This window comes from Eulemur rufifrons, chromosome 7 (genome assembly GCF_041146395.1).
Source record: "Eulemur rufifrons isolate Redbay chromosome 7, OSU_ERuf_1, whole genome shotgun sequence".
Classification (NCBI taxonomy): domain Eukaryota; kingdom Metazoa; phylum Chordata; class Mammalia; order Primates; family Lemuridae; genus Eulemur; species Eulemur rufifrons.
Genome location: NC_090989.1, coordinates 178,753,168 through 178,825,256, shown reverse-complemented (window position 1 = coordinate 178,825,256; position 72,089 = coordinate 178,753,168). Strand labels below are relative to the sequence as shown.

Sequence of the window (72,089 nt, the reverse complement as noted above, 5' to 3'; positions counted from 1 at the left end):
AAACTTTTCCAGACAAGCAAACATTAGGGGAACCTATCACTACTAGACCTGCCCTGAAGAAAATGCTCAAAAGTACATTGTGCACACAACAACACAATAGATACCCATGAGTGTAAAAAAAAACAAACAACCCCCCTCCCAGAACTTATAGCCCACAGTTCTTATAAAACACTAGCACAAGAGGAAAAACAAAACAATAAAGTGTCATTCAATATGATGAACATAATAGTATCCCACATATCAATACTAACACTCACTGTGAACAATCTTAAAGCCCCAATGAAAAGACAAAGACTGGCTGAATGAATGAAAAAACACAATTCAAATATTTTCTGTCCCCAGAAAACACATCTAAATAACCTCAAGGTTAAGGGACGGACAAAAATATTCCACACAAATAGAAACATAAACCAAACCGGTATCTCCATTCTCTATCACATAAAATAGACTTTAAATCAACAATGGTAAAACAAAACAAAAACAAAAACAAAAGATGAAGATGGTCATTTAATAATAGTAAAGAGAGGATTGAAAAAGATGGCGGAGTAGTGGTGACCCCCTAGATTCGTGCTCCCGGAGAGGAAGGCATGGATCTCGGCCTGCCACAATGCTAGAGGTTCACTCCCCCACAAGAGCGGTGGTGTGAATCCATGGAGAATCAGCGTGGGACACAGAGAGCAAGAAAAGTCTGAGGTGAACAGGAAATAAGATCACGAAAATCTGGAGAGTGCCGGAGGGATAATAGAGAGGGGAGCGTGGGACAGCTGTACCCACCTCACCAGAGAGTGGGGTGGGTTCAGCCCCACAGGAAATCAGCTTGTTCCCCCACTGACCTCCACACCCACTCAATTGGAGACCTGCCTAAAGTCAGTGCAGAATCGCCACGGGAGACGTGGGGCTCTGTGGAGACGAGACATTAGCGGGAGGCATTTTGGACCCTGGAGTGCTGTGCATGGACTGCAAAAGGCTGCAGCCACAGGCGCCTAGCAGATGCCGAACTGTCTCCTTTACACCGGCGGCTGGGCTCCCTCCGTCCCCGGCTCTAGCAGACACCAAACTGTCTCCTATACGTGGGCGGCTGGGCTCCCTCGGTCCCCAGCTCCTCCGGCCCCTGCCGGACCCTGAGCATTCAACCCCAGCGCCAGTGATCTGCAGACGGGCAGCCGCCATTGTCGGGGTCCACAGCCTAAATGCTGCGGAGTGATTGGGTACAGGATGGCTCCCTGGGTGGCTCCCTCCCCTAGTCCGTGGAACCCCACTAAGAGCCCCCCCTTTGTGTGAACACTGAGTGCTTCCCCAGTCACGAGAGAGTGGAGCGTGGACCTTGCGGACATTGGGGTGGGGCGGACCATCGCCCGCAGGAACTGCAGCAGCTGGAGCGCTGGGTGAACGAGGGCACCACCCCCTCCCCCTAGCCACTGTCTTTTGCGCAGAGAGAGGCGGAAACCACCTTGGGAGAGGAAGAGGGGCAGCGCCCCCCCCAGCGGAGGTAGCAAACTCCTGAACAACATGCGAAGGGCTCCCTCTAGAGACAGAGGAGGCAGCTTACCTGGCGCACACGGCATGCCTCTATCCAGACTAAAGCTGAAAGAAAGGATCTTAACGATTCATCCAGATGGGAAGGGCTCAGTGAAAGAACTCTGGGAGTATAAAGAATCAAACTGAAACCTTGCCCTCAAAGAGGATTACTAGTTCTCCACCAATTGACACAAACCAGATTCAAAATAGCAACATGTCACAGGAAGAATTTCAAACATGGATCATAAATAAGCTGAACATTATGCAAGAAAAAATGGATAACCAACACAAAGAAACCACAAAAAAGATCCAGGACTTGGAAGAAAAATTCACTAAAGAAATTGAAATATTGAAGAAAAATCAAACTGAACTCCTGGAAATGAAGAATTTATTCAGGGAGTTACAAAACACAGTGGAAAGTCTCAAGAGCAGGATAGATCAAACAGAAGAGAGAATCTCAGAGACCGAAGATAACACTTTCCAATTAAATAAGTCAGTCACAGAGATAGAGCAAAGAAAGAAGAGAAAAGACCATAGTCTACAAGAAATGTGGGATTATGTGAAGAAGCCTAACGTGAGAGTTATCAATATTCCTGAGGGTGAAGAAGACAATAAGCAAGGGTTGAATAAACTATTTGAAGACATAATTGAGGAAAATTTCCCAGGCCTTGCCAAATCTCTAGATATACAGGTTCAAGAAGCTCAAAGGACCCCTGGGAGATTCATACCAAATAGGAAGACACCACGTCATGCAGTTATCAGACTGACCAAAATATCCACTAAAGAGGCCCTTCTTCGAGCTCTAAGGAGAAAGAAACAAGTAACATACAAAGGAAAGTCCATCCGAATCATGCCAGATTTCTCGACTGAAACATTACAAGCAAGAAGAGATTGGGGCCCCATTCTCACTCTTCTGAAACAGAATAATGCCCAGCCTAGAATCCTGTACCCAGCTAAGCTCAGTTTTATATATGAAGGTGAAATTAAGACATTCTCAGATAAATAAAAACCCAGAGAATTCACCAAGACAAGACCAGCTCTCTAAGAAGTACTCAAAATAGAGTTACACATGGTCCAGCACAAGAAAGACCCACGAATGTAAAACTACTCAAGAGATAAAGATAAAAACCCAGTTATCACAATGGCTCAAGAGAGAAACAGATCAATGAAATTCAACCCAACATGAGGAACAGCAATCTGTCTCACTTATCAGTTCTCTCATTAAATGTGAATGGATTGAATTCCCCACTCAAGAGACATAGACTGGCCCAATGGATAAAAAAATATAAGCCAAGTATCTGCTGTCTTCAGGAAACTCATCTAACCTGCAAGGATGCATTTAGACTGAAAATGAAAGGGTGGAAATCAATATTTCAAGCAAATGGAAGCCAAAAGAAAGCTGGCGTGGTGGTTTTAATCTCCGATAACTTAGTTTTTAAATCAACAAAGTAATGAAAGACAAAGATGGCTACTATATACTGGTGAAGGGTACAATTCAACAAGAAGACATAACTATACTTAATATATATGCACCCAACTTAGGTGCACCCAGATTCATAAAGCAAACCCTACTTGATCTGAACCAAATGATAGATAACAACACTTTAGTAGCTGGAGACTTTAACACGCCACTGACAGTACAGGACAGATCCTCCAAACAAAAAGTAAACAAAGAAATAATGGACTTAAATAGAATGCTAGAACAAATGGGCCTGACTGACATCTACAGGACATTCTACCCAAAAACCACTGAATATACTTTCTTCTCATCAGCTCATGGGACATTCTCCAAGATTGACCATATCCTAGGACATAAAGCATGTCTTAAAAAATTTAAAAATATAGAAATTATACCATGCATCTTCTCAGATAACAGTGGAATAAAAGTAACAATGAACCCTAACAGAAATTCTCATTTCTACTCAAAGTCATGGAAGCTAAATAACCTTCTCCGGAACAATCAGTTTATAAATGAAGAAATCAAATCAGAAATCAAAAGATTCTTTGAATTAATGACAAAGGAGATACAAAATCTGTGGGACACAGCTAAAGCTGTCCTGAGAGGAAAATTTATTTCCATAAATGCCTATATCAAAAAGACAGAAAACTTATAAATAGACAATCTAATGAATAGACTCAAAGAGCTGGAGAAGGAAGAACAGACCGACTCCAAACCCAGCAGAAAGAGAGAAATTATTAAGATTAAATCAGAACTAAATGAAAATGACAACAATCAAACCATAAGGGAGATTAATAAAACAAAAAGTTGGTTCCTTGAAAAAATAAACAAAATTGACACGCCTCTGGCTAGACTAACCAAGAGCAGAAAAGAAAAAATTCCTATAACCTCCATCAGGAACATGAAAGGAGAAATCACAACCGATGCTACAGAGATACAAGATATCATCTATGAATTCTACAAAAATCTTTATGCACACAAACTGGAGAATGCGGAGGAAATGGACAAATTTTTAGAAACACATAGTCTTCCCAGGCTCAACCAGGAAGAAATAGAGTACCTGAACAGACCAATATCAAGAACTGAAATCGAAACAGCAATAAAAAACCTTCCCAAAAAGAAAAGCTCTGGACCAGATGGGTTCACACCTGAATTTTACCATACCTACAAAGAAGAACTGGTGCCCATCCTACATAAATATCAAGAAGGATGGGATTCTCCCCAACACTTTTTACCAAACCAACATAATCCTGATACTAAAACCAGGAAAGGATGCAACAAAAAAAGAAAACTACAGACCAATATCCCTTATGAATATAGATGCAAAAATTTTCAATAAAATACTAGCAAATCGAATCCAAGTGCTTATCAAAAAAATAATCCATCACGACCAAGTGGGCTTCATCCCAGAGATGCAGGGATGGTTTAACATATGCAAATCTATAAATGTAATTCACCACATAAATAGAAGCAAAAATAAAGATCATATGATCCTCTCAATAGATGCAGAAAAACCATTTGACAAAATTCAACACCCTTTTATGATAAGAACACTTAACAAAATAGGCATAGAAGGGGCCTACCTAAAAATGATACAAGCCATATATGACAAATCCACAGCCAACATCATACTGAATGGGGAAAAACTGAAAGCATTCCCACTTCGAACTGGAACCAGACAAGGCTGCCTACTGTCCCCATTACTTTTCAACATAGCATTGGAAGTCCTTGTGAGAGCTATCAGGCAAGAGAGCAGAATCAAGGGAGTCCAAATAGGGACAGAAGAGATCAAACTCTCACTCTTTGCTGATGATATGATGTTATATCTTGAAAACCCCAAGGATTCAACCAAGAGACTCCTGGAATTGATCAATGAATTCAGTAAAGTCTCAGGATACAAAATCAATACACACAAATCAGAGGCATTCATATGTGCCAATAACAGTCAAATGGAGAACCAAATTAAGGCCTCAGTACCCTTCAAAATAGCAACAAAGAAAATAAAATATCTAGGAATATATTTAACTAAGGAGGTAAAGGACCTCTATAGGCAGAACTATGAAACACTGAGGAAGGAAATCGCAGAACATGTAAATAGGTGGAAAGCCATACCATGCTCATAGATCGGTAGAATCAACATTGTTAAAATGTGTATATTGCCCAAAGTTATCTACAGATTCAATGCAATCCCTATTAAATTACCAACATCATTTTTCACAGATATAGAAAAAATAATTTTACGCTTTGTATGGAACCAGAGAAGACCCCGTTTAGCAAAAGCAATAAAAACAAAATGGGAGGTATTAATTTGCCAGACTTCAAACTATACTACAAGGCTGTGGTTCTTAAAACTGCCTGGTACTGGCACAAGTGCAGGGACACAGACCAGTGGAACACAACAGAAAATCCAAATATAAAACCATCCTCATAGAGCCATCTAATCTTTGACAAAGCAGACAAAAACATACTCTGGGGAAAAGATTCCTTATTTAATAAATGGTGCTGGGAAAACTGGATAGCCACATGTAGAAGACTAAAACAGGACACACAGCTTTCACCTCTCACAAAAATCAAATCACGGTGGATAACAGACTTAAACCTTAGGTCGGAAACTATTAGAATTCTAGAAGAAAACATAGGAAAGACTCCTACAGACATTGGCCTAGGAGAAGAATTTGTGAAGAAGACTCCTAAGGCAATCACAGCTACAATAAAATCACAGCAACAACAAAAAAAAAATAAATGGGACCTGATCAGATTAAAAAGCTTCTGCACAGCCAAAGAAACAGTAATGAGAGTAAACAGACCACCTACAGAATGGGAAAAAACTTTTGCATACTACACATCAGAAAAATTGGTTCTTTTAAAAGATAAATAAAATTGATAGACCATTAGCCAGATTAATCAAAAATAGAAGAGAAAGGACTCAAATAAGCTCAATCAGAAATGTAAAAGGAGACATTAAAAATGATACCACAGAAATACAAAATATCTCCCATGAATATTGCCAAATTCTCCAGACAAACAAACTAGAAAACCTAGAGGATATGGATAAAATTCCTGAAAACACACATCCTCCCAAGTCTGAATCAGGAAGAAATAGAAATCTTGAACAGACTAAATATGAGAAGCAAGATTGAAGCAATAATAATAATAATAAAAAATCTCTCAACAAAAAGAGCCCCTGAGCAGACGGATTCACAGCCAAATTCTACCAGAGCTACAATGAACTGGTGCCTATCCTACAGTGAATATTCCATAATATCTAGAAGGAGAGAATACTCTCTAATTCATTATATGAAGCCACTATCACCCTGATACCAAAGATAGGAAAGGACACAACAAAAAAAAGAAAACTACAGACCAATATGCCTTATAAACATAGATGCAAGAATCTTCAACAATATACTAGCAAATTGATTTCAACAGCACAACGAAAAGATAATTCACCGTGATCAAGTAGGTTTCATCCAAGGGATTCAAGGATGGTTTAACACACAAATCAATAAATGTGATTCATCACATACATAGAAACATAAACAAAGCCATATGATCATCCCAGTAGATTCAGAAAAAGCATGTGATAAAATCCAGCACTCTTCCATGATTAAAACCCTCAACAAGCTAGGCATAAAAAGAATATATCTCAAAATTATAAAGGCTTTATATAACAAACCCATATATGACAAAACCACAAGCAATGTCATTTCTCCTAAGAACTGGAACAAGACAAGGATGCCCACTGTCACCACTTCTATTCAACACAGTACTAGAAGTTCTAGCCAGAGCAATCAGGCAAGAGAGAAATAAAAGGTATCCAAATTGGGAAAGAGGAGGTCAAATTATCCCTGTTGGCTGATGATATGATCTTATATCTAGAAAACCTTAAAGACTGCACCAAAAGACTCCTAGAGTTGATAAATAAATTCAGCAAAGTCTCAGGTTATAAAATCAATGCACACAAATCATTAGCATTTCTATATTCTAATAACAAGCAAGCTGAGAGTCAAATCGAAGACTTAATACCATTTACAATAACTACAAAGAAAATAAAGTATCTAGGAATATACTTAAAGAAGGAGGTGAAAGATCATTATAAAGAGAACTACAGAACACTGATGAAAGAAATGTAATGACATAAACAAATAGAAAAACATTCCATGCTCATGGACTGGTAGAGTCAACATTAATAAAGTGGCCATACTTATGATTTACAGATTCAATGCAATACCCATCCAAGTACCAACGTTATATTTCAAAGATCTAGAAAAAAAATCCCAACCTTTATTTGGAATCAAAAAAGAGCCCAAATAGTCAAAGCAATCCTAAGCAAAACAATCAAATCTGGAGGCATCACACTACCTGACTTTAAATTATACTAAAAGGAAACAGTAGCCACAACAGCATGGTACTGGTATAAAAGTATAGACATAGACCAATGGAACAAAATAGAGAAGCCAGAAATAAAACCATCTACCTACAACCAATTAATCTTTGACAAAGCAGACAATATACACTGGGGAAAGAAATCTCTATTTAATAAATGGTGCTGGGAAATTGGATTGCTACATGCAGAAGAATGAAACAGGACCTGTATCTCTCACCACTTACCAAAATTAATTAAGAGATGAAATCATAAAAATTCTAGAAGAAAATATGGGGATGTTTCTTCTAGACATTGGTCTGGGCAAAAAAATTATAACTAAGATCCCAAAGGCAAATGCAGCAACAACAAAAATAAATGGGACTTAATTAAATTAAAAAGCTTCTGCACAGCAAAGGAAATAATCAACAGAGTGAATAGACAACACACAGAATGGGAGAAAATGTTTGCAAACTATATACTCAACAAATGCCTAACATCCAGAATCTACAAAGATGTCAATCAAATCAGCAAAACAAACAAAAAAAACCCATTAAAAAGTAGGCAAACACATAAGCAGAAGTTTTTCAAAAGAAAGTAGACAAATGGACAGAAAACATATGAAAAAATGTTCAACATCACTAATAACCAGGAAATGCAAGTTAAAACTACAATGACATACCACTTTACCCCTATCAGAATTGCCATTGTCCCCAGAAACCGAAAGATGCCTAACTTTTTGAGCACTTGATGAAAGACACTGATAATACCTCCATCTCTGTTCATACAGTGTCATGTGAGAATCTTCAGTAGACTGTAGTGTAGTAAGAAAGATATGTGCCCTGATCACTTGAGTCTAAAGTGGGGCTCCTTTAGGGCCATTGAGGCAATCGGGAATAAAAGATCAGTTAGAAACACATTTTGGCTTCAAAGTGATATATCATTGGGTCCAAAACGGATAAAGATATTAGAATTGTCTTGAACTCGGTTGATGTGGTTATTTTCCGGATGTAATTCTAGTATGCAACCACGATTAACAGTGGGTAAGATTTTGGTAGGGGGAAAGGTCAGAGATGGAAAGGTGAGATTTCTGGGTTTTAAAAAGTAACATAAAAGTAACAGGGCAGATTTGCAAGTATATAAACTGAAAGTGGAATTAAGTAGGGTTTTGATTTTAGAAGACAGTGCATAATATCCTAATAGAATGTGAAGGCATCATGAAAGGAAACACCTAGAAGTTGATTCCTAGAAAAGACAGATGACCACGCAGACAAATGTCCCAAATTAGGATTTGTCTTCGTATATCTTCCACTGTTCAAAGTAAGGTTGTATCTTCCGTCACAGCCCTAAGATTCAGTTGCTGGTTCAAACTAACAAAAGGGATTGATTGAAGAAACCAGAATTCCCAATAATGGTATATAATGAGAAAAATCACAGAGATGTAATTGAATGATTCAACTTCAAGATGGCAACAAAATCTGATAACCTACTGCATCCATCTGATGGTTAATTATCCTGACAGGAGTCTACTAGTTTCTAATTTCTTGGATGGGAATTGTCATTGTTTGTCTCTGCGCTCTCATTTTAATGAACTTCTAAGCGTGAATACCCAGTGCCAAAGAGTCTTTTAATTCATACAGGATGGGTTAATGCATCCCATCCTGTGGCTTTTAGGGGGACTTGTAAATCTAATCTCTGTTATGTAAGATAAGATTACTTTTCTTTTCTCAAAGGAAAAATTATTTTCACTTCTAAGTTCCTAGCTGACAGGGATGACTAAGAAGAGGGATTCATTTCTCAATAACCCTCAAGGACTACAACACAGATGAAGATGTCTGGATTTTATTCAGTAAGTTTAGAGATCTTTTGAAAGATTATTCTGATATCTAGGATAATACATGGGCATAAAAATTGTATATGCTTCAGTTTCAGTTTCCTCCCTTTTTCCTTACCAGTTCTTAGACATCTAGAGAAAAGCTGCAGTGTATAAGATTTTTAAAATTTGTTTTGAAATAAGAATGAGGTTATAAACTTCACATGTTGTGTGAATGACTTTGTGATGTTGTTTTTGCAGTTATTGTAGGCACCCAGTTCACATGTGTAAATTCCTGGTCTCTTTAACAATGCCCACCAGATACATTGGAGCAAAGAGACCACTTCAATAGACAACTGTGTCTCCTTAGGGACAGGAAAAATGTAAATAAAAGGTATTCTGAGGACTTGGATGAGTTGAAAGCGTAGCATATGGCCTTGGGCCTCTCCATAAAAATTTCTTTGACCAGTATTTATTGCCTGAATATTAAAGTTAGTGCCTGAAAAAAAAAAAAAAAAGAAAGAAAATTACCCAAACTTCAAGATTGCACAAGGCAAGGTAAGAGCAAGTGCATAATTGCCTTCTTATTTTCTTTTTAAAGCACCAAATGCAGCAGAGATTCACATTCCTGTCTGTGGAACATGAAGCCGTTAATATACAATTTAAATGCAGTACTTCTCTCTGGCTGAAAAGTCATTTTGATTTTGTTCTCTCTTAATAGTTTTGATTTTTTAAAAATTATGATGGAAGACTGTAGGTAGTGCTGTGAATTTATTACATAGCATTAGTTAACAAGAGGATATTGTAAAGATAGGGGGTGGCATTACCTTGATATTGACTGAACATGTTGGGGAGAGAGAAAGGTGGATCAATGGGCAGAGATAGGTGTGACATATACAATACATACATTAATAAATATTTTATTTGTACAGGAACCTAAAGTTCACAGATTTCATTTCTATACTTATCTCATTTAAGTTTTATAATACACTCATGAGGTAAGAAGTTTTATTCAGATTTTAGAGATGGTTAAGTGGCATTACCATTGATAAAGACCCAGAGATAAAGCAGAGAAAGAAACACCATTTCCTCGTTTCTCTTTCTCTAATGCTCTTTCCATTTCACTGGAAAGGAGGTTTTTGTTAATAAGGTAATGATGCTTTGATTAGGATTTTCAATTTTTTTCAGCTTTATGTGAATTCCTCTTGTACTTGTAGTCAGATCTAATCAAGGTAGCAAAAAAAAAGATTTTGCATTCTCAGATTATTTTACAAAATTTCATAGATCTTTTCCATATGCCTTTAAAGTGCCAATCATCTTGAATTTATAGTTTTATGTGTGTAGTAGGTCGACTACACAAACCCATTCCTTACTTTCTTCTTTGATAATACTTGTCCAGGCATCAGGTAGCATGTTCTTCAATTGCTGTTGGGTCCCTCCTCAACACCACAGGGTGAATTTTGACAGCTGAAAAATCAGTCAGTATTTCCATAGCCCTTGTTTTGTTTTGTTTTGTTTCATTTTGTTTGGTTTTTTTTTGCAGCAGGATCTTGCTCTGTCACTGAGGCTAGAGTGCAATGGCCCAATCATAGCTCACTGCAGCCTCCAACTCCTGGGCTCAAGTGATCCTCCTGCCTCAGCCTCCCAGGTAGCGAGGACTACAGTAATGCAACACCATGCCCAGCTAATTTTTCTATTTTTGTAGAGACAGAGTCTTGCTTGATCAAGCTGGTCTTGAACTCCTGGCCTCAAGTGATCCTCTTGCCTCAGCCTCCTAAAATGCTAAGGATTACAGGCATGTGCCACCATGCCCAGCCTGCCGTTGTTAATAATTGGTTTAGAAATGATCATAGGACACAATTCTGATCAACGAAAAATGAGGGATGTCTGTTGGAAAATGTCTGGGCAATTATTTTTTAACTTTAAAAAAATAAAATAAAAAACTTGAGAAAATAACGACTCTCCCTCTCTCTTATGTCTTTTGAAGGCTGTTGTGTGAGGATGTTATGCTTGGAACTGCTGCAGCCATCTTGATGCTATGGAATGCACAAGCCTATGAAAAAAAGACAGCACATTAAGTATGCCACAAAGAAAAGATGGAAAACAATCTGAAGCATTGCTCTCAGTTTTGATCTGCTGAATTTCTAACTTTTACTGTGCATGAAGTGGAATCAAATTTTTTGTTTCTTGTAGCCAAAAGCATCATATTGGGCACATCATGTACATTTCTTTGTAACAAATTAAACGTTGAATAACTTCATGACATAGACTCCACCCTACTAATCTTTGTAACTATAATGTGTAGTACAATGCCAGACATAGAATGGGTTCTCAAATATTGCTCATAGAATGAATGAATGAATGACTTTCAAAATAGTGGAAGAAAGGATAAACAATCATGCAAACACTGTCACTCTTTAACCAATATTAGGCAAATAGTGAGCAATCAGAAATTTCACCGTAGAAGACGTTCAAGAGGCAGAAATTCTAAGAACATTTGTTCCATAGGTTTATCAATAACCTTTTTCAAGTGCACAGTAATTGAGGTATATTGAATTCATCTAGAAGTCACTGACAGCCTTTGTCTTTAAGACAGGATACCATTCATTTAAGCAGCAATTTCAGTTGTGCTATCCTTTTCAAATGCCTATTAATATGGGTCATCTGGTAGAACAAGGGCATCACTTTGTTCTCCAGACTTTCACTGCTAGGGGGGAGCTCCTGAAATGAGAATGACATCTAGAGCAGAGACTAAGATAAAATAAGTGGGTACACAGATGGCTCTTTTTTAAAAGCTCACAAATGATTGATAAGTAAATGGAATTATATGGAAGTTTCATCCTTAAGTTGAAAAGAGCATTTAAAACACAAGGGGATTCAATTTCCACTTGGTCAGGGGGCACTGTCTGAGCTTGCAGTGACGCCCACTCATATCCTTCTTTCTTCCTGTGCCACAGAACACTGTAATGGGGGCTGACTTTTTCCCTTTAAACTTTTATTCCTTAGAGCTGTGAAAGCAATTTTGTCAATCTTATTGAATAGACCACCCATTATAATTCATTTAAAATATATATAAAAATAAAACGTGTCTACTTGCCAGAACAATTTAAATTTAGTTTGTCACAGTTTTTTTTAATGAAAGAAAATTGTCTCCCACAGAAGGTATATGTTGCATGCATTTGATCCCTCATGTTGTGCTAATTTCTAACCCATCATTTATATTTTTCGTCCAAGTTTATCTTCTTTGGTTATTTTAAGCTGCGTTGTTAATCAAAAATGTACATGCAATTCCCTGCATTTACTCATTCACAGATTTGATCCTACAGTGACTTTAATGTGCATATTATTATAAGCATCAGAAACTGCCATTGGCTATCTTAAACCTAGAAATGTAGTTAGGTAGGTAGACAGGTAGGTAGGTAGATAGACAGATATATAGATGTTAGTTCCAATAGATAAATAGGTAAAAGCATTTATTGGAAGAATATGAGTATCTAGAAAAACCTGAATAGTCTGTCTCAGAAAGGACAAGAAGCAAGGCAACTCCAGTATCTAGATAAGCAGAATTAATGGTCAGTGATTTCAGGACATAATCCAAGGAATAAATTAATTCCAAATATGTTTGCAGTCGAGTCATCTCACTCAGAATTAAAAATCCAAAAGAGACAGTTTGGCCTTTGACTAGGAAGAACCTAGTCTTTTTTAATCTACTCCCTTCAAAGGCAGCCTAAAATACAGAAGGAGTAGTTTCCCAAAGAAAACCCTGTGGAGCTATTACCAAAAAAAAAAAAAAAAAAAACTATAAAAGGAAGAGAGGTGGTTGACCAGGCCCAATGATAGTGAGCTTTTCAATCTCCTCACCAGACCTCCTAGATTTGAACCTCATAGCCCTGTTCATAACCTCATCTTGCCTTCATTCATTGATATCTACTTAATACTTTCTGACTTTGGAGTTTTGCTTCCTATAGGATTATGCTTATACTCTCTCTAATGTTTTATATTCACTACTTGGGGTAACTATTTTTCTAGGGTTGGCCCACGAGGCCCAACAATAGGAGTCCTCTATTCTTGTGCATTGCAGCATGGATTTCCCCAGGTCAGTTCTAAAAAGCCCATGGAAAATGCTATTTATATACCCACCCTTTCATCAAATGTGATAGGTTAGGTGTGTTGGTAGATGGAGAGGGGGCCCAAAAGTGAGCCAAGCAAGAGAGACAACATTTCAGCTTTCATGGAGATCACACTTGAGAGGTGGAGACAGACATTCAACAATGACTCATGCAAGTGAATGAAAATTATAACTGTGAGTAGTGGCACAAGGTAGAGGTCTACAGAACTGCTAGAGGGATAGTTTGACCACATCTGCAAGGCCAGGGAAGACTCCCTTGAAGAAAGGACAATTACACTGGAATCCATTCCCCATCCACAATATATATATACATATATATATATATATATATATATACATATATATAAAACAGGTAAAAGGCCAGGGAAGAGGCAGCAAAGAAGAATGTGCCAAGAAGAGAAGCAGGTTTTGCTAAAATCCTGAGGTTCAATGGAGACATCTGCTCAAGGAAAAGGAGAAATCCAGGGAGGTTTGTAGGGTACTGACCACTGAAGGGGGATACCCTGGGAATTTTAGATTTGTTTTGGATTGATATGATGTTGGAAAATTAGACAGATGCCAAACAATTCAGCGTTTTATAAGCCATGTTAAGGATTTGATCTTTATCCAAAGCATAATGAAAAGCGAATGGAGTGTTTTAAGCATGATCAAATTGCATTTAAAAAAATCCTGCAACCACACAGTGGAAAATCTATTGGAGAAAGGCCAGAATGGGTGCGGGTGTTCAAAATAGGAAGCTGTGGCAAGAGTAGAAAAGATAGATTTGAAAAAAATTGGTAGCTAAAATTGTCAAGATTTTTGTGATATGTTGGATATGACAAAGAGAGAGGAAAGTGGGAGAGAGGGAGGTGTTAACAGTTTTTTCCTTGTTTATGAAGTTTATAGGAGAGTGAATGGCGGTGCTATTCACTGAGAGAGGAAGCACTGCGGGACTTGATGGCTTTAAGACATGTTAATTTTGAGATGCCTTTGAGACACACAAGTGAAGATATCACATGGGCAATTGCGTAACTGGTTCTGTAGCTCAGAAGAGAGATCTGAAGAGGAGATATAAATGTGTGAGTTGTCTGAAGACTCAGATGCAAGTTTGACATATTCCAATCAATTTCCACATCAATCCCATTTGAAGAGGTCTAGAACTCAAAAAAGTCTTCTGACAATAACACTTATAAAAGAGGCAGGGTAGTGTAATGAAAAGATGGCTGCATTTTGTGTTAGAAGACGTGTGTTCAAGGCTCAATAATGTCTCTTAAATAATTTTGTAATTTTCAGCAAATTACTTTCTCACTCAGAAATTTTGTTTTCTCCTCTGTAATACAGCAATGATGATGTCTTCTTCTGATTGCTGTTGTAAAAAACAGTGTGATGATATTCATGATGAGAGTATATGAAAGTGCTTTGTGAACTGCTACAAACACCTGTCTTATTTTATTCCAGACTCCCACAACTATGCATGTATGTGCAATCTACTCAATGCTTAACAAATACCATCAAACAAGCACTGGTTTTTGAGGAGGCTCAGACCAAGGAGACATGTTAGAATATTATTGGTTCAATGGTCATTTGAGAGCTATGAAAAAAGAGAGAGAGAGAGAGAGAGAGAGAAATCCAACCTCAGTTCCCTTTTATCAGCTGGACTTCTATGTCATAACTCTATTCTTTCTAACTAATTATTATGAAAGATACAGAAAACACTGCCAGCATGAGAATTCAGTGGTTATAACAAAATGTTTTCCATTTAGTTTCTTATCTTGTCTTAAGAAGGGCCAAGCATTAAAATGGGGGTATACATGCTTTTTTTTTAAAGACAAACTTCTGTGTTATTGTTTTTCTCTAGATATAATAGATACCATCTCTCCAACTGCAAGAGGAGAGATATTCTCCCTGGAGGAACTGGACCTGGCCCTAAAGAGTCTATGAAACAGTTATAAATTAAAACCACAGTAAACACTTGCAGGGGGCACTCTGTCTATGACCTAGAAAAATTTCTGAGAGCCTCCTTTATGATTTTGGGGGAAAATGTCAATTAAATTTGATAGATTAGTTATAACACACCTAAGAAATTACTAGTCATAAGTCACATTTCAGCAGTGAAATGGATAGCTTAGTTCAGAAAACATCTTTTTTTTTTTGTATTTTTTTATTATTTTTTTTATCATTAATAACAATTTAAATTTACAGGATCAAAGAGTCTAACAGTATATCTTGTTAGATACAGTATGTCCTCATAATGTATACATTATTTCTTGTACAATGATATGAAATAATATGGGAAATATTCATGATAAATTATTAAGTGAACAATGCAAGTTAAAAACAACAGTTTCATATTTTTTCCCCACCCCCCCCTTTCCCGAGTCAGCACCTTCAAGTGTTACCACTCCCCAAACGGTGCGCAATGCACTCATTGTGTAGGCATACCCCCATCCCCTCCCCCAACCCCCACCTCAGTCTGATGTCCAATTGGTGTCGTTCCCAGATTTGTATTTAGGTGATGTTCAGGGAAACCAATTTTCTGGTGAGTACATGTGATGCTTGTTTCAGAAAACATCTTAATAAGCAGCAATAAAGAAAATTTATGCACAAATATCCCTCATATAGCACAGTATTCTTTTTCCAACTCAATATTCAGCCCTACAAATTAAATGTGGATTTCTCCATAATGTAGTTAACATTATTTTCCCTTTCCCCATGAACAATAACAACAAAAATATCAAAATATGGGAATAATTAATATTTTTATTTTATAGTATTATTAATTTGAATAAGCATCAATATATATGATAGTTTATTAAAATTCATAATGTAATGAGGGTTAATTAGTATATTCTACAATAGAGTCAACTTAAGATAACATCTAATTAGGAAACATGTATTGCTGAAATTTTTTTATAAAGAAGATTGAAATATTGATAATTTTTATTGATTTTAGCTGGTTAAAAATAAAGCTTACCTTGACAAAGTGATTAAAGTTACAATGATCAGTAATGAGGCATGTCAACTTCATGTCCCTTCTAATACGATGCACCAGAAAGAACACAACATTCACTTCCGTGCTATTCTGCCCAGTAATACCTCAGCCAAACCACAACAATCCTCAGACAAGGCCAAATAGAGGAAAATTCTGCAAAATAACTGGCCAATATTCTTAAAAGACAAAGTAACACAAAGGCTGTTCCTTATTAAGAACAGATTGAGAAACTGTTCCTTATTGGAGATGCCTAAGGAGACACAAAACCGATAGCATTAATAGCAATACACGATCCTTTATTGGATACTAAACCATAAAGAATATGTTAGTGGGACAATTGGAGAAATTTGAATAAGATATAAATATTAGTTAATATTATTGGATCAATATTAATTTGTTGATTTTGATTAATTGTACCATGTTTATACATACACACACACACACACACACACACACTTTTTTGTACCATGCCTAAATAAGACATTTGGGAAAGCTGAGTGAAGTATATATGGGAAATCTATGTATTATGTTTTCAACTTCTTTGTTTACCTTTTGCAAATCTAAACTTATTTCAAATTTAAATTCTTTTTAAAAAGTTATGCTTTTTGTAAAAAGTACAGCTTAGATTTTATATACCTATGGTATAGTTTATCAAAGGATATTAACTATTTTAGACATTGCTTTGCTTCATTCAATCACATCAGTAATTTATTGCCTGGCATAGTATTATATGCTTTATATATTGTAGAATGCTATTTTTATTAATAATTAATTTTTCTAATACATTTTTATATATTCACATAAAAATTCCTAACAAATGTTGAAAGATGGCATTGTCTTTGTAGCAGTCATTCCCACATAATAATAATGCAGATTGAATAATAAAGTTCTCTTTTCTTAATATTAGAAATAGCTTTATTTTTATTAAAGAAGATGTTTTAAAATAATCACAAAATATTCGTGATCTACGCATCCTGAGAAATATAGTTACTGTGAAAGAGCACAGGAAATTAGGTGACTTGCCCTGTATCAAGTTGGTAAAAAAATAGCAGAGCTTCGAGTCAAATTCCTGACTACAAAATACAAATTTATCACGCTTTCTAACATGCCACTGAGGCTACTTTAAAATACGTTAACAAAGACTTCCCTCTTGACCTTAAGAAATTTAGTGAAGCTCAATCCTAGGGCTTAATTAATCCCACTCTAGCACCAATTCACATTCCATCTTGTTGGAGATCTACACGTACTCCGCTGACTCCAATTAGAGCGGATTGTCACCTTCAAAGATTGGGATCCCACAGATCTTTCTTCATAACTCTGTAATGTAGTGAAGTGTTCGGCTGAAAAAAAAAAAAAGCAGTTTTTTAAAAAATCATATGAGATGTTTGGAGGCTCAGAAACCAGTACCCCAAAATATAGCACTTTCACACGCTGAACTGAAGAGGACGACTCAAAGTTTCCCTGACCTTCCCCTCTCTCCTGTCTCTCGATGCTCTGTCTCTCCCAAAGCACAGGATGAAGTTATTTCCTGAAGTTCCCTTATCTGCCTGAAGTCTGGACCCGCCAGAGAGGAAAACAACTACCTCTGGTCCCTTCCCTGAGTTTTCATTAACTGAACTCGTATCGCAGGAAGAAAGACTAAATCTGTCAACACATCTGGACAGACTTTTGTCACAAACTGCTGTCTGCTCTCCAGGCCCAACAGACTTTGTCCCAGGCCACTGTATGTTTCCCAAGCCCATGGAATTCTCCTAAAAATCATCTTGCCTAAAATCACCCAAACCTCCCCATCTCCCTTTCCCCTAGGAATAAGGGCATTTAAATATCGGTACCCCATAACGTGATGGGATAATCCCTCTGATTTTTTCCCCTGTGCACACTGATAAATTTGTATGCCTCTCCTCTTAATCTGCCTTTTGTTAGTTCATTTTTTCGGCAAGATTTCAGAGAGCAAAGGGGAAATTTTCCCTTGGCTCTTACAGATGGAAGCAAAAAAAGAGGGGATAGTGGCAGATACCACCTCCACCCTGGAATCGTGCCACATGCTGGTGGCCTCTCTGTTTACTTCTCCTTCTTTTTTCCTTCCTTCCTTTTCGCCTTAAACCCAGTGGCCACAACAAACCTCTAGCCTTGCATCTCCAAGATTTATTCCAAACTGTTGCTTTCTGAATAGTTCCTTATTTAATACAACAATGGAATCCTGATGATCCCAGTGTATAACATGGAATCAAGGTCACTTCGGCATTACCAGACATTCTCAGGCTGCCTGGTTTTTCCATGAGGTCAATTTCAAGATATTTTAATACTAAACAATAGTAACATTAAATAAACAAAAAGTTACCTGCATATATCTGACACCAAAAGCATTGAAGTATAATGTGGCTTTTATTAAAGGTAGTATCAGAAGACAGGGAGGAAGCCTCAACCCATAGTAGCAAAATCCCTTATCCTTCTTTTTTTTTTATTTCAGCTTATTATGGGGGTACAAAAGTTTAGGTTATGTATATTGCCCATGCCCCCTCTCCTGAGTCGGAGCTTCAAGCGTGTCCATTCCCCAGACAGTGCACATTGCACTCATTATGTAGGTATACACCTATCCCCTCCTCCCACCCCCCACATCTGCCCGACACCCAATTGATGTCATTCCCAAATGTGCACTTAGGTAATGATCAGGGAAACCAATTTGCTGGTGAGTACATGTGGTGCTTATTTTTTTATTCTTGGGATACTTCACTTAGTAGAATGGGGTCCAACTCTTTCCAGGAGAACAAAAGAGATTCTATATCACCGTTATTTCTTATAGCTGAGTAATACTCCATGGTATACATATACCACATTTCAATTATAAGAATGGCTAACAAACATATGAGAAAATGCTCAACATCTCTAATCATCAGGGAAATGCAAATCAAAACCACAATGAAATATCACTTAACTCCAGTGAGAATGGCCTTTATCAAAAAGTCCCAAAACAATACATGTTGGTGTGGATGCAGAGAGACAAGAACACTCATACACTGCTGGTGGGACTGCAAACTAGTGCAACCCCTGTGGAAAGCAATATGGAGATACCTTAAGCAGATACAAGTAGACCTACCATTTGATCCCTTATCCTTCTTAATCAACTTGTCCCCTAGCCCAGTATTCCTCCTTTAGCCCCTTCTCCCTCACAATTACTCCTTGTCCTGTCTCTCTGCACAGTTCCCACCACCAAAGTCCCTTTGCACAATTCAATCCACTACCCAAATAGCCCAAATCCAAAGCATTTTATTATTCCTCAATGATTCTTCCCTCTGAGGCCTTCATTCATCTCAACATACAATTTTAATCATTAGATCCAAGATCATAATTCACTTTAAAATAGCAAGAGGGAGATTCATTCTTTTAAGACTGTTTCTGATTTATGATGTGAATGTCAGCCAATCAGTTAAATATTGTTTTCTGCATCTGTAAAACAAAAATGTAAATTCCGGTATTTTCCAGTTGGATCAACAGGCATCAACATCTCATAACTTTTTGTTTCCAAGACCCAAGTTGCCCCTTGAGGTAAGGAGGATGTGGAAAGGCACATCTGGTGATCCTGATTAAAACTGCAGATGATTTTGACCCTTCACGGGTGTGTTCTTCAAAAATTAAATTACTTTGGTCTCCTAGATTTATATGCAGACTGATTTTACCTCAACATTTGGAATTCTGGCTTCTCTTTAAACAAAAAAATAATCAGGAAAAGTTTGGATAGAAATTGCACACATCAATACTCACAGGGGGCTTGAGAAGGAGTTGCCACCTTTCCTCTGAGCATCTGATTCCCGGGTCCCATTCCTCCTTCTCGTCTGTTGCCTGGGCCATTTCACTGATTTTTCATTACCTCCTATAGCTATTTAATTTTGTGACCCTGGCTTAGAAATATGGATTAATATCCGCTTATCAAAAACATTAAAAAGTCATTTAACATTAATTGATGAAGACTCTAGGAGCAGTTTTTGTGAGAGAAAACTACACATTAACAGAGAAATAGAGACATATGCACATGCAAATTTAAGCCAAATAATACATGATATAAAAATAAAATATGTTAATATATTCTGGAGCGATGGTACATTTGCCACCTTAAGTTGAATGTTATTTTCATTTTAAATAAATGCATTCTGTAAAAGTAATAAAAGACTCATATATTTAAAATTTGCTTGTGTGGAACATTAATGAACTCCACAAAATGTAAAATAATACAAAAGACTCTGAATATTTTAGGAGATTTTTTTATTCACAGAAAATATATTTATTTTTTCTCAAGTTTGAAACAAGTGTGCTAATTAACATTTTCCTAAAAAACCTGAAAGGATTATTTAGACAGTTGCAATAAATAAATGATAAAATTTATTAGGCTTACAGATCTCTGTTATTGCATTCCATGGGCGTTCTCATAATAAAATAGGTTAAAAAACAGATTAATTGCATACTTCCCCTTCAAGAGAAATAGACTTGTGCATGTTACTATAGCAACTACATACAATTCCAACTATTAACTTTCTTATTACAGGAAAAAATCAATAATGACATAGATTACTTAAGATAACATATAGCTTTGGAAGATACCTATTTATTTACCCAATATTATTACAAAAACTGCTTTACTATGAAAAATCAAAGGCAAATACTTTTTTAAATGAGTATGCCAGAAGTGAAGAAAGTGCTAGCAAAACCAGCCATACTGCCCTCTTCTTAGTAGCAACAACACATGTCTAGCCTAATTATGTATAAAATATAATCCACTCTAGCCAGTCATGCCTGCTGCAATTGTGCATGTTATGCCCATACAAACATACCACTAACCTTTGCAATTTCCTTTAAAATTAAAACAGCACTTTAACTTTCCTTCAGTTTAACTAAATGCTTATGGCCTGAATTTTCCAGAACTGGGTTAGCATACTAAAACATAAATCAATGAGGTCTTTTTCCTAGAAAAGCTGTCAAATTAAATGTTATATATCTTCTGGGATTTATCTAAACAATCACTTGACCCACATTATACCCAGTAACAGGTTTGACTCTTGTGGCTTTTGGTTTTGTCTCTTTATTTTTTGTCTCACAGACTCAAATGCTTTGTTTTACAATCCCGCAAACAAAGTTTTAGTATAGTCCTGGAGAGGAGCAGAAAAGAGAGTGTTAGGGAATAAGAACCAAATTAATTTTCGTCTATTCAGTTGTTATGGCCTCTGATCACACTAGCTAAGACCTCAGTGTCCCACATAGGGGTGTCTTTGTTTTGAAAGAAAATTGTATGATTACAAAATACTTTCTACTTTTTATTCTAATCTTAATCACTTTATTAACCAGAGAAATGTTGGGATCTTTTTGTACGGGCAGGAAAAAAAAAAAAAAAAACCACTGACTAATATCCTTATTCCTTCTTCCTCTAAAGCAGAAAATCAAAAAGCAAATACAATTATATGTATTGGTTTTTTTCTTCTCTCTCTTTCTCTCTCACTCTCTCTTTTTTTCTTGTAGCCAAAGGGACTGAAATAAAAATGAAACTGCATGATATCTAGGAACCAGAAGGGTTCCTGGTTTTATCCTTCACATTGAATGGGTCTCATGCTTTAGATGTAAAAAGAATGTGTTATACTTTTATCTGTTTCCTTGTCCCACTCTTTAAACAATAGTATCAGAAATTTAGTTCAAGGTGTCCATTACTCTTACTGCAGCCTAAAACAAGTAAGCACAAGATGTAAAAGAAAAGCAGCAAAATTTTTTATAATTCTCTGACTACTCAGATCTGGAAGAGCCTTGGCTATTTGTATTATTTTTTCATATAGATGATGGCAAGGCACACAAATAATTCTTACTGGGTCCCATTTTAACCAATTTGTTCTCTTCAAATAAAGACACTGCTAGTGTGAGCTGTTGGAGACTGAAGAAACTGACCTATGATGAAGTCCTGTTCTAAGCATATCCCCATTTTTCCATCCATCTCTATTGACTTCATAATCACCTTAATTTCTGCCTTGCCCTTATAATTCCCCAGTCTCTTCATTATTCATCATCTTTTGTTTTACTGCCTGTTCAAAGGAAAAAATCAGAATAATTCTTAGCAACCAATCTGGACACATTTCAACAATGCCTTCTGCTACATTAAATATAGTTCCCCAAACGAGTAAGTCCACAATAACTATATCTAATTTAGAGACTGAATTCCAAGTGGGCACACACTTGTTTTCACATTTTCATATTGAACTTTCACTTTATTGAAATTGTCGTCACTAAATCGAGTCCAGCTGGGCCTTTGCCTTCCCATGCAATCCTGATCCACCAAGGGACAGCAGTAATCAAAACAATAGCAGCACTTTGCAATTATACTCTTTACCACAATATTCAAGCCATTTCTTTACATGGAGTCAGTGTCTGTGCATGTCCCAATAGATATTGAATGCCTACCCGTGTAACAGTGCCTCTTGCAGGCAGCAAGGTACTATTTAGCGCATACCTCACTGCATGTGTTTTACCACATTGAGGAGTAGAGAATCTGATCATGCTTGCTCAACAAGGTAACCTTATGTTAAATTTTAGTTAGCATATCATTTTCCAGATGGGAATACTCTTTCTCTGAGTGGTTGGCTGATTTGCCTCAAGTAACATAGCTATTTCAAGACAAAGCTCACCCTTAATCTAAGTATTCTAACTGATCTTCTGTTTAGGGTACTAGAACTTACATTATTTATTTGAAGAGTGGTTTTTTTAAATAAGGAAAATATTTCAATTTGTTTTGCTCAGTCTATTCTAGATAGATAAAGCCATGCTGATTCCCAAAGTAACCTTCAAGAGATAATTAACTGTATTCATTAATGGTCAAAGCCTGTAAGCTGGCCTCATCTAGTGCCACTAAATATAAAATCCATTTTTGTTGTGATTTGCTTTCTAATTGTCATTCTGTGCTCCAAAAAGTAATCTAAATCTCTTAATTTGTTCAATTCATGAGCAGAACATCTCTAAGCTAGATATGTAATCATTACCAAAGCAAATAACTTTTATTACAGTTTATCTAAAACTATGACTATGACCATCATCTTCCTAGTTTGGGGTGTACTTGTAGAAAAATCTTCCCAGTATAGCTTGGGACGCTTACTTATTCCGCTTATTTAAGATAAAGCAGAACAAAAAAAAATGAAATGTTATGCCCAAATTGGGATATTTAAAGATTTTTTGTCTCTGAGAATTCTAGTTTTTATTCTCCTTCTAAAGTCTCACAATTTTTTGATAATAAACATTTTCATTTTAATAAATAAGTCACAGCAAAATGTGATTATGAAATAGCTATTCACCTAATTTACATACAGTATTTATCTTTTCAAATCTCTTCAATTAGTAAATGAGGGCTTTATTTAATGTTATTTAATAGCACCTGGATAATATTGGATACAGAATCACTTCAATATAGTTTAAATATAAAAAGCCACAAGATAAGATCTTCCATAAATTAAAATTAATATTTTAAATGAATTTATAGAAATATATTCCCTTAAAACTGTTGTCTGATTAGATACCCCAAACCACCTGTCTTATCCATCATCTCTCTCTCCCTCTCTGCCTCAGTCTTCTTACTCTCTCTTTCTCTCTTACATACACGCGTTACTTCCCTATATACTTTCCAGAAAAATCATATTCCACAGGAAAGCAAAAATAGTCTGTGGTTTTAGAAGTAATGATTGTCTTATGACTAGATTTTTATAAGTAAGAAGTTGGCCAAATCAATGACTGTGACATAAAATGACCATGTACTTCACTGTGCAACCCAATGTTAATAAGGAGTTTCCTTTGTAAAATAATTGCAAATGGAATCACCTGTAGCTAATTATTTACCAGTTGTATTTCAGGCTTTGCTACATAAAAGGAGAAATATAAACTGGATTTCAAGCTTTCAATTACTGATGTCAGATTTCTGAATGGGATTAAAAAGCAGTCAAACTTAAAATCGTCTTGATTACTAAAACACTGATAAAAGTTAAACTTTTGAAAATAATACACTATCAAGTTCAAAAATGGACATGACCCTCATATTTCAATTTTTATGAGAAATTACTACTGTAGAGAACATATTTAAATTGAGTTCCTTCTCTTATTCTTCCTACATTTTCTCTCCTTTTCAAATCAATGACCCTCAAGCTAGTTTACTGATCTCAAATATTTGTATTTTAAAAAGAAACACTTCATGCTATGCTTTGATTGTTTTTTATTCACTTATATTTTATTATACCCTTATCAAGGTTGATTTTCTTGCATTAAGTGATTTGAACATTTTTGTTAGCATTCAACATTTCAAAAGATTACACAGAGAAATGCCCTATTTGTTAAGTATGCAGAAATATCTTTGAATCATGCAATATGAACAGATGAGAAAACCTAAAAGCAGTTATCCAAATATAACAATTTCTAGCTGTGCAATGGTAATTCAGTCTTCTGCCAAAAATTAATTTGGTATAGAAAAAGCCTGGTTCTCACTTTCCTCTTTTACGGGATCTATGTGATGTACATATACAGTTGCATTATACATTGAGCTTAATCACTCTTCAATACACATAACAAGCCCCTGATTACTTTCATTGGGGTGGGCGGTAATGAGAGAAAGATAGGAAAGGCAGGACTTTCAAAAACAACAACACATTAACAGATTTTTTTCTTCACATTTTGTCTACTGAAAACTGAACATTTACTTTTAGAAAGGTCATTTTTTTAAGGAGTTCAAAGGTCATATGGCAGTAAATTTAGGAATATTCCAATTCACAGCATAAGTAAAATGTCATGACATGACATTTTAAATGGCCACAATTTCAGAATCTTAGTCTCTGAACTTGAATCTCAAGCTTCTAATTCCAGAGAGCACACTTGCAGATTTCTGAGAATGCAACTCCCTTGGATTTTTTAGGCTAGACCTTGTTTTCTCAACCTAGTATTAATAACATTTGGGACCAGATAATTCTTGGTTGGAGGAGGGGCTGTCCTGTGCTTTGCTGGGTGTTTAACAGCATCCCTGGTCTCTAGCCACTAGATGCCAGTAGCACCTCCCACTCATACTTGTGCCAACCAACCACGCCTCCAGACTGCCAGTGTCCCAGGGCAAAGCGGGCAAATTTTCTCCTGGCAAAAAACACCTGAGCTAGAGGGTTTAAAAATTACCAGTTCTTTAAAAAACTAAAAATAAAACTTAGAAATTATAGTTATAATATGTGGCTAAATTTGGGTTCTCTAAGTAGCTGACCATGAGGTAAGGATTTGAGTGCAGGTAGTTCGTTTTGGCGGTGGTCCTAAGGAAGCACCAGAAGGGAAGGGGTGAAATGAGACAGAGAAGAGAAGAAGCCAGAAGAGGTTAGTTAATGAACAGATTATTGCTGGATCCCCCCTGGCTTAATCCTGCCAGGAACCTTGAGAGATAGTGAAGAATGTTCTTCACTTTTGTTTCACCTGAGAACCAAAGACCTTGAAATGTTCATTTACCTACTCCCATCCCTCATTGCCAGCAAATACTCCAGATGTCATTTACTCTCTGGCAATTTCACCTAAGACTTATAATAGGAACTTCAGTGCTGAGGCCCAGCAATCTGTATATTAACAAGTCTTCCAGGTGATTCTGATACACAGTCCTGTGTGAATCATTGGTATAGGGCACTGTTCTTTGTCGGGGACAATTTTGCTCTCAGGGAACATTTGGCAACGTCTGGAGACCTTGCTAGTTGTCCTAGTGGAGAGTGGTGCGTGAGGGGAGCTACTGGTATCCAGTGGGTGGAGACCAGGGATAACGCTAAACATCCCACAATACACAGGACAGCCCCACACAACAAAGATTTATCCCCCACCAAAATGTTATGAACAGTGCCAAGGTTGAGAAACCCAGGTCTAGGGATATGGGCAGGGCATCAATAGCATCTCTCATACCATGATTTTTCTTCTTTATATATTTAATTTTCTTCCAAGAACTTTTGTGTTTTCAATATTACAGACATTACTAAACATTCATTTAATCAATCTAGATGCCATGTATACACTACTCTTACCCTTGTTTCTTTTCACCCTGGATAAAGTCTCCATTTTCCCCCTCTTAGACGAGTCTCCTTAGAATGTCCTTCTCTCTCGAGTGAGACAACCATGCTCTTCCAGAAATCCGCTATCTTTCTCTCTTGTATACAGACAAAATTGCTGTCACTGATGTCACCAATGTCTCCTGTCACATTTATTCATTCATGTCTAATCCAGGGCTACCTTCAGAAACGCAGCTTCCCTTAACTGTGAGCAGGAAGCTGTCTAATCATCAATCTTCTCAGGTCCAGCTCCTGTAAACCTAAGAAAAGGTGTAAGGATTAACTGCTCTTCTCTGTTTGTGGTACCTCAGTTTAAGGTGAATAATGTTCTCATTGAAATAGCCTAATATCATGGAACTTCATAACATGGCATCTCAGATACAATCAGAGAAATATGCCTTGAATTTCCTTAAAGATAGCACATTCATTTAGAATATATAGACCCACACATCCTGGCGGTGTTGTCCTCCTTGTTGCTCTAAATGATTAATATTCAACATTCACTCTGCTTCAAGCAATGTGTGCTAAGTACTTTGTAAACTGTGGAAGGAAGAATTTTGGCCCCATGACCTTTGCCCCCTGGTGTTACCTCCGTGTACTTGGTAGATGTAATGATGATTACTAATCAGTCAACTTTGAAATAGTGATAACAGCCTGGGTGACCCAGGTGAGTATGATATAATCACATGTGCCCTAACAAGCAGAAATAAAAGAGGACGTCAGGGAGGCTCTTCTAAGGGGAAATCAGAGAAGTTCTAAGTGCAAGAAGGATGCAACATACCATTACTGGCTTTGAAAATGAACTGGGCCACAAGCCAGGAAATGAAGGTGGCCTTTGGCAACTGGGAATGTTTCTTGGCTGACAGCTGGCAAGGAAACTAGGACCTCAGTCCAAAAATCACAGGGAACCTCATTCTGGGGGCAACCTGAATGAGGCTGCAAACAGATCCTTCCGTGCAAGCAGGTCTGCACTGGGCTCCCTTCAGGTAAGAGCCTAGGCGAGCCCACACCTGACACCTTCCATTTCAGCCTCACGAAACCCTACACAAAGTACCCAGTTGAGCCCATCTGAATTTGTGACCTACAGAACTGTGGAATAATAAGGTAGGTGTTGGGTTAAGACACTAATTTTGTGTTAATTTCTTAGGCAGCAATTGAAACTTAATGAACAAACAATATTTCCCTTTAGGCTCATGGCAGTACTATAGGGTAAGGTCTTCTACTTCTGTAATTAAGAAAACAGAGGCCTGGAAATATTGACTATCTCAATCAAAGTTTCAAAGTTAAAAAGTCAGAGAGTTGGGGTCAGAATTTAGGTCTGTTTGTCAACAAAGATGATAGCCTTACCAACTATTCAATTCTGCCTTCAAAGCCAAGTGATCAGAAGTCAAGAAGAGATTGGTCTTATTTATTAGTTTATTTGGTGGTATTTCCTCATGGATTTGAAGAATAGAGTCATTTGCACTGAGATTAGATAAATTTAGTCAGGAAAAAAATAGTCTGCAAATCATATAGACATGAGAATAAATGACTTCTGTCAGGGTTTTTTTTTTGGTACCAACTTCTACTTACAACTGATCTGGAAAATATAATTGTAAGATAAAGTTCATCACACTGTTGAAATGAGTACAAACAGAACATTATAGTCCAATTTTTAAAAAAATAATCGATTTCACTTAGGACAAGATAAGAGCATTGAGGCTGTAGTATACTTCATGGGGAGGGGCTCTCCATTTCATTCTTCTCTGACCCCTTTCAAATCTAACACTAAATTAATTCTTTTGAAAGCAACATATTCTTGCAATACAAAGTCACCATTAAAGACTCCACCACAAGGACACTTTAAAAAGAGGAGCATTTGCCCCCACATTATGTAATGTTGTGAGATCTTTGCTTCATTTTTCGGGTTCTTATTTAAATCAGCAACGATGCATAGCAGGTTGCATGAGGCCTTTTGTATAAATACAATTGTACTTAATTCAGTGAGAGAAGCTGGGAAGTGAACAGATCAAGCAGCACACATTTTTATTTCACGTATAAAGCCTTGGGAAAAGGAAAGGCTACCCAAAGAGGTTAAAAAAATGAAGATGAATAAATAAAATATGTTCACGACAGGATGACAATCTGGGACCAGCTGCTGCTGAACAAACATTTATTATTACCATCCATCTGAGGTTTAGTAGAAAATAGAATTTCCAGAAAGACGCCGAACAGGAAATGCATATCTGATCATCAAATATGCAAAGCTCCCGACTCCTAAGGATAATTGTTTTCCAGAGAAAGGATTGAGCTTGTTTAAGTGACATATAAATAACTCAAAGCTTGTGTTGGGATAAAAGGAACAGAGCTCAAATCTGCACATAAGCAGACCAAGAAATAAATTCTATTTCATTTTGGCAGAGAAACCTGCTAGTAACTTGAGGTCTCCCTAGTTTGTCATAAGCTTGAAGGCTGAAAGTATTTTCCTGGTGAGTTGCTTGGTTAGGAGATCTGACCCTTTCTCAGTATCAGTACTACCACCCCCATGGTCTGGGTCATCTTCATCTCCCACCTGGATTCCTGCAGCAGCCTACAAACCGTTTTCCTGCCTCCACGCTTGCCTTTCTGTGATCAGCTGCAAGGTACTAGCCAGGACAATCTATTTCAAGTCTATGTCAAATTGGGCCATCTCTCCTTTGAAATCCCTCCACTGGATCCTCGCTTTAGAGTCAATGCCTAAGTCTGCAGGCACCATATCACTGTCCAATCTCCCACGGCCCTTGCCTCAGTGCCTACTGCTCTCTCTTGAATTTCACTCTGTTCCAGCCCCTGGAGTCTCTTTCTTGCTCCTCAAACAAATCAGGCGAGTTTCCACATTAAGGTTTTTGCACTTGCTGTTCCTACTGCCTGCAAAACTCTTCCTCCATACCTGCTGGAGTCTTTGTTCAAATGCTCGAATCCTTTAAAGCAACCCACCCTCACCTCATATTGAAAAATGCCTTCTACCTACCAGCCTTCTCCTGCTCTATTTCTCTATTTTCTCATACTACCAATCACCTTCTACCTACCATATAATTCATTTAGAATGTTTATTGTTGATTGTTTGCATCCTTCCACTAGAATTTAAGGTCCATAAGGAGAGGTTCTTTGCTAGTGTCTACAAGAGTGCTGAACAATAGAAATACAACAAGATCCACAAAGGGATTTAAAGTTTTCTATTAGTAGATGCTTCACTAAAACAGTAAAAGGCAACAGGTAAAATTAATGTAAAAATCATAATTATGTTATATGTAATAATAAAATATAAATCTCTAAAATATTTTTCTTTCTATATGTGGCACTGGCCACCCTTCAAGTGCTCAATAGGCACTTATGGCTGATCACTCTGGTAATGGACAGTCCTGACCTGGAATAGTAACACGTGGTAACGTCTGTGTATGTTGGTTCAATTTGCTGACATGCAATTTGTTGACAAAATGAATAAATGAGATTCTGGGGTGTCCTGTCTGAGGTTAGCTGTCCTGTGGAAATTAATCACTTGTTCTGTCCTCCTCTCTGCCCAGAATCTCAGTATGACAGACTCAGCAGTCTCTCTCCCTCTGTCACCTATCCCTCGTCATATCGTGCTTAGGAAGTCACTGCGAAAGGTCTCTCTTCTAAATCCCAAGCACAAGTAAATTCTTTAAATTCCCAAAAGACTTACAATTGGTATCTTTCCTAGTACCTGGAGCCCTCCTGTGAAAATAATGAAAGGAGTGGACCCTCTTCAAAAACAGAAATACATAAACAGACACACACACACACACATACACACACTCGCGCACACACACATTGTCCACACAATTTTCAGGGACTTCATGGAGCACTGATTAAGAATCATCATGACAGATGGAGATAGCAGGTAGGCTTTTAGGAAGAGCACAGTTAAAATCACCCTCAAAGCTAGAATACTTCGACTTTTTTGGCCCCGCAGGTGTAATAATGCCAAACTTGTAGAACTCTCAGCAACCTCATGCAATCAATCTTTTCCATTCCTACCTTCCACTTTCCCACCTGGGATTAAGTAAACTCACACACATTTTCCTCATTGTTTCTTAACTCTTCCCATTCTCCCAAACTTGATTTTGACTCCTTTCTTAAGTTTGCTAGTCCCTGCTTCTGTCTTTCAGATAATGGGCTAATATTTATAGATACATGTTTGAGAGTGTGTCCTCTTTTCATAATAAATGGTTTTCCAAAATATATATAAACTAGGGCAGGTGGCTGTTCATCACAGATGGTTACCTCTCTTCTAACAATGAGGTCTGTATTTTCTGCACTAATTTTCCTAACAGTGTATAAATTTGATTTGCATTTAACAACACTGCATATAGTGCCTGAGATCTGCAGCTACTTATGATTGACAAGTGTGGAACTTTTTATATACATAAATATTTAATATATATATGAAATATATATATGTAAATATATATATCCCCAGTGTATGTAACACACATGACTACCAAAAAGGGTACATTCTATTTTCTAAGATAAATCTGTAGCAGACACTATCTGTGCCCCTAATGTGCTCTGACCCTTACCAAGTCAAGGCCCATTCTTTACCTAAGGGGTTTTCCTTGCCACTGGGGCCTGTTTTGCCACATGGATCATAGGCTGAAAGTGTTGGAGAATCAACCCCCACTGGGAACATCCCTCTACACATAACTCACGCGATCTGCTATATAAGTACATGAGTGTTGGTGCGTAAATCCCTTGCCCATGAAGCGGGTAACACTGAGCCGCCTGCTTTATCCTGTCTCCGAGAGTTTCCGGGAAGCGTTAAGTTTCATTTACTCACAATGGTAGCTGACTCCCAACACACCTTCTCTTGGCTGCCTTCTCTTCCCTTTCACACCTCTCCAATCCTCTTTCAGCATTTCCTGGGATCATCTTCCAGGAATTTACTTGCACTCAAATCTTTGTCTCAGATTCTACCTCTGCAGGAATCCAATCTAAGACACATCCTCTGCAAAAGTTCTCTCTGAAACAGTGGAACAAATGAAAATTATTTCAGTGGCCCAGAAATAAACACTGAAGTCAAGGAATGAACATAAGTAATGAGATGAAATCTATTATATTTGATAAACTGATCAAGTGTTCAGAATAATAATAATAATAAATAATGACAAGGGAAACTATACGAGAATTTGCTATACAGCATTTGTAGAGAGAAAATTTTGAACTCCATTCAGTGAATGCATACATATGACAAACTCACTGTCAATGTTAGTTAAAAGAAGCAAATATAGCTTGCAATTCAATAGTAACTACTGAGTATAGATTACAGGCAAAGTATAATGATAAGTGATACAATATAAAACAGTAAGTGCTATTTAACTGTGGTATTATAATCAGTGTTAAATAATAAGAGCAGGCAACGTTTTTTCAGTCCCTATGATATACATATAAAGGATATTACAAGTTTTATCTTCCCAATAAACATATAAGATAAAGAATTGCCTCCCCAATTCTTAAATAAGGAATGTTAACACATCCAAATTTAAAGAGCAAATAACCAGTAGAGTCAGGAAAAATATTCAGATATATTTGGCTCTGCTGTGGTTTGGCCCCTTAGCATCCATTTTGACTTCTGCTCGCAGTTGCTTGGCAGTTCACCCCGCTCCATTTGGTCTGTGCGGTAGGTGTGGTACCTTCGTGGGGAGAGCATGTGACGAGGTCTCAGTCTGTGTGATTGGCTCACAATCGATTGGAGTCAATGAGGTGCCGTCGAACATTTGCTAGGACCTCTGGCAAAGGAACTCACATCTGTCCTGAAGGATTTAAAGCTGAGACAAAATGAATTTTGGAAGTGCTAAAGTCACATGCAAACACAAGGAGAACTAGATGCAAGTGAGAATTAGAAACTGGACATGTAGCGACATCACCTGAGTATCTTTCCTGAACTGAATGTGGGACTATTTCTACTCCCCTAGTATACCAGTTGCATGAGTAAATTATTATTTTTTTACTTCAGAATATTGTGGGGGTACAAATGGTGAGGTTACATATATTGCCTTTGCTCTGCCTGAGTTAGAGCTACAAGTGTGTCCATTCCACAGACAGTGCACACCACACCCATTAGGTGTGAATATATCATCAAATTGGTATTAATTGCATGAATAAATTAATTCCGCTATGACAATCCAGTTTTCTTTCAGCTGATTAAGAAAGAAAAATGGCTGACACAGGGCTCTAAATACACTTCCCATCACAAGCCTTGGCCTCCACAACTGCATGATTTCTTCAAAACATGCTGCCATGGTGTACACAATTCTGTGACCATTTTGTGAAGATGTTATTACTTTTACTTTTCTTTCTTCCTTTTAACACCACCTACGTGATTTTCCCTGTGTAGAAAACTATAGGTTCATGGTTTCTCATTCTTTACTTTCATAGATCTTTTCAACAGACAATGCAAACTCATTTTCCATTCTAGTAGTTTTTAATGAAAAGGATTAAATTACTACAACCCGATTACTATAGCTTCTGCCCTTACCCTCATACAGTCTATCCTCAAATGTAGCAGCCAGAGTACTTTTGTTTTGAAAAAATGACAACAAAATGAGATACCACTTCACACTCAGTAACAAGAGTTTTTAAATTATAGATGGACAATAGCAGGTGTTGGTGAACATGTGGAGAAACTGATGGTGGGAATGTAAAATAATGCAGCCACTGTGGAAAATAATTGGTGATTTATCAAAGAGTTATGTATAACATGACCATATGACTCAGCAGTTTCATTCTTAGGTGTATACATACCCAAAAGAATTGAAAATGAGTACTGAAACAAATAGTGTGCGCACAAATAATACACGTGAACAGTATTATACTACTGTGAACAGCAGTATCATTCACAATAGCAACACGTTGAAAACTGATAAATGGATCAACCAATAAGTGGATAAAAAAATCGTCTATGTATTGCATAGAATTTCATTCACCCATAAAAAGAATGAAGCGCTGATACATGCTACAGTGTGGATGAACTTTGAAAACGTTATGCTTAGTGAAAGAGGCCAGACACTAAAGGTCACATATTTCGTGATTCCATTTATATGAAATAACCAGAATAAGTAAATCCACACAGACAGAAAGCAGATTTGTGTGCGCCAGGGCCTGGGGGAAGGCGAATGGGGAGTGACTGCTGAATTGGGACAGGGGACTTTTTGTGGCATGATGAAAATTCTTTGAAACTTGATATGGATGATTATTGCACAACTGTGTGAGTGTACAAAAAGCCATGGAATTGTTCACTTTAAAATGACTAATTTATACTGTGTGGATTTCACCTCAATTTTTTTTTAAGTGGGAAAAAAATGGCAGTTCAAATCGCTCATCTTGTCAGACCCTCCAATGACTCCCCGTTTCACTCAGAGTGAGTGACAAAGTCCTTGTCATGCCCCACGCAATCTAGTCATTTGTTACTCCTCGGAGATACTTGTGTTCAACTCTCACTCTTTTTCCTTTCATGCTGGCCTCCTTGCTCTTCCCTAAAAACTCATGTCTTCTCTCTCCTGCTCCCCAGGGCCTGTGAACATGCTGTTCCCTCTTCTGGAATGTTCTTCCTCCTGATATCTGCTTGGCTCACTCGTTCCCCTCCTTTGAGAATCTGCTCAGCTGTCACTTTTAAAGCAAGGCTTTCTCTGTCAAAAATACTGGAATTATTAATATAGACTCTTACCCAAAACATTGATTACTCATCTCTGCCTTTATTTTCCTGGAGCTCTTATCACCAACCAGCACTATATTTTATGCATTTTATTTACTTCCTGTTCTGAGAAGTAAGGTCCTTGGGGTCTCTGTTCTGTTTCCCATCGTCTCCCCAATGCCTGTGCCACTGTAGCTCTCTAGTCATTCTACGAATGTTTACCAGCTTCCTTCTATGTTCTGTGAATCAGATGCACTAGTGAGAAACTTGAATTCAAAGCTGAGTTACATGGGGAAGAAGGCAAAAGTGTCACCTGGGTGGTTGACAGCAGAGGCAGCACCTTCCTCGCCACAAAGCAGGCCATAGCTACCTTCAGACCCTAGTACTGTGACTTCCTGGGTGCTCGAAATCATGTTTGTTTCTTCAGCCTTAGTTAAGCCCCTTGCTTAATTAAGATGAGATTCTGTTTCCTTCAGATGAGAGCCTTGACTGACACAGCATGACACAGGTGGGAGAAAGCCATGAAGTTATTCTGCATTAAATAAATAAGCTTCTCTATTTCTCAACCAGGCAAATAACTTACATCTCACAAATGCTTACTTCTTTGAAAAACAAAAAAAAAAAAAAAAAGATTATTTGGTGCAGGGGATTTCTATTCCTAGCATCCTAGCACCCCTAGGTTTTAAATATATTATTTTAAAAATAAAATCTGCTAAGTTATTAAAACATTTACCCCCAAATTGAATAATTTACTTGTTTGTACTGGACTAATAGAGTGGTTATTCATGCACAGGGCCATTTAGTTAGTTCTAAATTTTCTTTCCCTACAATTCTGTATCAGTCAAGTATTGTTGCCTAACCAACAACCAGGTTGTCTTAGCGCTACCAATGAGCAATTATTCCTCACAGGCCTGTGGGTCAGCTGGCTGGTGATTGGAGAATCCAGGAGAGAGCATCTGAATGGCTCTACAACATGCCGTAGGACTGGCTGAGCTGGAGTCCTTACTCAGGTCTGTTCCAGGTGAAGGGGTAACTATTGCCCTGGGGAAGATCTTTTCATTTGACTGCAGAGGAGCCAAAGGAGCTCCTAAGGCCTAGGCTCAGAGCTGAGCACTGTCACGCCGCCACATTGCACTGGCCAAAGCAAGTCCCATGGTACAGCTAAAGGTCTAGAGGTGGGAAGTACACTCCACCTTGTTTGGAAGAATTGAAAAGTTCCATGGCAACAAACAATGATTCAGGAAGAAATAAAAGAAATTGGGCCCAAGAACTCAATCTACCACACCATCTCCAGTCTCCTGATGAGGAGATTCAGAGCAATCAGACTCTAATTTTACTATTTGTTTTATTATTATTAATTTTAAATAATGAGAAAGATACATTTTATAGCTTTGTTTCAAAACATGAACAATCAAAATGCACTTCATTATTTGTGAGCTTAGTTTTTATAAGCCATTTACATGTACATTTTAAGGAAATAGATAGAAATTCCGAATACAACCAGGGAGTACATTTCCTTTCTCTTGAATGAATGAATACCTTTCCCTAGCATGTAGGTCAAGTTGAATTCTAAGTCTTTCCCTTTCAGGAAGGCACAGAAGATGACCATAAATTTATAAAATGTGACATTTCTATCAAGCCCCAAGCTGTTGGCTAATTACATTCCACTGAACTTAAAAGAAAAACAGGAGATGTCAGGTTGGTGTAAAGATGAGCACAAAATTGTCCTTAGTACTTCACTGATCATTATAAATACCATGGTATCAAATTACTCAGAAAAGAGAAAGCAAATCCTTCTAAAAGTCATATTTCCAATTTTCTTTTCAATTTCATTTTGGAGTAAATTTGGACACAGGCTTATTCAAAAGATGACATTTTCTTTCAGCACATCTTTTCTGTACAAAAATATGTATAATGGATCTACTGGTAGCATTAGAGACCATTAAGCTAGAGAAGCATGAAATCAACTAGAAATTATTATTTTAATTCTATGCACTTGTGCATAACAAGATGAACACTGTGCCAAATAAACCTTCATCAGGACTCTACCTAGTACTCTACATACTAATGGGGCTTGAAGTTTAGAATACAGATGTGCAGGGATGCAGCCACAGAGATGCACTCAAAATCAAATGAGTAGTTGCCTATCTCCAGTGAATTATCAGCCACTGAACTAACAACTCAGGCAAAACATATGCCACCCTTCTACTGTCACTTGGCTTTTATCCTTGGTGATGTAACCAAACTAACCTGACCTGGTTTTCTAAGAACATAATATATGAAATACTCAAGAAGCACTGCTGTCCATCAAGAGATGATTTTCCTCATACAAACACATACACACACACACACACACACACACACACACAACTAATGATATATGCTATATCCATAAAAAGGGTAACTGACCAAAGGTACTATTTATTTCAGCTTATGGAAGCGTAACTGAGTTTTGACATTCACTTCCTTCTACATTTTTTCCACAAAGTAATCTCACTTTCCAATGAGTTATTTGCTGAGATGAGTGACAATTTAAAGTGAGAGGATGGTGAACAGTAACAAAGTTGTTATATTGTTTTTACTCTTGTACCTCCTGGAGAAATGAAGTTGAGTGTGGATAGCAAGGAGAATGGAGGGAGAAGGAAAATGATGTGGCACTTACCAAAAAGCACCTGTTAAAAGCAAGACATGTTTATCTTTGGTCTCATTTCACTTTTGAAAATCAAAAACACAACAGAACTAGAAAGGGCTTCAGAAGATATCTCCTCCTCCATTCTTTTGCTCTACGGTAAGACCACAGAGAAACAAGCAGGGGAGTGACTGAGAAAAATGGTAATTCTGCCATTTTTCTGCCCACAATCTGGAAAGTCCTTGGTTTAAACAAAAAGTAGTGTTTTGTGTCACTTACAGAATGTTTTAGAAAACCTGCATTTCTGATATCCCCCATCCTATAAATAAAATCTTGCAATGAAGCAGATTAAGACTATAAGATTATGAGATAATTGTTAATTATTTTTTCTTTTCTTTTCTTTTCTTTTTTTTTTTTTTTTTGCCAATATAATGAATCCACTTAATTCCTCCTTCTTAAGATTATTAGGAGGAAAGGAAGGAAGGAAAGAAAGAAGAAAGGAAGGAAAGAAGGAAGGAAGGCAGTAGGGGGCATCTTTTTTTTTTTTTTAATATTACCATTAGTAATTGTGATTGAGGAAAGTTATTGTCCTTTCTTTCACCAAGTTGTAGTTCTTAGGACAGGCACCATATGTTCCAAAAAGGAAAATAACCTGAAAATATTTCCCAGTTCAAGTTTCTTAAAGCTTATGTAAATTTTCTCCAAGACATCCACTTTGCTAAAACTTTTTCTGAATCATTTTATTTGGGGAAATAAGAGATTGTGGTGATATGATTGTAGGTCCTCTAGAAAGGATGTTCACTGAGCTTCTGCCTCATTTTTCAGCATTTCAAGTACCGATTCTCAGTAGAAAGCACTAAATTAAAATTAGAATCCTATAAATTTTGCCAAATAATAACAAAGGGATGTGTGATCTTCCTGTTAATGGTAGCATGCTCTACTGAGTTACCATCTGAATTAAAGTGTGTCAGGTGGGATGTGTTCCACTGAATCATAATGATGTTTCTAAAAACTAAACTTTTCCAAAGTTATAACTTGTAAGACTATGAAAATAAACTTCCTGAGCTATAATTTTGAGGAATTAAATCATATAGTCACAGAATATTATTGCAAACTTTATAGCAAAATCAGATTTTACATTAACTTTCTTAAATTCACTGATTAAACCTACTTCTTTTTTTTCTGGAATGTATGTAAATTGTGTAGGTTTGTTTGTTTTAAGATGAAATATGTCAAGCTTGAATTTGCAAATGTCTTTCAGTTTTATATTTCTGTTCATTGTTTTTTTTTGAAAAAATTGTACTTATATTTTGCCCAAGCACTCAAACTTATTTACAATGCTATTCATTATGTATTAGAAGCTATCTAAATCATACTTAAGATTTTCAAATGCCTGATCTAAAATAAGAAATCACATTTAGAGATACAAAAGAGAATTTTTTTTAATAGCTTACCAAGCTAAGAAAACCCAATAACCAAAAACCTTCTGATACATCCTGGAAACTCAGTGTGTCAAATATCAGGATAATTTTCTATTTCTATTTGCAAATAAATGATAGGAATCACAGTTAATCCTTGCTGTAGTGATTGTATCCTTGACTTCATCAGTTGTAAGAAAGTTGGTGAGAAAACCAGAGACAGCCATAAAAGGGCCCGGAATTGGTTGGAAGAGACTTTCCCTGTTTCAGTTTTAGGCTAAAAGCTGAATTATAAATGAACTTGGGAAACTTCACAAGGTACTAACTGTAAGTCCCACTCTGTGCAGTCTGCCTGTGCAAAGGAAAATCCCCTTTGAAGAGATTAGCAGAGGTGGTTTGTATGTGATCACAGCAGCTGAGATGATGTGTGACTTTTGCCTAGCTTAAAGTGGATTAGCAAGACTTAAAAGATGGAAAATTGTTTTGTGCGAAGCTCGCCATGCTTTTGGAAACATACATAAATGAAACCACAGTCCTATGAATTTAAATCTGATTTTTATTAGTTCAATGTAGTGAAAATCTCCTTCTAAAAGTTTAAACAAAAAAGGATTGTGGCTTGCCAAAGCTCCCATCAGCTAATGATTGTTACGCATTTGAAAATCATTTCTTAGGTTTTTTTTTTTTTTTTTTTTTTTTAATAGGCTTCGGATTCATCCACAGGGATATCACTTTGTGTTCTGAGCATTAGTGTGTTGAAATAAACAGAACATTGGGTAAGAAATAAAAATAATCAGATTCTGTTCTGTTTCCAACTCAGCCACTGACTATCCAGGTGACTTGATAAAATACTTAACCTTTGTCAGCGTTTGTACTCTTATCTATAAAAGGAGATAATATGCACCCCACAGCCTTTGCAGTTTTGCAGAGTATATCCAATTATATTGTGTATCTGAGAGAGCTTTAAAAGCAATGAGGTAGTCTTTAAGTTTCCATTATTACTATTATGCACATCTTTGATTGCAACCATTGGTAACTTTTGTTAATATCACATAATAAACCAATCAATGTATGATTTCTCTGAAAACCCTCTTATGCCATAATAAATAGCAGAAGACTAAGGATGAGTTCTATAAGACAGAACAGATCACTGAAGTGGTTGTATGTTGTTTTATTCCCTTTCTCCCACCAGCAAAATTTATTATTCCATCTCACCAAATAATTTAGGTTGCTTGGAAGCCTTCAGACTTCACTTCATTTTTCACAAATATAAGAAAATAAAAGCAACACTACATGTTTAATAGTGACCCATGAAGTCTATATCTCCTCACCAGAAATAAACAGTGTTATTAAAGAGCAAGAGTGTCCACGGAAGGGGATTTGTCTTACTTTACTTTGCTTTGGGCCTCCAATGTGCAGCATTTGGCGTTCTCGTCTCTATCAAAATTTACGAAAAGGAAGATACTTTTCAGGAAGCCATCAAAGTTATTAAGATTATAAATAAGAGTCAACCATCTGTTTTTATATCCTCTTTTTCTTCATTGACTTTTGAGTGGTGCTCAGAGAAAGAAATATTTTCGAGCTCTGACATTTTTGTGAAAAACAAAGAGACCTATTGACCAATTACTGGGACATTCTATCTTTGGTAAAAGATTCATCTTCTCAGCAAAATAAAATAAAAAATGAAATACATTGCAAAGGAAGTTTAATGGATAAAACAGAATACAGCAAATAATAGAAAAAGTGGTACATCACTCAATTGACTGACCACCCTCTAAAATTATAAACTTTTGAACCTGATACAGATTTGTACTTTAGACATTTATAACAGTTACAAAGTAGAAACTATTAAGAATTTATATAGTCACAATAGAGGAATGATTATGTGGAAGTATGGCATGAAATCTAAGCAGGAATATAATACACACCACATTCATCCTTTTCATTTACTATCTCAACTAATCATTTAATTCTAATAAATTTGGGTCTGTTTTTCTAATGACAGGAGAAATATTTAGGAAGATTAGTAACAGAGCTGAAATTTGACTTCTGGAAATCTAAATCCAAAGCCTATTCAGACTCTCACAGAACACATGATGGCAAAACAAGGAAATTGATCATTTTTAGCAACAAAGAAATAGCCTATAAGTATTGTTAATAGAACACATTTTGACATGTTAAAATGCAAAAATATAAGGCCATAATAGCTTTGTGCAGGGGCAGTATTGTTGCCAATGAAATTTATCCGAGGCATGATTATTGAAAACTTTTCTCAATACCCACCCCATAATGACTTGAAATATAGTCAGCATTGGCAATTTTTGACAATCTCTACAGAGACTGAAAAAAAAAAATAAGGCCATAATAAAAAATAAGAATATTCGGATGTACAAATGACATATGGTATTCTTGAAATAATATAGTACATTTCACTGCTGGTCAGGCCTTTGTTGATACAGTTTCTGTCTAGTTCTGAACATACAGCCAATCTAGAATTATTAGAAAACTGCTGGAAATCTACAACTTCAGTGAGGAAGGTCATAACAATCTGAAAGATGAAACTTGTATAGTGAATATTTAAACAAGGTCCACCCATTCATATAATATCTATTACTAAGTATAACACCCACGAGACCATTGTGAGTCAGGCAAAACACCTTCTCAAAAAGATGAGAAAGCAATAATATTTCTTTTTTAACAGACTTGCACATGAAAAAAAGGAAGCCTGTTTTTAATGCCCACATGACTCTGATAATGATTTAGCAGATTCGAAAAATAAAAAGACAGACACCAGATAATGATATCTTTACAGCATGTGTTTCTGAAGACAGATTCCTAGTGTTAGATGAGTCAAATAAATTTACTTTTGTGTCTAAGACAGTCTACATTGTGAGAGGATTAGAAGTTCTACAAACCATGAGGATTAAATTTTAAAATGTCCTCCTAATAAGAATTTTTTTTAAAAAGAATAGATAAACGTAATATGTTGCTTGGAAATGTCATAAAATAAATACATTTGCTCTAGTGAGCAAATCTAAGATGATTTGCTACCATATTACAATGTAATAAGATAGGAACTGCTTAGCATACAATGTATTATCATGAGAACAGAAGCAAAAGAATATACAAAAATATTTTTTGAAAGAAAACCAATGGATGACAGGAATAAATAGATTAACGACGATTGTACTGATATTTTCCACACTATAAGAATAAACACCTCTCATCTTTGTAGTTTAAGAGAATAAAACTAAAAGGGAAAAAATACAAGGAGTAAATAATAGTTGCCAGAATACTAAAACCTCCAATCAAAATGATTTGTGCCACTTTAATGTTATGCTAAAATATTCAAATATAATCAACCTTTAGGCTAGCTCCAGATGGAGAGAACAGAATTGATAGCCAGATGAAGAGAATGGAATTGATAACACTGTAAGATGCTTTCGGCTCTGCTCCCAAGCACCTTGCCCAGTAGTTGCGTGATCTCAGAATAATGATATTGAGGACAAAGGCTGCTGGCCAGCAAATTTAAGGGTAAGGTTATTGGACATAGGTTGTATCCCATGTCATTATGGTCATGATATGTTGCAGACTAAATCTGACTTAGGGAAAAAAAGATATTTTCCAAAAGGATTAATAAGCTCAAACATTAGATTTTTCTACATATACTTACCTCAAATTATGTTCATCTCATATTGCCACATTCATCCACAGCATTCATTTCGAAATTTTACATTTGTCCTCTAGGTCTTATCCTGTCATTTGATAGTCCATTAATGTGCCATGGCAAACCTCAAAAACCCCAAACTCTTTACAGTTGCATACCAGAAGAAAAACAAAGTTATCCTTTTCTCTTCCCACTGCTCATTATTTAGCAAAGGCTAAAATGGGGACCAAAGGTATGAAATCACGTGGAATAAACACAAATAGTTGAATTCAATTAGTTGCAAAAAAAAGAAAAATTATTATAAGCAAAAGAAAGGTGTTATTCAGATGGACATCCAAAACCATCCTGTCTTAAGATAAAAGGTTTTTGCACTCTCAGAAATAACCTGTTTATCATCAATACCATATAATGATAATAATAGCCCCTTATAGAGCTCTGATTACTAGTGGCCACTGTTTTTTTTTTTTTTTTTTTTTTAATCTTGTTATGGGGGATACAGAATTGCAGGTTACATATGTTGCTTCTGTGCCGCCTTTCCCCCCAAGTCAGAGCTCCAGGCGTGTCTGTTCCCCAGGTCGTGCGCATTGCACCCATCATGAGGTATATATCCCTCCCTTCCCCACCCCCCCTTCCCGAGTCAGCACCTTCAAGTGTTACCATTCCCCAAATGGTGCGCAATGCACTCATTGTGTAGGCATACCCCCATCCCCTCCCCCACCCCCCACCTCAGTCTGATATCCAATTGGTGTCGTTCCTAGATGTGTATTTAGGTGATGTTCAGGGAAACCAATTTTCTGGTGAGTACATGTGATGCTTGTTTTTCCATTCTTGGGATACTTCACTTAATATAATGGGTTCCAACTCTCTCCAGGAGAACCATAGAGATGTCGTATCTTCATCATTCCTTATAGCTGAGTAATATTCCATGGTATACATATACCACAGCTTACTAATCCAATCATGTATTGATGGGCATTTGGATTGTTTCCACATCTTTGCTATTGTGAATTGTGCTGCTATAAACATTCGGGTACATGTGTCTTTGTTAAAGAATGACCTTTTTTCCTTTGGGTATATGCCCAGTAATGGGATTGCTGGGTCAAATGGCAGGTCTACTTGAATCTGTTTAAGATAACTCCATAATGCTTTCCACAGGGGTTGCACTAGTTTGCAGTCCCACCAGCAGTGTATAAGTGTTCCTGTCTCTCCACACCCACGCCAACATGTGTTGTTTTGGGTTTTTTTGATAAAGGCCATTCTCATTGGAGTTAAGTGATATCTCATTGTGGTTTTGATTTGCATTTCTCTGATGATTAGGGATGTTGAGCATTTTTTCATATGTTTGTTAGCCATTCTTATATCTTCTTTCGAGAAGTTTCTATTCATGTCCTTTGCCCACTTTTTGATAGGATTGCTTGATTTTTTCTTGCTGATTTTTCTGAGTTCTAAATAGATTCTTGTTATCAGTCCTTTATCTGATGCGTAGTATGCAAAATTTTTTTCCCATTCTGTAGGTGTTCTGTTTATTCTCGTGACTGTTTCTTTGGCTGTGCAGAAGCTTTTTAATTTAATCATGTCCCATTCATTTATTTTTGTTGCTGCTGTGATTGCCTTGGGGGTCTTCTTCATAAATTCTTTGCCTAGGCCAATGTCTGTAAGAGTCTTTCCTACATTTTCTTCTAGAATTCTGATTGTATCACGCCTAAGGTTTAAGTCTGTTATCCACCGTGATTTGATTTTTGTGAGAGGGTGGCCACTGTTTTTTAACATTTTTGCATATAGTAACTCATTAAATTCTCACAACTGAAGATTATTATTCCTATCATTTCCAGTTTATAAAAGAGGAAATTGATATAAAGACAGATTATTTAACTTGTCAATAGTCACCCAGCTGCACCTGTGTTCTATAGCGACATGGCTCTATCATCACCCCAAAGTACTGACATATACTCATACAGTGGGTGTTCTGGGGACTGTGAAGAGGACCCAGATGGTTTATGCAGGCCAATTCCATGTTGTATGGAACTTGAAGATACTGACTTGAATATCCCCTTTGGGCTTAGAATTATTTAGGAAATAAAAAAGAGCTACCATAACATTTAGAGGCTAGTGCACCATATATTGAATTAAAGTTAATTAAAATTAATATCTGAAACATCATTTATAAGCAAAGATTTTTATTTATGTTTATTTTTCCTCCCTCATTAACTCCAGGCCCCACTGAGCTTCTGAATACACCTCATTGTTACTGCAAATTATAGCCCATATCTATTTATGAACTCATTCTCTGTGTCACAAGAAAGAGATACATTCTCCAAATGAGTTTGTACCCAGAGTAGACTGAATATGATGGTTATCTAATCAAACCCCAGTGATATTTTGAGCTGCCCTTAATTCTACATTCTGCTGGTTAAATCTCTCTCTCTCTCTCTCTAGATACACACACACACACGTATACATATATACACACATTACACATATAGAGATATTATATGCTTTATGTATACACATATATACATATAATTTACTTTTATGTTCATGTGCACCATAAAAACATTTCAGTCAACAACAGACTGCAAATACAGTGGTCTCATGAGAATATACTGGGGTGCTGCAAAATTCTTATCCCCTGGTGACATTTTAGCCATCATAACGTTGTCGCAAAAATACATTACTCGTGTTTGTAGTGACACTGGTGTAAACAAAGCTATTGCACTTCCAGTCTTACAAAAGTGTAGCACATACAATTATGTACAGTACACAATACTTGATAATAAATGACAATTGACTGGTTCAGGTATTTACTTTTATAAATTTTATAGTGTACTCCTTCTGCTTATTAAAAAAATAAAAGTTAACCATAAAACAGCTTCCGACAGCTTCTTCAGAAGGTGTCCCAGAAGAAGGCATCGTTATCATAGGAGATGACAGCTCCATGCATGTTATTGCCCCCGAAGACCTTCCAGTGGAACAAGATTTGGAGGTGAAAGACAGTGATATTGATGATCCTAACCTTGTGTAGGCCTAGACTAACGTGTGTGTTTGTATATTAGTTTTTAACAAAAAAGCTTAAAAAGAAAAAAAAAGATAAAAACATTTAAAAATAGAAAAAAAAACCTTATAGAATAAGGATACAAAGAAAGAAAATATTTTTATGCACTGTACAATGGGTTTGTGTTTTAAACTATGTTATTACAAAAGTCAAAAAGTTAAAAAAATAAAAAGTTTATACAGCAGAAAAGTTATAGTAAGCTAACATTAATTTTATTGTTGAAGAAAGAAAAATATTTTGTATAAATTTCATGTACCTCAGTGTATAGTGTTCATAAAGTCTATAGAAGTGCATAGTAATGTCCTAGGCCTTCACGTTCTCTCACTGCTCACTTGCTGACTCAGCTAGAGCAACTTCCAGCTCTGCAAGCTGCATTCATGATAAATGCCCTATGCAGGTGTACCAATTTTTGTCTTTTGTACCATATTTTTACTGTACCTTTTCTATCTTTAGATACACATATACTTCCCATTGTGCTACAACTGCCTACAATATTCAGTACAGTAATATGCTGTACAGGTTTGTAGCCTAGTAGCATATACCATATGGCCTAGGTGTGTAGTAGGCTATACCATCTAGGTTTCTGTAGCGCATTCTGTGATGTATGCACGATTACAAAATCACCTAATAACACATTTCTCAGTGTAACCCCATCATGAAAGGATACACGACTATGTGTGTGTGTGTATTTTTATCATAGCAAAGAAAAATTGAATTTCAAAAAAAATCTACTTTTTTTAATGATATTTAACAGTAGGCTGATAAACGATTTGAAAGCATCACTTAAATTTCAATGTATTATGATTGAAATTGGCCCTTCCATTCTCTAAAAGCAAGTGGACAGAAGTCATGCCTACAGAGGTTATTTGTCACTATGTAAGCAGTACATCATCAGCTACTTGTGTATTTAACTAGAATATATTATAATTTTTGTGCCAAGAATCTGTACCTGTTGTCTGAAAAATGTTTTCCCTCATTCACCCTATCAGCATTTATTGAGTTTCTATTAAGTGTGGCATTGGTCTAGAGGCTGGTGATACAACTGTGAACGTGACTTACATACACACAGACATAATCAACAAACAAACAGGAGAATAATCTCCACAAATAGGGAATGTGGTAAACACTATGAAGGTGTACTCGGTTGAATACTGTCGCCCAAAAAATTCACATCCACCAGCACCTGTGATATCATCACCTTATTTGAAATTAGGCACCTAGTAAAGTTATACTCAATCCAATCATACTGGATTAGAGAGGGTCCCAAATGCAACATGACTCTTGACCTCATAAGAAGGGGGAAATTTAGGCACAGAGATACAAACATGCAAGGAAGAAAGCCAAGTAAAAGCAGAGGCAGAGATCTCAGTGATGTGCCTACCGGCCAATGAACATCAAGGATCACCGACAAACACCAACCACTCGAAGCTAGGGAGAGACAAGGAAGGATCTCCCCTGGAGACTTTTGAGAGCGCATAATCTTGCCCACATCGAGATTTCAGAATGGGAGGCTCCAGAACTGCGAGAGAATAAATTTCTGTTGCATAAGCCCCCCAGTGTGTGGTACCGTTAGGGGGTATCCTAGGGGACCGATACAAGAGAGTATACAGAAAACAGGCAGCAGTTTGTTAGCACAGACAGGGTGGTCAGAGAAAGCGCATCTGTGAGCGCTGGGTTTAAGGGGAGATCTCAAGTATAAACCAGCACTGTGAGAAATACAGAAAAGAAAAGAATTCTAGGCGTAGCAAACAGCAAAAACAAAGATCCAGAGCCCAAAAAAAGAACTTAAAGGAGGGCAGTGGGGCCTGGAGAAGAGAGAGAGAGAGACACCAAGAGATTGAGATGTGTGGGAAGAAGTAGGCGAGGTGAACAGGGGACAGATGATACCAACTATTTCCTAACCTGGAGGAACATCTACTCAGTGAGGAGCAAAGCCACGTTATTAATAGCTATAATTCATGGCAGGTAATAATAGACACTCTAACGAAGGTATAGTTCAAAGAGAGGAAGAGATTATTTCCTTCTGGAGACTAGTGAAAAATTTGCTGACAAAGTGCCATTTGTAGTGGGTTTTAAGCATGCTAATAAAATTTGGGTTTTGTCTTAGGTCAGAGTCCCTAAAGGCAAAGCCTGAGATCGGGATTCTCAAATAAGAAAGTCATTAAGGGAGTGAACTACAGATAAAGAAAAAAAAATGAAGTAAGGATGTGGTTTCTCGTGGTATCTAGCTTCATTCTGATCCCAAAGGAAAGAGGAAATGTAAACTGCATAGTGAAATCTCTCTTGCCTTGAGGCAAAGTCGCTGGGCTTTTGTAACCCCTGGACAGGGCAAAAGGGCATCAGCTACAAATGTGCAGAAGTGAGCTGGCCATAGGTGTCAGAGGTATTTCGGAAAGAAAGGATACTAAGGGCCAAGAGACTCTCCTGTTCAAATAGACTCCAGCTGACTGACCTTATACAATGCATATGGGGGGACTGGTCCTACCAAGACTGCGGTCTCTGCAGGTAGTCTCCACTAACTTTCCTCATCTCTGCATCATGGCTGCTGCATTTAGATTCTACAAAAAGATAACAGAAGGAAGAAAAGAGATTGTAGCTTCCCTCCTTACTGTAAGGTTTCAAAATGAGCCGGGTCAATGATGAAAATTTTTGTTATAACATTGAGAGTAGATGTGGGTCCACATAGCACGGTGGTTATTTCCAGACCTGATACATTAAGAAAAAGGGAGGGTAGGACACACTGCTGCCTTTGTTTTATCTCCGTCCCAAGAGACAGATGACTGATTAGTCACACCATCCTTAGGGATTGCAATACTTGTCCTAATTCCCCTTCAACAAATCCTTGCAGCATTTACTTTCTTAGCTTAAGTCATGCTTATTGGCATTTCTTTACCGTCGAGGAGATGTCATTAATTCTGGGGTGAGTTGTAGGAAAGTAAAGATAATTTCATTGAAGTGTTTTGCCAAGGTGAGAATCTTACGCAACCAAGCTTGTAATATAATGGAATAAAAATAAAGTCATTGCGTTTGAAGTTTTTATCTTCTAGATTTACTGCTGTAGTCAAGGATATATTAAAATACTTTTGGAAGAATATATATATTATAATTATATATACAGATAGAGGTAGAGTAAAGATATTTTATTTGATGATACCAGGAAACCTGGAATCCAAGGAAATATATGCGGTAAAGAATAGCAATGATAGAATGATAGGGCCAGTTCTTAGAGATAATGACAGAAATATGTTGATTCTTAGCCTGGTTACTGGTTTTTTATTAAACGCAAAGGGACTTCTGGGTTTAGATCAACAGCAAATTGGAGGAAAATCAGAATTCGGAGATTAGTTTCTTAAAGTCACATTAATTGTTATTGCTTCAATGACTGCAGGGCATCATCTGTAACTACTTTAGTTCCCTCAATTTTTTTTTTTCATTTAATGGAAGGAAACTTTCAGCCTAATAGCCAGCTACTGTTATTTTTGCATTAATATCAACACTGATCATTTTGCTATAACTGTTGGCAGTTTTCACCTTCTAATAAATAATTTATAGTTGTATTTTAATATAAGCAGTTATAAAGTACTTCTTACAGTTAAAACCCTACCAACTATTTTCATGTATTTTGGAATGTTCTCCAGGACGAGAAATATGATTGATTGTAATGTTAGTTGTAACAAATTTTTTGCTAACTCCTCCAGTTTTATCAGCACTGTGTTTTTTTTTTATGTGTCTGTCTATTCATACATTTCAAAATCACTTGTGGATTACATGGAGGTTTTAAATTAGTTTAAATTTTCATATATTTTATGATACTTTGCTTTCATTGTAAAAATTATCAAAGAACATTAACTTTATATATTTTATATATTTTAAATGTATCCTTATAAAAACTATTGGAACTATACCAAAATTTGTGTAATGAGAACATTTATGGACATAAAGTACTTGCTATGAAAACTGGGCTATTAATTCTATAGTAGGTTATAGAAATATGGAAATTTGGTATATTACATTTAATCACTCTTTAAATATATAGCTGTAATTTATTTTCTTATTTTGTTTATAAAATATAGTTGTAGTATCCAGATAAATACTATTTTTAATTTGAGAGAAATATTGGGATTATTTTATAGTTTCTTCCATATTCTTAGAGAACTTTTAAAGTCCTCACTAATCTATTTTTACTGAATTTACTGGAACTGATTGAACTAAAAAATTACATTACTTTAATTCCCTAAAATCCATATGTTGTCTAATCATGTAAATACTTAAAATGTGAGGCTTAGCTCTCAAACAGTACTAGAAAGTCTGTCATAAATATAATTATGCAAAATGTTTCAGTTAAATTTTTGTATTAAACATAAATATTAATGAGTTTATTCATCATTTTTATAGAGAAGCAGAAAAACAGTTAAGATACTGGGGCTAGAGCCCTCAGTTTCAGTTCAAATCTTTGCTCCACCACTTATTAATTCTGTCACCTTCCTCAAGGTATTGAAACTTTCCATTTTAGCATCTTCATTTACAAGATGATGAAAATAATAGTACCTAGTGTACGTGGTTGTTGTAGACATTAAATAATATGTTGTATATCAGGTATCTGGCCTAGTATCTGGCCCATAATTAATGCTCATTTAATGTTAGCTATTATTACAGAATTTAGCCAGTATCTTAGTTACAGGAAAAGAAAACTATTAATATATCTCATTAGCTAACAATCAAGAGAATGTACATAAATACATTTAAAATATAAATTATCATTTCTAGTAAAGACAATATAACAAAATAGAAATTATTCAAAATGTAAATACAAGGAACACTAACTTGCTTATTTCTCAAATACTTCATCAATCTTTAAGTCACACATACTCTTCTTCTTGACATAATTAACACCTTTGTAAGTATTCTGACACATCTTGAACATACTCTATTTCCTCATATTTACCCTTTATTAGGACTAGAAATTACCTAAAATCATTGAATTTATACAGTGAATTTTTATTAAAGTCTAACAAGCATACAGAAAAATAGACAAATTGATGAGTGTTCATTGATTTTTTTTTAACAGAGTGAATACCCCCATGTAACTACAAAATAGATCCAGAAATAGAATTTCACCAGCACCTCAGTAGGTCCTATCACCCACCTCTCATCTGTAGCCCCCTGAAATTAATCAGTACTCTCACTCCTATGGTCATCAGTTTCCGTATTTTTCAATTTTATGTACCTAGGAGCACATAGTATGTATTCATTTGTTTCTATCTTCTCTTGCTCAACATTATGTTTGTAAGATTCATCCACTTTGTTGTAATGTAGCAGCACGTCATCCATTTTTGTTGTAGTAGTATTTTGTTGCATGAATATATCATGATTTATTTACTCATTCTATTCTTGAAGCAAATAGATTGTTTTCTGAATTTATCTATTGTAATAATGCTGGTAGAACACTCTTAGACCTATGGGACATATATTTGTACTTCTTTTGGGTTTATACCTGGGAGTAGAATGCTTGAGTCAGAGGCCGGCGTGGTGGCTCACTCCTGTAATCCTAGCACTCTGGGAGGCTGAGGCAGGCAGATCATTTGAGCTCAGGAGTTCGAGACCAGCCTGAGCAAGAGTGAGACCTCATCTCTACTAAAAAAATAGAAATAAATTAGCTGGACAACTAAAAATATATGCAAAATATTAGCCAGGCACGGTGGTGCATGCCTGTAGTCCCTCCCAGCTACTCGGGAGGCTGAGGCAGGATTGCTTGACTCCAGAGTTTGAGGTTGCTGTGAGCTAGGCTGATGCCACAGCACTCTAGCCCAGGTAATGGAGTGGGACTCTGGCTTAAAAAAAAAAAAAAAAAAAGAATTCCTGAGTCAGAGGGTTTTAAGGAACTTCTGAGTCAAACTGCACATGCACATAATGCCTTTAACTTAAGTAGATACTTCCAAAAGGAATATATTTTAAAGAAATGGGACTTAGTGATTCTACATGTTACAAATGGGAAAACAATGGCCTGTGTGGTAAAGAGACTTGTCAGTGGGTCTAAGAAGTACCAGCCACACATGTGGTGTCAAAGAAGATTGAATATCTACTATCTGCCAGCCACTGTGCCAGGGGTTGAGGATAAAGTGGCGAGAGAAAAGAGCCATGACTGTGGCTCTCCCAGAGCACAAAATCTAGTACTGAAAACAAATATAAAATAAACAGTCAAGCTGATGAGTTTGTAATTATAGAAGAGTTGAGTACACTGAATAAAAGGAACATGATCTCAAGACATCATATGACAATATCATATGTTCTAAACTAGGAGTTCAAAGAAGTCTTCTCTTAGCAAGTAAGTTGCAATTGATATTCAAGAAGTGGATAATGGTTAAATAGATAAAGAGGAGGCAGAAGGGCCTTCCAAATGTAAGAAAGAGCATGGTCACAGAGTCATGATGGTGAAGAGAATGGCTCTTTCAGCAGGACCTGGGGGAGGTGGAGAGCAATGAGCCTGCAGAGACAGGCAGCAATGAGGCCGTACTTGGCCTTTAGCCATCCATTGTTTAGAATTTGGGACTGTTTCATAAGAATAAAAAGTCATGGAGAGATTTTAATATGGTAATGAGGGCGAGGTGTGGAAAAGATTGTGCCAGCTGCTTAGTGAGGACTAGATTGGATGAGGGCCAGCATGAATGCAGGGTACATAATCCCAGAAGTTCTGAGAAAGGATGGTACTTTCTTGGACAAAGGTGATGGCAATAGGAATGACCAGAAGCTGATGGATTGATTGCAGTGTTATGTAGTGAATAAAATCAATAGCACTTGGTGATGGATTAGATGGGTGCCATGTTAATAAAGAATGCATCAACGATGACCATGGGTTTCTGGTTGGCTCAACTAGACAGTAAGCAACTGGTTAATTCTGGGAATAAAATCATTTTAGCTGTTGATGTAGTTAAATCTAATGTAGCGCTTTTTTTACACTGTATTTAAATTCTGGAATTAAATCTAAGTGAAAATTGAACTGTTTTTTGTCACCTCCAGAAATGCTGATTCTCCTGACATGGCCCCAGATGCTGCCAACTTTTTCTCGTTCCTAGCATCCATCTCAAGTCTTTAGTCTTTTTAAAACTATATTGATGGTGTATTTCAGCATGAAACACATTTTTGGAGGTGTTTAAAGAAAACATCTGTTGTATGTGCATATGAAATTGATCAATGGTAATCACCCACTCACTATCTACTGATCAATTTGAATGCTATTGAGATATCATTATGAATTTCTTCTCATTTCATTGTCTACCATTACAGGCCATTCTTTATGAATTTGTTCTGGGTTTGGTTTATTATTATAAACCTAATGAAAACATTTCATCCACATGGAGCTGTCACAGAGATGTCTATGAATGTTTTGATTCAATATAACACTAGGTAAGAGATGCTTAACTGGATATATCTTCATAAGCTAAAATGTCTCTAAATCATATTATACATCTGCAGTTTAAGATTCATTTAGTATACAACTTGTCATATTTAAACTGTGAGTGACTCATACTTTATATTGTTCTGGTCAGAAACTAGATTTTTGGATGACTAAAAAAATGTGTTTTAAAAACTAGAAATTCGTGAGAAATGAAGAGCTAAACATATATCTTTATTTCCCTCTACCTAAATACATTTCTCTTTTTTAAATTAATTCTGCATATCACTGCCAAATTAATTTTTCCAAAAATACACCTTGCATCACATCATTGAATTAAAGACAAAAGATGCTTCCCTCTTACATACTGCATGAAACTGTTTCACACTTAAGGACTTCCATGAACTTTTCTTACCCTGAAAACACCTATTCATTTCTTTCTACTTCCTGCAAGTATAGCTCTACCATATTGCCCTTAAATCCCCGTTCTCCCTCAATGCCTGAACTTCTGTGCATGTTTCTCTCCTCTCCCACCAGCTACTGAAAAAGCCATCATCTCTCCAAATACCACCCATGATTCAAAGCTAAGATTAAATTTAACTCCTCCATTAAATTTCCTGTAATTACTCCAGCTCACAGTGATCGTTCATTTCTTCATTTCTTCTGTTACCTTGATTGTACATGTAATTAAAGTAAGTTGGCTTAAGCAATTAATTGGTTTTCAGGGTAACATTTTTACCATTAATAGACATTATATTCTGTAAAGAAGGAGAGACGAGACGGTCTGTTGATTAATTTACTGATTGATTAGAACACTCAAAAATGTTTATTAAGCACAATTCAGTAATTTGGCTACATTATTGTTTTCAAAGTTTTCAGTACCCTAGGGAATATAAAGCATTCCATTTATGTTGTCTAATCTTTCCTTATAATTCTGTCATGTAATTTTTCAGCAATTGGAGAGAAAGCCAAAAATGAAACCTAAAATGGAAGTCACTGAACCATTTGGAAATTTAAAGTCATTGAAAGTAAAAGCTGTGGAGATTAGTCACACTCTTACTGCATCTCTGAAGCAGCATATGGCTGAATGTTTCCTCATGAAGTTTAAAAGTTTGCTCATTGAACTCTTTAACTGAATACAAGCACCACAAATGCACATCAAGATGTCATCCAGTAATTATCACTAACAATTTTAGAACCATGTAGGATTCTAACTTTTCAGAGCTGAATATTAATTTGGGGATGCATATATTATAAATATATGTGACGTGCATCTTGAAAAGCATCTATATGTGATCGATGTTAAGATACACATGAGACAGCTATCTATGTAGCATATTCATTTATTTGTTCAATAATTTTACACCGAGCACCTGCCGTGGGACAGGCACTATGCTAGTTGCTAGAGGTACAACAGTGAAAAGAAAGATGTGAGCTCTGATTTGATGGAACTTACAGTTCAGATGTGCAGAAAGACAAATAGTAAAGAAATAAATACAAAAAGGGTAAGTCAGGATTATCTCATTTATAAACAAGTGTCATCATAGAAAAATGACAAACAGATTCTGCTGAAAGTCTTCTCAAAGAAAATAAAATTTAACCTGATCCCTGAGGGATAAGAAAGAGCCGGCTGTGCAAAAAGACCAATTCATTATTTTCTTTACTAAATAGGTCAGTAATAGTTATGGTGAGACACGAAACAATTTTTTTTTGGTACAAAATGTGTATTATTTATTACGATGAAAAATTCTGACTACTAACAACCAATGGGGATTACAGGGAATAACAATGTGAAGCTGTAAAAATATTCTGCTTACCAAAACTTTCCTCTCTTGCTTTAACATTTATTGAGGATTCTTGTCCAAACGTATTAATCAACATCATGATGGTTACAAATTTTCCAACTCCACCACTCCTTCCAGTATGTTACTTTTGCATTGGAGGGGAAAATATTCTCTGCTCTTACTAATAAAACAGTATTGTCTTACTAATAAAACAGTATTGAAAATTGCCAGTAAAACACAAGACAAGTGAAAAAAACAGCAGATCTTTCCCAAAACTCACTGGAGTATAAATCAGAAAGTACACAAAAAATTAAGAACTAATCAAACTCAGCTGGATACATTAAATATATGTAGCTTTTTTACTTTTTGCTTATTTCTACAAGAAAGCAAGCTTTTGCTCTGAAGTGGAAATAATACTAACAAAGTGCCTTGTGTTTTTAGCCTTTATTCAAAGTAGAAGTCCCAGGTTATTAAGAAAACTTTGAAAAATATTTTGTAAATGAAGTACAGAAGTAACAGTCTATTTTTGCTTTCAAATACTTACTACTACTTCTTCACTCACCTCCTTCACAACGCTCGGTTGAATAAGTTAAGAGCTCCTGGAGTCACTTCTATTTTAGAAGGCTAAACATCTTGTAATGTGAATGATTTCTCTTCTGGCTAACTGGAATTAAAGGCAATTTGTGAAATGTCTCTGTAGTCCAACCCACGGAGCAGCAGGCATCACTAGGGGTCTGAGGGTAACATCTCAGCCTGCCAGGCGGCATGGCCTGTGAGCAGATGAGCAGAGGACCGGAGTTCAGCTGTGGGTGGCACCATGGAATCCACTGTCAAGCTTTTCTGCCATTAATTTACAATCCTAGATGTGTCCTTTTTTTCTGGTATTCTATTCCCACTGTAGACTTTTTATTAAGACCTTGTTCCTGTGAACGCACGTGGGACACAACGTGTTGTCTTCAAGATGTGGGGGTGGAAACTTGCAGGCAGGAAGCAAGAAGAGCGCACTCACTCTCCCTCCCTGCTTTTCCGGCACCCAAGCTTGTCCAGCATGAAGTTGTAGGTGAACCCAACCATCTGTGTCTGCAGGGAGACTTCTCCCATGGACCACACACCACCTGACATCACAGTTCTCCTGTGGAGATTCCACTGCGTCCGAGGATGACCTGGCCCTTGCTGCAGTTCTGGCCCAGGAAGCCAACAAAGCCTCCGGGCAGAAGTTGTCACCACAACTGTATTAACTCCCTCAAGAAGAGAGGCAGACTCTAACACAGGCAACCCCTCCTCAAGGGGAGGACCTAATGCAGGAAGATCAGTCCCCTCATGACACATCCTTTGCTCTGAACTTTTCTGGGACATTTCCTTCTTGTGCACATTTGATTTTCTTTGTGAAGATACTCGGATCTTGGCCTCCTTCGCTGTGCAAGGAATATCCTTTTGATTTGGATATGCATGCTCATACAATCGCCTATATGTGTCCAATTTCTGGCCTTTGCTGCTTAGCTTTAACTGTTGGCACCAGGCCCGTACAATGTCCTGGTGCAGCAGATTAACTGGTGGCAGCTGAGAAGGTAAGGGAGGAATTGGTATCTTCTTCCGGGGTTTGGAATTGTCATTGTGTTCTCCTGCCTTCTTTGGGCAGGACGCTTCCTTATGCTTGGCAGACATTTTTCGTTTGGTCCCCTTCTTCGTTGAGGTTCCCAGTAACACTGCGCTTTGTTGATTGGCAGCCTGCTGATCCTCTCTAGTTTCTGCTGGCTCTTGTTCAGAGTTAGAATGTCCACATTCCTCCCTGGACTTCTCTGTGGAGTTCCACTATTTGCCTCTTGGATTTTCCATACTCAGAAAGAAGTGGAGGTTGAATTAAAAGAAAAAAAAATGTTCCCTGAAACAAAAATTTTATTTTCTGAGATCATAATGTGTTCTTGTGGTTCCAAATCAAAGCCTTCTCAACAAGATGATTCTGTGATGTGGGCAGCTGATGATTATTTGTTGTTTATCAAAGTAATTAAATAAATATTAAGGAGAAATATAATGGAAGGTTATTATTAAAAAAACAAGGTATAAGTCATTATGCCTTATAATTCTTTTTCTGCTCAAACCTCTGGTTCCTCTCCAGTACTTTCCAAGTGTGTGCGGCATGCACCCACATGGCCTAATGATTGAATGATCATACCTAAGTGCAGTAGGAGCTATCAAAAATAGCTAGCCTAGGAGTGAAGGTGTTTGTATTCTGGATCAATACTATTCAATAGCTGTTGATCTCCAAAACCTCACTTCCTCTTTGAAGAACTGGATCCACTTCCTGATAAAATGAGGGTCATGGTCTTCAGGAGTTTCCCACTCATGCTTCTGAAGACCCTTAGATTTCACAGAACCCCTCAAGGATCACCCATCAGGGGAAGAGGAGAGATAATGAGAGGGATATCGGAGCAGGAAGAGCTTTATGCCTCCCTCTCCTACTTCAATAAAGTAAATTCTGACATTATATATTTTATATTTTGGGCTGCAGAGTGAGGTTTAATTACAAGAGTGACTTTTGTATCTAAAATGACTTTATAAACCATCAGACTAGCTGATTTGATGAATCCACTCCCTAATGGCAGTTTAAGAATACATGTTCTTCAAAACTGAGATTAAAATTATGATCATTGCCTTAAGATGAAATAAATGAATTGGAAATTATGAGATCCAGATGTTCTAACCTTATTGGTTTAACCTTTTGAATAACTTGGGCCCCTTTATCTGGAAAAGATGAGGACCCAAACATAGGGAAGGTTCAATGCACAAATGATTACAAATGCAAACCACGTTGTGCTTACCACCAGGTATTTGTGTAGCATGTACCAGCTGTTTCCATGCAATAATTCTCTTTGGATCCCAGCTACCCCAGGTGTCCCCTGGGTAACCACTACTGTCAGTCACATGCTCAGAGCACAGCATTGACCTGGTGAACCCTAAACAAAGGCAAATCTTAAGGTTTCTCTTTGCCATTTCCATTCTGAAATTTGAAAGGCTCACTAAAATTAAATGTGTGATGATTTATGTGGCATTAAAGGCAAGTAGAAATTACGATTGAAATTTAAAACATTATGTTAACCCATCATTCCTTCCCCAAATATGTAGGGTGTCTTATTTCTACAATGGATGGAAACCAGTAATTAAGTTGTGCATAGATTCCATGCAAATTCACTTTGTGTATAGTACATAATAGCAGAAAAGTGATCATTATGGGCTACTTCTGGTTGCTGAATTTCTATAAGAGACAATGGCAGCAATCTGGAAGGATGTTATTTTATATCATCAACATTAAAAATATATACATATTTCCAATAAAATCTTTGCAAAACAAGATCTAATCAAGCTTTTGAAATCAGTTTTATACAAGATACCTGCTGTGATGATTCTTATTACACAACATTGAAAAAGAAAGAGGGGAAAGGATTGATAGGAAAGAAAATAGGAACTGTTTATCTTTAAAATTTGAATTACTAAAAATATTTTCCACCAATTTATTTTCTGGAAAATATAGAGACGATATATTTTTCTGTCTACCTCAAGTGATAAAATGTTCATCTGAAAAACCAGATATGTTTTCATACTCCACATGAGTCCTTAAGAAACATTCTTTCTTCAAATGAAGTCCCCCCCACCCCGCGTTGGCTTTAATTAAGTTTAGAATAGGATACTAAAAAATGAATGTAATTCAAATTACTGTCTAGACCAACAAGTTCTAATATTTCCCCTTACAGCTGTATCCTGCTTACGATGTTTTCATGGAAAGTTTCACCTAAATCAGATTTCTGATAATCAATCACATTTTAAATGCAGTAGGAGAATTTGTTGTTGAAAGGATTCTCCTAGAGAGATCAGCTGAATTAATCTGCCTGGGAGCTAACACACAATCTTTCACTGCTTTCACTATTGTATACCTCTGTCTGTACACTTAACAAATCTGCTTAAAGTGAGGAATACTTGGATAAAGCAAATGTTTAAGTATCTTTAAATGTTATCTAGCAAGCTGCTGTCAGTTAAAATTGTAAGAGGGTTATTCACCCCGACAAGCACTATCACTCCATAAAACTGTCCAAGGGCATCCGCTGCCAATGCCCCCCAGCCAAGCCCACCAGGAACACAGCTCCAGCTGAACAAGCTGGGTTTATACCCTTTGGCAGTGAGGAACATTCGCCAAGGGGGACCATGGATATATTCATTGAAAGGAATTAGTAAAGGACTTGTTACAGAATCTAGGGTTAAATGATTTTGGGGAGAATTCAAGGAAGCAGGACTTTGCTCTGGATTGAATACACTCTCAGGAAGTGGGGGTAATTCTATTATAATATGATTTGAATATCTTAATATATCTCATCTAGAAGAAGGAAAGACCAGATCCTAAAGCTGTAACAGGTAAAAAAAGAAGCAATCACTCATATTAGATGAGAGATGGGGGGTTTTGGTATTTTTGTGGCTCGGACAGGGCTCATGTGTGATCCATCCCATGTTCAGACATGGTTGGGGAGTGGTCTTATTTTTATGTTGTTCTGTCATGTTTACCCAGTGTGGCTAGTTTGTGAAATTGTTTATGTTCAACAGAGCAACACCAAGGCCTGCCTGTAAGCATAGGCCAGCTGGTATGGACATGGAGTTCTAGATAGTAGTCCCATACCAGGCCGGCTCCTGGGTGCCAGGGGCAATTTTTCTCTTTCTCACTGTGAATGAGTTCAAACTTCTGCTTAGCATTGTACTGTTTCCCACAGTGTCATATTTAAATAACCAAGTCTGCATGTTTAATTTGCCTGAGTAGGCCTATTGAATTCAGCGTACTTCTAACAGTTTCAATGCATTAAGTCAATAAATTTGAACTTAAGCTATGCATGAGTATCCATATATTCTTGATTTTCTGAGGCATCTTGATTTCAAAAATTCTGCACCTCATTTGTATACATTCTCATATCTCAATTTGGAGGTTATAAATTATAGTCACTGTATACAGAAATAAGTCCCTAGGCACTTTCATTCAGAAATTACCAAAAATTCATGTTTGAAATCCTTATTTCTTTTAATGTGCACCCTCTTGTTTAATTTAAAACAGTGTCATTGCCCAGTACACAATACAACATTATTTACATAATATTTGTTGATTAGCATTTATCGAATGCCATGTGACATGCACTGTGCCAAGCACTTCCCATAAAAGAGCTGATTTCAGCCCTGAGCAGCCCAATCACTCCAATTTCAAAGACAAACATTGTGATTTGGCAACATTGGCTGTTGCCCCAATTCACAGAAGAGATGTGAGTGTGACAGATTTGAACACAGGTAGTCTAAATCCGGAACCCAGTCTCTTAAGCACTATAAAATACTAGGCTATGTATCCTGGGCAAAATGAAAAATTCTAGTATCTCATCTCTTAATTCCAATATCTTAAATTTCCACATGCAAAGTTAGAAATAACAAATGCAATAAAGTTGAAAAGGTTCAGAGAAACGAGGAAACGTGTTTGAAACAGCTAACTTAAGATTCTTCCTAAAGGAAAGAATTGAGATACACATTTGAAGGTAGGTATAATTTTGACCTGGAAAAATGGCGGGAGCAATATTTGAGTTAAAGAATGAAATGTCACAGAGAAAGAAATGATTGCTTTGGGGAAAGCCAGCTAGAATAGTTTAGCTGGAGTTGAAAGGGAAAAATGTAGCATAAAAAATAAAAAGGTGAAAACGATAAAACTGGGTCCTTAGCAGAAGACATTGCATAGGAAGCATTTCGATATTTCCCTGTTAGTGAGACTATAATGCTTTTGTGTTGTGTTTCTGTTTTAATCAGAAGACAAACATGATGAAAGCGATGGATTAAGCAGATTAACCCCATTTTTCTACAGATCAAATTTTACTTTGCACCACTCCTGTGTATGTAGTCCAAATATTTCACATAGTCAGAGCAAACAGTTCTAGAAGACAGTGGTAGTCAAGAGGCCAACTAGCCCGAGGGAGAAAATAAATGAAAGAGATGCACTCTCTGAGTCAAGCCAGAACAACAAAGCCTACTGTGATATTCTGGACAAGTGCTTCTCCGTGTGAGCCCTGGACCAGCAGCATCAACATCCCTAGGAACTTGTTAGAAATGCAGATTAGCGGGTCCCACCCTAAACCTGCTGAATCAGAAACTCTGGTGGTGGGGCCTAGCCATATCTGTTTTATCAGCCCCCTGGGTGACTTAGGTGAAATCAGTACAAGCAGCAGCAAAGGTATCACCTTGCAGCCCATTACAAATGCCACCTCAATATCTGGGTCCCGTTCCAGATGTACCATATCAGAATCTTCCTGGGAACCAATTCTCCCAGGTAATGCATGGGTACGTTAAACCCTGAGAAGCAACAACCCAGAATGTGTGCTAGGATGTACACTTTCTGGATTCGCCATAGAAAGGTGAAAGGACCTTTCTGTGGAGGTCAAGACAGCTAATAAGTTGGTTTTGTTTCCATCACATCCTCTCTGGAATGCTTGCATACTTGCCTGTTTCTTTCCCTTTCCTACACTTGAAGCCAAGCCTGACACTGCAGCAACATGTTCCATGTGCCCAATTCAGGAAAGAAGGCCTATATTCTTCTGCTGAATATAGACATCTCAAAATATTAAGTTTTATGTCTTACTACTCAATAGCTATGTAATCAAATAATTCTCAAATAATTCTCATTCTTGAGTCCACATCACTGTTAGCCCTATTCTTTAAATTCTGATCAGCCCTCTCTCCCCAACACACGTGGACATACTGAATTAAAATCTTTGCCAGCTGATTCAACAATACATATTATTAAAGACACTGGGCTGGAGAACCTTTGCTACTTTAATGTTTAACAAAATGCTTTCTGGTCCCAGAACTAATGTCAAAGTAGGTGATCTCTACATCACTTGTCCCAACTTAACTTTTCTAATTCTTCACTTTTTCCTCTGTCTTAAAGGCAACCAATAAGAGAGGCATTTGGATTAATAAGCCCCTTTTAAAATTACAGGAAAAAAAAAAAAACTCCAAGAACTTTATAGACAAATAGTTATTCGTGTGTTTTATAAATACATAAGGATACACTTTTCCTAACCCTTATCAGAGAGCCAAAGAAATTGGGGATTTAGACGTCTTAATGGAAATGGAAAACCTATTGTGACTCCTTTTAATCATGTCTGGTTTAGTTTCCACTACCTGTAGTGACAACATTGTTAAGCCATTCAAAGTTGGTGCTTCTCCATTCGGAGACCTTGCTGAAGATTTTTCTTAAGACTTCCCACGTCTGGATCCAGCTATACTTAGACACGTAACAAATTCCAATTCAGTCACCTGTATTAATTGAATACAGCCACATAGTGTGTATAAAAGCAAGGGCTGTCATCTTAGTTTGTGCTGCTAGGAAAAAATACCCAAGACTGGATAATTTATAAAGAACAGAAATTTATATCTCACAGTTCTGTAGCCTGGGAAATTCAAGGTTAAGGTACCAGTAGGCTTAGAGTCTGGTGAAGGCTGCCCTCTGCTTCCAAGCTGTACCTTGAATGCTGCATCCTCCAGAGAGGATGAAACCTGTGTCCTACATCGTGAAAGGAGCAGAAAGAAAAAAAAAGGTCTAGCTAGTTCCCCGCAGCCCTTTTGTAAGCATTAATCCATTTATGAGGACAGAGTCCACATGGCTTAATCATTTCCTAAATATCCCATCTCTTAATACTGTTGTATTGGGAGTTAAATTTCAACATGAATTTTGGAGGTGACATAAACATTTAAACTATAGCAAACTCTCACCTCCTTCTCTCTCACAATCAAACGTTGAAACACTGGAAAATTATGCTAGAAAACTCAAAGGGAGTGAGCAGAATGTAATTTTAAGCCTTTATTCAGGGAGAGAAAATAGGAGGCAAGAGAGTGGGAGACCTCTCATGGCTGTCTCCAAGAAATTGCACTAGTGACTTCATTTCCCTTACTCCAAGGGGCAAAAAGTATATGACAATACGTTAATTATGCAATGTGTAGAACTTCTTCTTTGGAAATTAGATTGATAAGTTCAAAGGTCTGTCCAATCTTAAAACTTTGGGATATGGCCTGGAAACACAGACAGCACTTAGTCTATGGTATAATTATCCAAAGCCATTTATGTACTCCAGACAATATTTGCAGGCATATTAGAGGACACAAGAGACAAAGAGTCTGTTCTTGTGAAATGTATTTTATAATAGACAGGCAATAGAAATAAATAGATAAATTAACACTATAAATACAGATTCTAATAAAAGCCATATGAAGCCCATGTTAATAATAATATTTATGTTTTAACTTAGATGGTCATACCATGGAGTTAATGAGGCAACAGGTATATTTTCCTGTGTCTGTCCTACATTTCTGGCATATCCTTGCACCTTTAGCTTTGATTCCCAAATATAGATCATTGTACTAGTATGATGAGAGGAAAATATAGAAATAACAATAAAAATAAATTTTTACTATTACCAAAAAACTAATTTAGATCTGCTGAAAAATTATTTGATTAAGAGCATTAATAATCTCTAATTCAACACAAATATGTATCACAGAACCTGAGATTGCCAGTTCAGAGCCAGAGTATTTTGTTTCTTATTTAAGAAAATGTTCCTACTTCTTGGCACAGAAATTATACTGATAATTATTGCTTTTATTTCTGGTTTCTTGGAGGAGATTTCATTCTACAGAACACTAAGCAAATGACTTAACACATCTTCATATGATCTTAAATACGGTACTTGCATCCAAAGTATAAAAGCCACTAAACAAATTCCATATCACAAAGTGCCATAGGTAATTTAGTAGGATAAAGCAGAGGCAAATGGGATAAATCCTTTTTTAATAAGGTTCACAAATCCTTCACTTAAACAGGGAAGAAAAATGAAAGCAGAGAAGAAAAAAGACGTATTTCTTACCAACACATAGAAAGCCACTACAAAATTGATTAAATGAGGAATTTAGACCTACAAAAATAAGATTCAACAACAACAACAAAATCCAACATGATTCAACCAGAAAAATCTCTTGTGTTGCTTTAAATAAAAGGATAAGGTAAGATTGTCCCATGGGTCAACCTAAGCCAAAAGATTATATTTAAATACCAACCATGAAGAATTCTGCCTTTCTTGATGGAACATGTCTAAGTCTTTTAAAACTCCATGAAGTTAATTTGTGCTGGCACTTTATGTGTTATTTTGTTAATATTGTTTTGCTTTGTTTCATTTTTCCTTTCATGACCATGTTGGGCATTTGGATAATAATGTGGTATCAAAAGAATCTGTTGACTGAAGTCCTCATTATTTAAGCAACTAAATAGTTATCATTTATTTACTTCCCCAAACAGATTTAGATGAGAGGAGTAGCATTCAGGGCTAATCCATGTTTCTTAACTGCATAAGCCAAATATTGTTATTTCAATTTATTTTACATCTAAATATTCTCACCTGCAAAATGAGTATACGTTAGGATCAAACATTTTATCTAAGAAAAGATGTCCTTCCAGCCAGGCACCCTGGCACATGCCTGTAGTCTGATCTACTCGGGAAGCTGAGGCTGAGGCCAGAGGATTGCTTGAGTCCAGGAGTTTGAGACCAGCCTGGGCAACAAAGTGAGACCCTGTCTCTAAGAAAACAAAACAAAGCAAAACAAAATGAAACAAAACAAAAATATATCCTTCCAGTTGAACTATTTATGCCCAAATCAATTTTTTATTTATATGGGCTTTTGCTCTCTTCATTCTAAGACCATATTGTAATTTTCATATAAAGCTATTTATTCTCAAAAGCTTTCCTGACTTTATTCTAATTTATCAATCTATAACACTCTTGTTGATGTTCTTTGCATTACTGTTTATTATTTCACGTCAGAGAATAATTTTCTCATTTGCGTGACACTAAAATTGTTCAGTGATATTTGAAAAATGTTACATGTGGATATATTTAATTGCCTTGAAATAACTAAAATTTTTTCCTAGAAAATAATTGCAAGCAAATCTGTCTTGTTTATATTAATAGTCATTACGAAGAGGGTGAAATTATAGCAAGTATTTCTATTATTAAAATAACTATCCTTCTTGAGACATTTCTATATTAATTTAACAAAATATGGATAAAAAATTTTATGGCTAAATTCCTAATTTTTAATAAACAATGTTTAATTCAGATCTAAAGAACACATATCTGAAGAAATATGAGAGAATCTGAATTTTGTGATAGTAGCTAAAAGATGAAATAACCTGTTTCTAATTATGAAATGATAGATCTCTTTAAAGCCAAAAGATTCAAAATCTTTACACTTTTTACTTTCACATTAAATAAAGTGTTATTTGTCTTGTTACAAAGAAGGAAGGAAGGAAGGAAGGAAGGAAGGAAGGAAGGAAGGAAGAGGGCTTTAAGACAGACAAAATCTGCATAGGAAAATATTTAAAAGGAGAAAGATTTTTATGATCTGAAGAGAAACCAGAGTATAGGAAAATATTTAATGCAGCGTTTCTCAACATGTATTGTACATACAATTTATGCTGAGCATGAACATTTCTATATTAATATCCATTTATTATAGTGCCTATCAGAAAATATAACTAGAAAGTCAAAGTAACAATTTATTGTTTATTACTGCTTAGGGTGAGGCTAGAATTATTTAAGGATAAAGAGGAGTCACATTAAGGAAATTATTGAATAAGTGATAGTTTATTTGGTGTGGATAAAACTATGAAGGTGGCTTCCAAATGACTAAGGTTTAAAAACTAGTGTACTATAAATCTGTCCTTCAGAACTTGGGATGAGTAAACTGGAAAAGATGTCAGCAAGGAAATACTAGCTATCTTTAAATATTTTCATGACTAATTCCATAGAACAGGATTCAGATCAATGGGAAACAGCTACACAGTGCATATGTCTACTCAACGGAAGGAAAGTATTTTTATAAATCAAACACTGCTAGAAGGTTGTTCATTGAAAAAGAGTCACATAGTTACTGAATTTAAAGGAGAATTTTATTTCTAAAGGAATTAGGTCATGCAGGCGGAAGTGAACCTCAGGCCAAAACTGTAAAGCTATGCTTCAAAAGAGAGAAAGAAGCAGGTATATATGCTAGATGGGGTGGCAGGGTATACAATACAATACGTATACAATACAATACATATACATACACAATAAAGTGTAGGAGTTCACGAATACTAATGGAGGACACCTGCACACATGTGCATTAGGTTTACATGTATGTAACACACAAATGCATACTACCCATGTTCACTCAAGGGTGGAGATTAACATTTAAATCCATTCATTATAATGAATTATGATGAATGAATTAGGTCCTATACATAAAAAGGTAAAATGTAGGGCACAAGTCCAGGAACTGCACATCCTCAGAACACTGTCCAAAACCCATCTGCAGCCAGCAGTCATCCAGCAATAAGATGTTCTTTGTGGTCCAGATAGTTGACATGTTGGAAAACAGGAGGAGGGCACCCAGTGTTCAAATGAAGTTAAGCAAGGGGACTCCCATCCAGCCTTTTGTCTCTCTCAAGCCGGCCTTTGATAAAATCTAGTAATGGTTAGTAAGGGGTTGGGGGAGAGAATGAATGAGATGTGACCATCCTTCCATCCTGCCATGGCCAGGAGATTTAAAAGTTGGTACTTTTTAGTTGAAAGAAGGTCCATGAGTCTGTTGGAGTTGTTTGGGACTTTTATTTTAGTCCCCAAGATAAAATGTGCTGATTCCAACTCCTTGTCATCAGTGGAATTTAAGAACAGGCCTGGCAAACAGGAGATAGGGATATGTAGAGGGAATTCAACAACTGGAAAGTTTTCTGGTTTAGGAGACCTTTCTCAACCTAGAAACGTTGGGAGAAAAAAATGTGTATATGTTATGAACTCATTTTTTTCCACATTTACCAGGGATAATAAAAGCTAAAAGTAATTTAAATACACAGGACTTTATTAGCCAGTAAATTCAACCTCCATAAAAATAGAAAGTGGGAAAATAGATTTCGGTTTTACTTGATTCTACTATTCATGTTCTCTCAGCTGGGAAAACTTTAAGAATCAGCAGAACTCTTGGCCAGTTAAGACAAGTCTCCCATAATGGTTTTTCTAACTTGAAAAGGTACTAAGTTATCAAATTTGATTGTCCATAACACAATAACCCATCATCATTTTTGGTAACTTAATCACATGCTTTCTTTCTTGTTATTAAGATGATTTTTTTTGGCAGCAAATAACAACAACAAAACAACCAGATAATACCATAATTACAGTTACTTTACATAATAACAAGTCTGGAATAGGAAGTTTAAGGAAGTCATCAATAATTTAGAATCTTTCCATTTGCCCATGCTTCTTGATGTGTTGGCTTTTTGTTTTTTGTTTTGTTTTGGTTTGGTTTTATTTATCATAGGCTTTTGTCTCACAGCTTCAAACTCTAGACATCACAATTTTATTCAAAATTAGGAAGCAGGGAAGAAAAATGCTTTCTTATTCTGAGTCTATGTCATCTTACTGAGATATAAAACAGTGCTTGAAGACCCCCCAAAGATTTCTCCGTACATCTCATGGACCAGAAAAAGTTCAAATAGCTGTAAATGTCATTGGAAAAGTTATATCTGGCAAACAAGAGAGGCAGAGACAGGAGTTAGTTTAGATCAGTCATGATTTACCCCATGATGTTGGACACATTGCTGTTGCACAAAACAGTTGTAGTTCTGATAGCAGGAAGGGGGAGAGGGTGTTGGATGAGCAATAAAAAAGGTGGCCACATAAATCTATTCATTCAAGGAGATCTAAATTCCCTGAGGACTACAAGAGTAGCTTCCTTTTCTACCAATGTACTCAGTGCCAAGGGTAAACTGGTTAGTTAATAGGTACTGAAAAAAATGTTGAATTTAACTGAGATACTAAAAAAAGAAATGTATTTAAGTGAAAGAATGAGTATCAAGAATAGATTGATCTATCTGTTTTTCCTTTAGTAATTCCATTCACTTACCTATTAATCTATATATTTGGATAAGGAGGGGCATATTTATTTTGGGAAAGGAAGGAAGTTTCAGGATAAAAACAAAAGGTGAAGGAATGAACAAAAACTTTGCAAGGAGACTTACTTGATAATACTCTAGATCAGGGGTGGGGAAACTTCGCGTTGGAAGGTCACATAAATTTAGCTGTCATCAAATAAGGCCGCTTTCAGGAAACTTCAATTAGGTATACTTAAAAACATTATAAATTATTTTGTAAAAAATATAGCTATTATGTACTCACTAATTTCAAAAAATGAAAACCAATTGTTAATTTTAAAGTTAACTAACCTTTTAATGACTTTGTTGTGTCTGCTTTTGTTGGAAAGCATTTGAATATCTGGTTGCAGCATGGAGGTCCTCAGTTACAGTTGATCCTTTACATGAGTATCAGTCATTTATGATCTTAAGGGCATCTTGGTTTGGGTTAGGTAGGAGAATGTAGATTTGCAGCAATAAGTGGTTGAAAAGCAAGAACACATTTTTGGGGCATGTTGCCGAAGGTGTGAATATTCTACTGCATTTTTCCGTATGTCAATTGGATCTTTCTTAGCATCAAACCATGACTTTAAAATGTCAACCAGTGGGAGCTCCATCAATTAATTCCATATGTAGCTCTTTAGGTGCCTTGGTGATACCACCTAGGTGAGGCCGAAATGCTAATTTGAGTGTGTTGTCATGATTCTCACAAGTCAGTGAAACTTCCCTTGTATTTATTCTCCAATTAATAGGTTGATAACAGCTGTGTAATCTTTTTTTTTTATTTCAGCTTATTATAGGGGTACAAAAGTTCAGGTTATATATATTGCCCATGCCCCCCAACCCCCCGAGTCTGAGCTTCAAGCGTGTCCATTCCCCAGACAGTGCACATCGCACTCATCATGCAGGTATACACCCATCCCCGCCCCCCACCCCCATCCCCCCCCCAGTCAGAACTTCAAGCGTGTCCATTTCCGAGACAGTGTGCATCTCACTCATCAAGTAGGTATACACCCATCCCCTCCCCCCAGCCCCCACCTTTGTCCGATACCCAATTGGTGTTATTCCCAAATGTGCACTTAGGTGATGATCAGGGAAACCAGTTTGCTGGTGAGTACATGCGGTGCTTATTTTTCCATTCTTGGGATACTTCACTTAATAGAATGGGTTCCAGCTCTCTCCAGGAGAACCAAAGAGATGCCATATCACCATTATTTCTTATAGCTGAGTAATACTCCATGGTATACATATACCACATTTTACTAATCCATTCATGAATTGATGGGCATTTGGGTTGTTTCCACATCTTTGCAATTGTGAATTGTGCTGCTATAAACATTCGGGTGCAGATGTCATTTTTTATAGAATGACTTTTGTTCTTCTGGGTAGATACCCAATAATGGGATTGCTGGATCAAATGGTAGGTCTACTTGAATCTGTTTAAGGTATCCCCATATTGCTTTCCACAGGGGCTGTACTAGTTTACAGTCCCACCAGCAGTGTATGAATGTTCCTGTCTCTCCACATCCACGCCAACATGTGTTGTTTTGGGACTTTTTGATAAAGGCCCATAATCTTCAAATGATTCTCATGTATCATCCTGCTCATCAATGACCTTTGCTAACTGGGGAAACTGTTCATCCGAAATTTCCTTTTGAAGAAATGTTTTGGAAAAAAACAGATTTTTTTTTAAATGCTTGGATTTTTTGCCACATAACCTATAGAGACCTAGTTTTATCTTGCAGAGAAGTATTTAAGTAATTTTGATTTGACATGATATCACACCGAAATGCCACATTCCTATAGAAATCTTCTTTCAATAATTCACAATGCTGATTCTGGTCTTTATAAAATTTAATTATTTGTTCTCGTAGAGGTAAAATTTTGGCTAACACCTGTCCCTGCGATAGCCAACACATTTTAGAATAATATGTCAAATCCACACTGAATACCTCACTGTTGAACTTTAGCACATTAGGAAACTGACAATGCTGTGTTGCATTTGCACAAATATAGGTAACAATACTTATAACTTTTTGCAAAGTGTCACTTAAAATAGTAGCTTAAGCACAGAGATTTTGCTGATGCAAGATTCAATGAAAAGAAAGGAGAGTATCTGGATCTGTTAATACTTTTTTTTATCTGTGCAATAAACTCTTCATGTTTTCCATCACGGAAGGTGCACCATCTGTACACACACTCACTAAATTTACCAAATTCAGTCCAACTGTATGATATTTATCTTGAAAGTTGTTGAAGGTATCTATTCCCTGTGTTCTGTTTGCAAGGGTGCCTAAAATGAGTAATTCTTCACAGCAAAGAAAATCTTCTGTTATTACTCAAATGAAGTATTATATAAAACCTACTCTGAGTCAGTAGTATCAGTTGATTCATCCAAAGCTATTGAATAATATAGATTTTCCCTTTGAAGTGTTGCATGAAGCTGCTCTGTTAAGTTGAAAGCTAATTCATGCTGCTGAGCAGTTTTGGTTCTTCTTGAAAGAGGCAATTGTTGATACTTTGAAATATTATTGGGGTCTAAGCAGCCTACAACTTCGACAATGCATTCTTTCTTTCACAATTTCTGCATCACTGAATGGCTTCCCTTTTTCCTTGGGTGTATAAGCTTACTTTATAAGTTGCTTCAGTGGCACTATTTCTAGGTCTTATTCCTGCTTGAAAGAATCATCTTTGCTTCTGCTTTTCATCTTTTAATTTCTGCAATACAACCTTTCACACCTCTCCCTCTAATTTAAAATATTTGTAGTCCTTATGAGTGTTATAATGCTGATGAGCATTGAATTTCTTTAATGTTGATATTGCAGTATCACAAAGCAAGTAGATCATCTTATCTTTAGTAGAAACAAAATAATATTGCAATTCCCAGTCCTCATTAAAAAATCTGTTTTCTTCCTTCAGCATTCTCTTGGTCTTCTTTGACATGATGGTCTGTTAAGCAGACAGAACTGAAAAATACTGTTGAGCTGTGCAACTATTCACAAATTCAACTTCAAATGGAAACAGTGCACCGTTGTCAGAAGCTGATAATAGACTGGCATACCTGACCCCCATAAACTCTCGCCAACCAGCTTCATGTGGTAGTGGTGCTAGTCAGGTGGGGAAGTCAGAACTAAATCATAAGCGTAGCAGCCGTTAATTTAGCCCTTATGGCTTACTGATGTTCTAATTGTGCCAGTAAATCTGGGAGGATTATTTTACTTATTTTATTCTTTCATTTTTTAAATATGTTCATTTTAAAAATAAAATAAACATATAAAAGATGAACAAAAATGTATTAATAAAAATAAAAGGATTTGTTCTATAAAATTTGGATTCAGTCAAAAGCCACACTTAAGGACCTAGAAGGCCACTTGTGGCCTTAAGGTCGCGAATTCCTCACCCCTGCACGAGATGAAAAGCAGTAAGAAAGTACTTTCTAGTAGATTTCAGACCTAGGTGACCAGAACAGGGATGACAACATAGAAGGAAATGGGCAAAATTGTTTACATGTGGGCCGGGCGCGGTGGCTCACGCCTGTAATCCTAGCACTCTGGGAGGCCGAGGTGGGCGGATCGTTTGAGCTCAGGAGTTCGAAACCAGCCTGAGCAAGAGTGAGACCCCACCTCTACTAAAAATAGAAAGAAATTATATGGACAGGTAAAAATATATATAGAAAAAATTAGCCGGGCATGGTGGCGCATGCCTGTAGTCCCAGCTACTCGGGAGGCTGAGACAGGAGGATCGCTTGAGCTCAGGAGTTTGAGGTTGCTGTGAGCTAGGCTGATGCCACGGCACTCACTCTAGCCTGGGCAACAGAGTGAGACTCTGTCTCAAAAAAAAAAAAAAAAAAATTGTTTACATGTGGAAATTTTAAAAGGAACTTAAGTTTTATATATAGTCGTGCACCTCATAACAACATTTAGATCAAAGATGGACCCCATCTGTGAAGGTGGTCACATAAGATTATAATGGAGCTAAAAAATTCCTATCACCTAGTGACATTGTAGCTGTCCTAATGCCATAGTGCAATGCATTACTCACATGTTTGTGGTCATGCTCATGTAAACAAACCTACTGTACAGCCAGGCATATGAAAGTATAGCACTTTCAATTACATACGTTACGTAATACTTGATAATGGTAATAAATGACTCTGTTACTGGTTTATATGTTTATTATACTGTAAAAAAATGGAGATTTTGACCTTTATTTTTGGATGCTATAAATGAACATCAAAGAAAAATTATTCTAATATTTTAGAGGAAGGATTATCTCAATTGTAGTTCAGAAGTGTGACAACGCAACCTAGTTCTCCTGCAGCTGTAGAGGTAAATAGAGTCTCTTTCCGTCATGAGTCTCCATATTGCCAGCTAGTTAAACGTGGATCTTACCTAGTTTACTTTTTTCATTTCAAGGACTCTACTTTTTTTTTTTTTGGGGGGGGAAAATGAACATTTAATGATAGTATCTCAATAATTCAGTAAAATTCTTATCAGTTTTAGTAATAAAATGTGTTAATTCCAGGCACATAATAAAGAAGAAATTAATCCCTTTAAATTACTGTATAAATTTTTTTTTTTTTCAAGGACTCTACTTCTTCCTATTTCTCTCTGCTTCCGGTGTCTCTTTATTGCCTTCAAACAATTGTTTTTCATATATTTTGCGCAAAGTTCATAATTACTTTGACGGGGGGGGGTCAGTTTGATATCACCCACCATTATCAGAAGTGGAACCCCAAATTGTTTTTAGATGTAATGATTGTTCTATGGCTATTTTAAAAGAAGAGCATTCCTTAATTTGTCAAAAATATACTTTATAGAGGAAATATATATGTCTGGGATTCACTTCAAACTATTACAAAGGTGGTGAAAGTTGATGGGAGAATCAATAAGGGAAGATTAGCCATTGTTTGCTGGTTCTTACTTTGGGGTGATGAATATATAAGGATTAACTATTCTGTTCTGCTACTTATGGATAACAGCAAAATTGTCCATAGGGATTAAACCAATTTTAAAACCTTACCTACTATCTGAAGGCCATAAGTTGTCAAGAGACAACTTAAGAGAATTAGATACAAATGCAGGGCAAGAACAGGGCAGTTGCTTACACATGGAAGTCATTCACCCATCAGGTGTTTGTAAATTTAAAAAA

At 36.6% G+C, this 72,089-nt stretch overlaps 1 protein-coding gene, 1 long non-coding RNA gene and 1 other non-coding gene across 3 annotated transcripts; 1 reads left to right on the top strand and 2 right to left on the bottom strand.

Moving 5' to 3' along the window:
• Window positions 1–26,247: 26,247 nt before the first annotated feature.
• On the bottom strand, window positions 26,248–61,492 carry LOC138386998 (uncharacterized). The gene is made up of 3 exons (XR_011233904.1): window positions 61,417–61,492; window positions 31,164–31,322; window positions 26,248–26,583 (listed from the first exon to the last, which is right to left on the bottom strand). It is a non-coding gene; the product is annotated as an uncharacterized lncRNA (long non-coding RNA).
• LOC138388709 (U4 spliceosomal RNA) lies at window positions 40,242–40,376 on the top strand. Its single transcript, XR_011234207.1, has one exon. It is a non-coding gene; the product is annotated as a U4 spliceosomal RNA (small nuclear RNA).
• Window positions 54,819–55,760, bottom strand: LOC138386997 (developmental pluripotency-associated protein 4-like). The gene is given in 2 exon segments (XM_069473824.1): window positions 54,819–55,144; window positions 55,147–55,760. Coding segments are annotated over 2 exon segments (777 nt in total). The 5' UTR covers window positions 55,598–55,760.
• Window positions 61,493–72,089: the final 10,597 nt, after the last annotated feature.